General features: G+C 54.0%; 1 protein-coding gene across 1 annotated transcript; it reads right to left on the bottom strand.

Moving 5' to 3' along the window:
- Positions 1-10,950: 10,950 nt before the first annotated feature.
- On the bottom strand, positions 10,951-71,001 carry UMODL1 (uromodulin like 1; the record flags this gene model as incomplete). The annotated part of the gene is made up of 22 exons (XM_084873837.1): positions 10,951-11,449; positions 13,673-13,874; positions 17,267-17,351; positions 25,797-25,956; positions 26,802-27,038; positions 27,543-27,688; positions 32,007-32,344; positions 33,201-33,338; positions 34,762-34,975; positions 37,806-37,918; positions 39,979-40,236; positions 41,259-41,816; positions 43,472-43,609; positions 45,947-46,166; positions 47,810-47,922; positions 48,854-49,219; positions 56,297-56,437; positions 58,088-58,274; positions 60,880-61,001; positions 62,617-62,778; positions 67,300-67,542; positions 70,926-71,001. 21 exons carry the CDS (start codon positions 70,999-71,001, stop codon positions 13,693-13,695), a joined length of 4,197 nt encoding a protein of 1,398 aa, XP_084729963.1. The 3' UTR covers positions 10,951-11,449; positions 13,673-13,692.
- Between the last annotated feature and the right edge of the window lie 403 nt (positions 71,002-71,404).

Here is a 71,404-nt window from a genome sequence, read left to right as displayed (position 1 = left end):
TCAGCTCCCAGGGCCGCTGGGGAGGACTCTGATCCGCCCTGAGCCCTGTGCTCCCTGCCCCCCACTGATCCGCACAAAGAGATTCTGTCAGGGATGCCAGCCTCCAGGGCCCTCCCTGTGCCCAGAGACCCCATCTGCCAGGAGCCGGCTCTCTTCAGAACTGTGTCTGCATCTGTGCTTTCTCTCTCTCTCTCCTGCTTCCTGCCATGTCAGCGGGGAGATTTAAAGGCTTTGTGCCCAGCCAAGACCAACTCAGCTCCTTACATGCGTGTCCTGCCCATCCCATGGAGTGAGCGTTGCTTGAGCACCTACTGTGTAGGAACTGGGCTGCTCTGTGTACAGCCAGGGCCAGCCGTAAAGACAGACAGCAGCCTGATCCCAGGGGTGTGTGTGTGTGTGTGTGTGTGTGTGTGTGTGTGATGTGAGCTGAGGTGGAGGGAAGCTGGGGGCAATGAGTGGCATGCCACCCCACCCGGGGTCTCCTGGGCTGTGCCTGAAGGACAAGCAGGATAAGCAGGCGATGGCCCAGGGTGGAGTGGGGTGGGGTCCGGCCCCATTGAGAAACAGTACTCGAACAAGCAGGGAGGATTCTGGGAAATTGGAGAGGGACAGAGGGCAGAACACAGAGCACACGGTGCTGGCAGGGGAGGCTGGGAGAGGGGTGAGTGCCCAGACGCTGGTAAGTGCCTCACAGCCAGCTCTGTGCAGAAGGGAGCTGTCCCTGCATCTGCTCATTGACTTACTCTCCAGGTTATGGCCATGGAGGGGGCGCGGCATGCAGCTCGCTGATGACTGTGAAACAGCTCTTTTGGTTGTAAAGTGCATGCAGCCAACTAGAGCCCTGCCATTGATTTATGCCAAACTCTTGTATTTGTAGCCAACTAACAGTTGCAGTTCAAGTATGATTTGACCATTTGTGTGCTATTCACAATGTGGCATTTACAAACATGACAAGTTATTCACAATGCAGCAATGGCAAACATGACAGATTCATATTTTTTCTATTACTTTAAATCTAAATAATCCACAGCAACAAGTAAAAATAAATCAAGCCCTGCTCTGTAGTTTGCTCATTCCCATGGTGTGACTGCTCCCATTAGGCCCAATTTCAATCTGCCACCATGATGTCACTGAACACAGATTCAGGAAGAGATGTGAGGTATTAGAATTTCTGCCATCATACCTAATGAAGAGGGAATATGTTAATTGACCCTCACGCTGTCACAAAGATGGCGGCACTTATAGCCAATAAAGAGAGAATATGCTAATTGACTTCCCCACCTTAAAAGATAGCAGCACCCAGAGCCAATAAGAAGGGGATATGCTAATTAACTGCCATGCCCTCAAAGATGCGGTGCCCAGTCCCTTCAGCACCGCTGGGGTGGCAGGCATGCAGACTGTGAAAGGGGCAGTCTGAGCTGAGGGACTTCCCTCCAGAGCATGAGTTTTCATGCACCGGGCCTCTAGTTTAAATATAATAGAGGCAAATAACCCCAAGAGGGTAGATGACAGTAACATGTGGTCAAACAATTAGAAAGTGATGAATTGGACCATTTGTTGCCTTTGTTTTAATGCAAGTTATTTTATTAATTGTGTGTTTATGTAGCTTTCAATAACAGCTACTTAACTCTTGGCTCCCAAAAGCCCAGGTGAGCCAGCCCCAGCACATCCCACAGGGAGGGGCAGGGCCTTGGAGGGACGCCCAGCCAAGCAGCCCAAGCCACAGCGTGAAAGGAGGCCCCGGGGGGCACAGACCTGAATGGCTCCCTAATCCTGGGACCTGCGAACGGATCACCTTACAGGCGGGAAGGGATTAAGGTGGCAGATGGGACTGAAGTTGTTTGTCAGCTCACCTGGCCCCGGGAAGATTAGCCCGGCCCCCAGGTGAGCCGGAGCAGTCACCTGGACCCTTAGATGTGGCAGAGGGAGGCAGAGGCCTCAGGGTGATGTGAACGGAGGCTCTGAGACTCCGCCAGCCCTTCTGCCTTCGAACTTGGAGGCAGGGCCAGCAGCCAGGACATGAGGCACCTCTGGAAGCCAAACAGACAGAACGGAAGCCCCCATTCTGTCTGTTTGGCTTCCAAAGGTTTGGCTCCCCTCCCTACCACTCTCTCCCCCCTCCCTCCCCGGAACCTCCAGGTGGAGCCAGCCCTGCTTGCTCCCCGGTTGTGTCCCGGTGAGACCCGGGTCAGGCTGTGACCTCCAGAAGTGTGAGGTAGTGCAGCTGTGTGGTTTTACACCCGTGCTGAGCTTATGGCTGCTTGTGACAGCGGCCACTCGTACACCACAGTTCTGTGACCTCTGTGCCCGGCCTGGGGTGCAACAGCCAGGCCCTGGGGCGACCCCCCAGTGGCCTTGGCAGCCGCTTTGCTTCACGGAAGAGGAAAAAGGAGAGCGGTGCTGATCTCCGCTGCCGGGAGGAGCTAATGAGATTATGGAGGCAGGGCGAGGCTCTGCTGGCTGCCAGCCACGACCCCCTCTGCCGCTGCCGGACGGGAGGCAGGCGGGCCGAGGCCAGATGCAGCCACTTCTCTGGGAAGGCAGGGGTCTTTTTCCAGAAGCTGCAGCGGTTGGAAGCCAGCCCAGTCCCCGGATAAGGGCTGCTGTGCATTACCTCACAACAGATGTGGCTGCAGAATCTGATTCCTGACGGTGGTGTGTCCCCCGGCCGGCGAGGCGTGGTGTGTGGGGTCGCCTTGGTCCTTGAACGATGTGGGAAGAAGCCCTCTTGGGGCGCCGTGTCCCTCACACCGATCAGCACAGCAGAACACGCCCCTTTCCTCCACCTCGGTGGACCCCGAGGGCCCGGCCCCACCCAGCCTTCGGAGCTACATCTGGGGGTCCCAGTTGAACGCTCACTGACTGACCACTCACGTGGAGGTGCCTGCCTCCAGCCCCTCAGCGCCCCCCCCCCCCCCCCGAGAGAAGGGGCGGGTGGAAGTGCCATCAGGGGCTGGGGCGCGGGCCAGCGGCTGTTGTCACAAACACGCCTGCTGAGAGGAGGAGGGTGAAGAGCACAGGCCCGGACGGCTTCGCAGTCCCGAGGTTCCCCCACACCGGCCCCGATCCTTCGCCATCTCCTCCCTACCAGTCCCAGGTCCCAGGTGGCTCCCAGGCTCACGGTGTGGGCTTTGGCATCTGGAGAAATGCCAGAACGGCCTTGCTGCTGCTGCAGGGCAGACGGGGGGCAAGGGAGGGAGCTGGGTGCCAGGCTCCCCTTCCTTCCTGTGCCTCCTGCTCCCTCCCCCACCTGGTCTGGTGCCTCCATCTGCTGCCTCTCCCTCTGCAGTCTCGTTAGCATCAGGCAGATCCCTGATCCGGGCCAGGAGGACTAGCCACCAGGCCTCCGTGTGAGGCACCGGGGAGCTGAGCCCCTCGGCCCCACACCAGCCACCGGACTGGCTCTCTCCAGGGGAGTTCAGGTCTCGGGGAGAAGACGGGGCTCTGTCTGGGGAGGAGGGTCCCGTGTGGCCATCAGACCCCTGCAGCCAAGGCCAGGACAGCACAGTGTCCTCGGCGTCCAGCGGGCTTGGTGCCAAAGGAGGAGAAACGCCCTCCGTCCCTCTGCCCGGAGAGGCTGGCGGCAGCAGGCGGTGCCGTGGGATAATCACAGGCAGCGGGCGACAGACAGCTCGGGGTGCCCGTCCCCACGGTGCCCGAGTGCCTGTGGGTGTCAAGGGACGCTCAGGCCAGCCTTGGGCAGGGGGATCTGGCTGAGCAGCTGGGCCCCTGGGCGGCCCCCAGGTGCCAGGACACGTGCCCTGCTTGCTCATGGTGGATGGGCTCCAGGGCTGTGCATGAGGCCTCCCCCAGGGCCTGCCGGGCTGTGCCCCCACGGGGCCCCCCAACACGTGGGCTCCTGGCAGTTTCCTCTCCTGACCCGAGCTTTGCTGCTGCGCCCATCCTTCCGTCTCGGCGGTAAGTCCTCAGAGACACGGCGGTGGGTCTCACTCCTTTTTCTCACCCCGGAATGTCTCTCTGCTTTGTCCACAGGAGGCTCAGCAAGCATCCACTTCGCCAGCAGCTGTGTAGTTTACTCCACTGCGCCCCCTGACGTCCGGCCCGAGGAGCAGGGCCTCCGGTGGCACCTCCATTCCAGTCCTCGGCAGAGTTTCCAGCCACGCCAACCTGAGCGATGAAGGTCCGTGGGCATTTGGAAATCTGCAAAGAAGGCTCCAGCAGCGCTCAGACCACTGTGGGGAGGGTCCCCTGGACGTTGTAAGAAATGTGGGTACAAAATGAGGCTCCCACCCTAGCAGGTTTGGCTCAGTGGATAGAGCATTGGCCTGCAGACCCAAGGGTCCCAGGTTTGATTCCGGTCAGGGGCATGTACCGTGATGCTATAGTTAGTGGGGAGTGTGCAGGAGGCAGCCGATCAATGGTTCTCTCTCATCGATGTTTCTAACTCTCTATCCCTATCCCTTCCTCTCTGTAAAAAAAATCAATAATATATATATATATATATATATATATATATATATATATATATATATATATATTTTTTTTTTTTTTAAATGAGGCTCCCTCCAGTTTATTGTATCTGAACTCTTGCAGGTGTGGAGTCCAGGAATCTGAGATACAACCCTCCCCCTCCCCCCATTCCTCTCCCTCCCGCCCCCCTCCCCCCAGGTGGTTCTGGGGCTGGTGGAAGTTTGGGAAGACCCTGCTCGGGTCAGAGTGCTCCTGTCTCCCCCCCCCCCACACACACACACACACATCCCATCCATCGCACAGATGACACGGCCTGGCGGGTCCGGGCAAGGCCTCCTCCTGCCCTCTGCCCACAGGCAGGGGAGAGCCAAGCTCCCCGCGCTGGGGTTCGAGCTCACGGTCCCCTCGGTGCCTGTGAGACGGCTGCGCAGCGGCAGGCAGTGTCCACACTGGGACTCCTGTCCCGTGGTTCTCTCCAGGCCTCCTTCGTCCCTGCCCCCAAGCTCCCCGTTTCCGCCGTATGACCGTCTGTGCTCTATCGGTATGGGCCGCCCAGATCTTGCTCTTCCTCAGGGGAAGCCCACCTTTTGCCATCTCGAATGGAGAGCTGACTATCTTTGCAAAACTGCCTGGCCAGCGCCTGCGAGCAAACCTCTCCTTCCGGCAGGATGCAGGGAGCCGGCCCCGGGGCATGGGAGTGGCCTGCCCGCACAGACACCTCTCCCCAGAGGCCCCGGGTGCTCAGCCCAGGGTCTTGTCCTGTGACACCACCTGGGAGACACCCGGGCTTCCTATGACCAGGTCAGTTTTGTTGCATGGACTCTGGGCTCCTTCCCAAAGGGATCTGATCCTGGTGGATTTTGCTCAGCCCTGGATATAACCCCTTTGGGTAAAGGGTCTTCGCTCCTGACTACAGGAGCACCGTGGAGCGTCTGTAAATATGTTTTCATAATTCCGTGCCAAGTGGGTGTACACTCAAAGGAAACCAGTCCACAGGCCCATGATGGCCGTCAGAATTGGGCGCGGGGGCTGGGGGGTGGGGGGAGATTGGGATGAGTGTCTGTTCCCTGTAGGCCAGTCTCGTGCTCAGACCTTTAGACTCGCTGTACGTTATCACTGCCAGCGCCAGAACAAAGCGTGTGACCTGTCCATGTGAAGCGTGACATCACTGAGGATGCTGGTCTTGGAGTCTAGCCAGCCTCAGAGCACTGGAGCCAGCCGAGCCTGGGAGCCTCGGAGAGCCGAGCGTAGCCTGCCCTGCGAGAGGGCAGCCAGCCCGGGCCTCTCGGGGAGCCTGCCTTTGCCATCCTCGGGCACCACCTTGGTGAGAAGGCAGCCTGAACGTGGTGGGTCTGGGGGCAGGGCAAGGAAGCCTGCTGGACAGGGTTCTCCCGGACCAGGGGGCTGGGCGTGGCCTTGGGAGGCCGGCCTGGGTGCCAGCGGTCACAGCCCTTTGTGGGGCTTCAGAAATGGGGGCGTGGGGACAGACACCTGTGGGAAAGGAGAGCTGCATTTCCCGGGGACTGTGAAGGTTTTCCATCTGGTCCCCGGCGCCTCCCATCAAACCTGGGAAAACGCATTAACCCGCATCCGCCTGAGGCTGTTTCTGATCAGTGCCAACGTGCTCCTGTCACCATGGTGACCCCATGTCTGTTTTTGCGGAGCCGGGGGCAATGGCAGCTACTCTTAAGAGAAGATGCGTAAACACTCGGAGAGACAGGCGTGCGAATGTGACGCAGCCCCGGTGACGGAGGCACACTCCCTGCTGGACGGGAGTCAAGGACACGGAGCTGAGCCCCGCCCCGCAGCCCAGCTCCGCCGGGTCTCAGGGTGACTTCCAGGTGCTGGGAGGAGATCTGAGCTGGAGGCAGGGAGGGGCCGGCCTCCCAGCTGCAAGGACATCGCTTAGGGAGAAGTCAGTGCTGAGGGCCCACGGGCCCCCCCAGGCACACGCTCCCTCCCAGGGGTCCCTGGGCAGTAGAGGGTTAACTCGGTCGGGCTGGGCTGTCCAAACCTTGCACCTTCCCAAAAATAAGGTGACCAGACGCCCCGCTTTTGGTGGGACAGTCCCGATTTTTAACAATTTGTTCCACGTCCCATGGCGTTTTAAAACAGTCCTGATTTTTGGAAAGAAATTGGGACTATCCTGCCAAAAGTGGGATATCTGGTCACCTTACCCAAAAAGCACTGGCTCGCTCCAGGACTGTCCCACCTGGAAGAGCGTCTGGCACACCCAGGCCCAGACGGATAGTCCCGCTCAGCAGGTGCCCCTCGGGGGCCCGGAGGTCCCAGGAGGCTGCTGAGCACCGAAAACACCTTCACAGCTGCTGACAACGTCATGCAGTTACGGAGGCTAATTGTTCAGAAACTATTTTCCTTAAGTAAACTCAGCGCGTGGATCTTTAGTTGTGCGTAGATTGCGTAGATTTACAATAGTTGTGCGTAGTTCCATCGGGGAACTCTGAAAAATTCCTCTTTCCAGGGAGCATTTGGAGCCGGGTAGAGTCTGGGGATGGACACCCTCGTCACCAGTCGGTCCTACTCATTGAACTTCCTTGGGCACAAGTTTCAACAGTGTTTACAAACGTCACTCGTCTGATTTTCTTTGGCAGGTGCTTCCGCAGGATGGCACCTGCGCTTTAAAAACTCCAGCGACGTTGGCCAGCTCTCCCGTTCCAGGGCACAGTCCACTGACATATTCCGATTGTTTCTCCTCCGTCTTTCAGCCTGGACTCCACAGCCCATGGGGAGCCGCACATTGTAAACCGGAGCCAGCGCTCCTGAGGGGATCCATTCCGAGAAGCTGAGCTGTGGAGCCCCGGACCCGCCTTCCTCCCCCGGCCTCGTGGACACCGGAAACAGACGAGCCCCGAACCTGACAGGGCAGAGTTCCTACGACGGGTTCCACTCATCACCTGCGTCTGACTCTAAACATTCCCGGAGTGGAAAGGGGCTTCTCCCTACAAAACAACGTCCCCACCCCAAGCCAGAAGGGGCCTACCCTCTCACTGTGGGAGCGATGTGGGTCTGGATTGGCATGTTCTGGATGGTTCCATCAGGCTGCTGATGAGACCTTTTACAAGACTTGCCCTGACACCGGACTCCGTGTCCTAAACAGGAGCTGGTCTCCCAGGCCACGTTCCCGAGGGCAGGACCTGAGCCAGGGAGCCCCGGGATCTGAAGGCCGAGCAGCCCAAGGCCAGAGTGGACCGTGGACAAGCCTGAAGCAGTGACCTTGATCCTGAGGCCGCCTTCTCCCCAGCCTCCACCTCATTCCCTTCCCACCACAGGAGTCACCTGGCTGCAGGCCAGCAGGGGAGGGAGGCGCCCCCTGGAGGGCCCCCAGCTGGTGTGGAGGCCTTGCATCATTCCACACCAGCATCTGCCTCCTGGCCAGAGGGATTGCCTGGGGGAGGGGGACATGACCCAGGAGGTGTTGATGGAGACAGTTACAGCCCCTTTGGCTGGAGACACCACCTTTCTTCTGCTAGACTTGAAAGAAGAAGCGTGTCACCCTGTTACTCCTCACGGGGACTAAGAGGGAGCTTTTTGTTGAGGCTGAAACCACGAACGCAGAGAAAAAGATGGACAAAACCAGGGTCCCTGAGATCTGCAGGCTCGAACCTCCCCTGACGCTCACCCGGAACTGGACTTTCATTTATAGTCGGCGAAAAATGTCCTTCGTTGTTTGTTAAAGCCGGTGGGGGTTGATGTTTCCATTACTTGTGGCCCAAGGCTCCGTCACCTCGGCTAGGACCATCTCCATTTCACAGGCAGGGAAACCGAGGCTCGGAGAGATTAAGGGCACCATCTCTCCACTCCCCATCACCCCGACAATCACATGCCATGCTGTGGGGTGCGAACTCTGAGCTTTCTCTGGCTTAAGGAGCCCCCAGCAGAGTCCTTCCAGCCAGGTTCTTTCCATCAGAACGACTTTGGTCAGATGAGATCTGATAGTGAGAATGACCCTCCTGTCCAACCAAGGCTCGAGGTCTGGAGTCGAGGGAGGGGGGGGGGGGAGCTAAACAGGGGACGGGGGTGGCACCCAGTGGGGCTGCCATTCTCCTCCGTGCCCTGCTCACCTCCCTCCCTGCGTGACCATAACTTCCCAGCACTCATTCCCCCAAAGATGCCAAAGTTGTGTCCAGGCCGGGAGCACTTCTGTTCTAACACTAACGTGTGCCTCCTCCATCGGCCAGATCCCCAGCTTTGCTCAGACCTTGAGAACCTGCTGCAGGAGCCACCCCGTCCCTCCCGGAGTTCCCACCCAGGGACACCGCCACACCCAGGGGCACTGCCACACCCAGGGGCACCGCCACACCCAGGGGCACCGCCACACCCAGGGACACCGCCACACCCAGGGACACCTCCACGCCCACAGAGACTGGCTCTGGGCAAGGCTGCCCTTTTCCTCCCGGAAACAGAGAGGGAGGGAGGGGAAGAAGGTGACTCCTTTGGTGGGAAGTTGGGGGAGGGAGTGGAGCCACACCTGCTTTGCCCAGTGACCAGAGCCTCCAATTACTCCTTGTTCTGAAGATGCAGGGTCTGTCCGCCCTGAATGACCAATGTCAGTATTCTGAGCTGCTTCCAGGGCACCCAGGACCCCATCCCCACAGGACCCCAAAGCCCTGCGGAATGATTCCAAATTCCCTTTTGTTTGTTGGCAAGAGGCAGAATCAGGCAAAAGAAAACAAGAACAGCAGGTCAGTGGAGGCTGAGGAAACAGAGGGATCTCCTGCCCTGGCCTGCGCGCCATCTAGTGGTCAGAAAGGGGTGGTGCCGCCTGGGCCAGAGAGGGACAGGACCACACAGTTAACTAACTCTCCAGCAGACCCTCTGCCTCCAGCAGACCCGCCACCACAGAGGGAATCGCAGCCCCGGCTCCTGGGCAGAGAAGGACTTGGGGCCTCTGGTGGTGTCTGAACATGAGAACTACCCAGGACTCAGATCCTCAGCTGCCCGAGGCCAACCTGCCTTGGCAAGGGCCCAGGCTTTCCCTTTACCTCTCAGCGGTATGCTGAGTTCTAAGGTCCTCAAAGGTCCTCCCGCCCACCCCTCACCAGTAAGACAACTACGTCTTTCCTGGAGGGGCAAGAGCCTGGCCTCCCTGGCTGTGGTCCTCACCGGGACTTCTCTCCAGGTGGCTTTTGGGTTCCTAAAGGCAAAGACTCTACCACATCCCTTTTGTCTTCCTGGTGTCGGTATAAGAACCGGAACTCAGCAAACAGTCCTTTGTTAGATGGGTGGATGGGTGGATGGGTGGTGTGGGTGGGTAAAGGGATGGGTGATGGATGGATGGGTACGTGGGTGGCTGTGTGGGTGGAGAGGTGAATGGTGAATGGTTGGGTGAGTAGATGGATGGGCCAGGACAGGGGTACCTCACAGCACACATGCATCTGTCCCTGGATGTCATCAGCTACCGATGTGTCTCTGTCCCCAAAAAGACCATGTGCTGGATGGGGGCAGGGCTCAGTCTGCTCTCTCACAGTTTTATCAGTAGCTCTGAGCCCCCAAGTGTGGGCTCAGGAAATGCTTGTTAAAGGAGACACAGGTGACCCTGTCCCTGGGGCAGATGAGGGGAGGCCAGGTTCTCACTGTTATGGAAACACAAATGAATAAATGTAGAATCTTTCTTGAGATGACATGAAAACTGCAGAAGATTTAAAGTTGGAGTTTCAAAATGCACATCCACTCTGAAACCCAAAAGCCGCTCCATCGTAGGGCTCAGAGCCTGGGTCATTGCATGTGCGTTGTCTCTCATTCGAGGACAGCATGCCATTGGACCTGAGCTGGTGTCTGGGCACACGGACACGGCTCAGTAAGAGCCAGAGACACGCTCCCGGTCTCCCCTCGCGGCCCAGCACAGCCCTGGGCCCTCGCGGATGCGAGCTGAGCACCTGAACCAGAGCAGCCGGCACAGGCACAAACGTTTCAATGTCAGAGGCAGTTTATTCTACTTGTTCAAATCTGGTTACCCGCAACAGTGCGCATCGTAACTCTTTACTGACTCCGAGAATATCTAGTACATTAGAAATCTCACTCTTCCCAGATGTTTCAATAAGTGGTAGTTAATTATACTCAACAAAATTAATCTCATGAATTCAAGCTAAAGATCATGTTACAATTCCAAGTTCGTCAAGGGAAGACACTATACAATCAGGTGTTAACTATCGAATATAGTTCAATTCGCTTTAAATCACGTAACAAGCATTATCTGTTAGTGTGGTGTAATGAAGAAAATTCTATACTAATATTTAGGTTCTAGACCCACTTCCTCATGAATTCATTTTGTGACTTTAAGTCACAAAATTTTTTCTCTGGTTTCCCATTGTGAAATGGTTAAGTGGTACCTCCCCCTGTAGTAGGACTATATCTTAATGGCTGAGAAAATGTTTTGAAAAATATAAAGAATCATATATATTATGTTATTTCTACTTATTATAGAGATTTTTCCTATTAATGGTGTCTTTTGCATCACCACTGTGTGAATAAAATAATATCCTGGTAATGCAGGAGAAAAGTAAGAGCATGTATGTCCACTAGACAATATATTTATTGCTGACCTATTATTAAAAAATAACTTCAAGTGTACTGTCAAATATCTTGGAAAATTAGGAATATTACGTATTTGACAACGAGTACCAAATAGCTGGCTGGCTGGCTGAATGGAGAGATGGATAGATGAAAGGATGGATGTCAAGGGGGAGCAAAACCAGGAAGGGCCACATGGACAAAATGGGACGGTGAAGGGTCTGGGAGCCGCGGGATTGGGATGGCAGAGCTGTGTCCGTGCTGGGTGTGAAGATCCCTGTGTCTGGAGCTGCCGGCATTGCCAACACCATGCCCACCTCTCCATCAGCTCCTCTCCCCGGCCTGCTTGTCCGGAACCTACATAACCAGCCTCCTGGGGCAGCCCGAGGTGATGTATTCATCATCTCCGGGGCTCATCCAAGTGCGGGGCAGAGCAGGCGTCCGTCAGTGTGTGATGAATGAAGACCCGGGCTTGACTCACGGTGACCTGTGTAGGAAAGGTCACCTGGATCAGCAGCTTGCAGCAAAGGAGAGGTCCATACAGGAACCCCCTGGAGCATTGTGGGGGGGTGGGGGGGACGCGGAGGGTTGCCAGCAGCCCTGAGGACAGGATTGCTTCGCTTGCTGAGGGTGAGGGACTGCGCACCAATAAAGGGACAGCAGCTCCATGAGGCACAAGAGGAACCGGAACATGTGCCTGTGGCCTGGACTCTGTGGGTGAAGCCCCGGCGTCAGCGGCAGTTGAGCCTGGCGCACACTGAGCTGGACAGCACATCCTCAGGGACCTGTGTCTCTGTGCTGTCTGTGGAGAAGCCCCCTCGGACCCGGGGCTCCTGTGCCACGTGCCCTTCTGGTGTGTGGAGAGGTGGTGGTTTGTTTACCGTTTTTCGAAGAGCTGAGGTTTGCAGAGACCTGAAAGCTCGTTAAAGGTGGTTTCCAGTGTGGAAGACAGAAGCCCCAGGAGAATAAAAGTGAAGGATAAAAGTAAAACACCATTTTCCCTCGGAGCTTTCATTTCAAGGAGGGGGACGCGCGGCAGGGCCGTGGCACCAACACGCAGCTCCCCTAAGGCATTTAGGACAAGCATGGGCCGGTTACCGGGATGCACATGTTACATACTAAGTGAAATTCACGGAAATCCTTTTGGAAGTCTCCCCAGGGAAGTGACTGGCCTAGCCCCGTGGTCGGCAAACTCATTCGCCAACAGAGCCAAATATCAACAGGACAACGACTGACATTTCTTCGGAGAGCCACATTTTTTAAACGTAAACTTCTTCTAACGCCACTTCTTCAACATAGACTCGCCCAGGCCGTGGTGTTTTGTGGAAGAGCCACGCTCCAGGGGCCAAAGAGCCACACGTGGCTCGCGAGCCGCTGTTTGCCGACCACGGGCCTAGCCCTTCTGTCTATCTGGGCTGTAAGGGCTCCCAGACCCCGGATCAGGGGACACAGCTGCCGGGCGTCCTCGGAGCAGAGGGGCAGGACAAGCCACGCAGCATCTCTCCGGCGCCTCCTCGGACAGCTCCCCCATCGCTGGGGGAGACGAAGGGCCCCGGCAGGACTGCCGGCTTGTGGGGGGGGGCGGTGTGTTGTGACCCGCCTCTGCTCCGTGACCTTGGGGAGGTCCCTGGAGCTCCCTGGGACCGGTTTGCTCACGTTGAGGATGTGGCCTGTATCTATCGCTCTCTGCTGAGCTGTCCTGAAGATCTGTTACCTCAAGAGACTAAGGAGCCGAGCACAGGGAAGGCGGCCTTGGCCTCGGACGCTGCTGGCCCAGTGAGGAAACGGGGTGCATCCACACGACAGTACCCAGACAGGGCACAGGGTGGAGCAGGGTCTTCATGACCCAAACCCCGGGGGGCCCACCCAGAGACGGAGGCACCCCCCTGCGGCTGGTCCTCTTCTGTGGCTAGAGTGTCAGGTGAGCTGAAATTTGCTGCTGTCCACTCCCCTCTCTGGGTCTCCCAGGGAGAGGGGGAGAGGGGGCAGAAGACACCAATTCGCAGGAGGCTTCAGAGATCCCAGGAAAGCTTTCCTCCTGACCCCAACAGCCACTCAGTCCACTGTTGGACCCTGTCACCCCACCTTGAGAATTGGGGATATCTTCGATAACTGCTCCCAAACCCCATAGTTTTTGTGTGTTTTTATGGGTGCATCATTACATGGGCTTGTTTGATTAAATCATCAGCCATTGGTGACTGATTCAACTTCCAACCCCTCCTCCCCTCCCCCAACACCAGGCGATGGAACTAACATTTCCAACCCTCCCATCACATGGCTGGGTCTCCTGGCAACCAGCCCCACCCTTGGGTGCTTTCCAAAGGTCACCTCACAACATAGCAGAAGACACCTTTCCTGCTCCATGGCTTCGGAAACTCTAAAGCCAGGAACAGGGAACGAAGACCAAGTACATGTGTCTTACCATATATACATCACGGGCACAGAATGCTGACGCCCACAAATCCACCTTTTGCCAAAACCATGGAGATACACTGCGTGGCCTCTATCGGTGGTGAAAGCAGGTCACCTGCACCGTGAGTGAGCAGCTTTTGCAAAGCTTGAGTTGGAATCTTGTGAAAAGGCATTAAATCATTTCTGTATACTGTATAGTAGGTCCTTTTGCTTTTGGGAGGACAGCAAGCCTAGTTTCTTTCTACAAACTTAGAGTAGAGTTTATCCAGAGGTTTAGCATCCACACTGGCTCACCCACCTTCCGGGCAGCCAGGGCTCCTAGTCCTGGAACACCTGGTAGCTGAAGTCGTCCGGCTGGGTTTTGAAGTTGTACTTCCCGGTCGTCCTCTGGTAGCGCATAATGAGAAGGGCAGCGACCCCTGTCACCACGGCAAAGACGGCCACCACAATGAGGACGATGTAGCCGGGGGCCAGGCCTGGCTGCACATCTGGAGACTCACCTGCGGGGGATGAGACAGGCACAGGTGGGAGGTCTGCCCCAAGCAGGAGGAGAGCGCGTCCCTGGGCGGGTACCCCTCCGGTCCCCGTCTGGTCCCAGCATTGAGATGTTGTTGTGAGTGTAGAATGGGGCTCAGGCGGAGCCTGGGTAGAGCGAGCTCCCCCGCTTTGTCGGCTACTTTGAAGCATGATCGTCTGAATGTGATTCATCCGAAGCACTGTAGCGGTGAGGTGTGTGCCCACGTACCTGTGGGTTCCCACAGCTGACCAGGAAGGTAAGGTGTCTGAGGACCGGGAGAGCGCAGCAGCCAGCACAGAACAGCCTGCTCAGGGTTCGGGATAAGCCCTGGCCCAGAAGAGGAGGCCATGTGGGAGCAGCAGGCCCTCCGGGAAGAGGTGGTCGGCTCAGCGGGACTGGCTCAAACACTCTACAGTGTGGAGGAGTACGAGCTGATCTTCCCGGGGAGAGGCAAAAACCCACAAAGCACACAGGTGTGTGGATCCAAAAGACTGACAACCAGGGTTCAAATAACTACTTCCCAACCCATGTTCAATGCAGCACTCTTCCCAACAGTCAAAGGTGGAAACAACCCAAGGGTCCATCAAAGAATGAATGGATAAAATGAGGTACACATCCATGTCCTAGAGAAAAAGCAGTGCCTGACATACAGTGGATAGATGAAATAATAAGTAGGTGGATGGATGGATGGATGGATGATTAGAGGATGAATGGATGAGTAGGTGAGTGGATGAATGGAAGGACAGTAGATGGATGAATGAATAGATGGATGGATGGAAGGGTGGATGGATGGATGGATGGATGGGTGGATGGATGGATGGATGGATGGATTAGAGGATGAATGGATGAGTAGGTGAGTGGATGAATGAAAGACAGTAGATGGATGAATGAATAAATGGATGGATGGGTGGAATGATGGATGGATTAGAGGATGAATGGATGAGTAGGTGATGAATGAATGAAAGACAGTAGATGGATGAATGAATAAATGGATGGATGGGTGGAATGATGGATGGATTAGAGGATGAATGGATGAGTAGGTGAGTGGATGAATGGAAAGATAATAGATTGATGAATGAATAAACAGTTGGATGGATGGATAGGTGGGTGAATAAATGGGTGGATGAGTGGATGGATAAAATCCAGAAGATTCACCAAGACCACACAGCTCCTAAGAATGAGAGCCTAAAATCAAACTCAGGTCTCCTAATGCCAGCCCCATAGCTTTTTCCACTCTGGTTTTTACATCATCTGTAACATCTATGAATAAACAGGAGGCATGTACAGGCATGGCAATGCAATGCACATATGTTCCGTTTCGCACAAGGGCCCCAGCTCTGCTCAGCAACTTAAGACAGTGAGGAGGATAGGAAGAGCATGTTGTCCTCGGACCCAAGCCAAAGCCGCCCGAGGGCCAGTGCCAACCCCAGGCCCAGCGCCCAGCACCAGGGCACGCGAGGCCGGGCGTGGCCTGGGAGCTATGGAAGTGCGTATTGCCCAAGTGCTTTGGATGAGAACCAGCAGCTGAGAATGTCTATCCAACTCCAGATCCGCACGCACATCCCGGCTCAGACCCCGCATCCGACACACAGATGTTCTTGTCCCGTAAAATATCAAGAGGAAGGAGGGCCATCAAAATGAGGAAGAAAAACGACAAAAAAGGGGAATAGTGGGATTTCCCAACAATTAGGATTAACCGTAGCTGCAAAAAAGAGGAAGACCTAAAATAACGGTGATGAAGAAGGTGGAAGTTTATTTCTTTCGGGCATAAAACTGGCTAAGTCGGAGCCCAGACGTGGCCCAGCAGCTTCGCACCGCAATGCCCTCGGGGGCCCGGCTCGTCCAGCTCCTGTCCCTGCGGTCCTCACGGTCCAGGATGGGGACTGGCGGCAGCCGTCTGGCCTGCCTTCTAGGCAGCAGGGTGGAGAGGTAAGGAGGACGACGGGGTAAAGCAGGGGCACGGGATGTTCTGAGGAGGCAGCCCTTCCCATCTGCGTCTCATTGCCCAGCACTTACTCATATGGCCACACCTGGCTGCCAGGTTGGTTATATTTTTTAAAAATATATATAGTTTTGCCGGGACCGGTTTGGCTCAATGGATAGAGCGTCGGCTTGGGAACTGAAGGGTCCCGGGTTCGATTCCGGTCAAGGGCATGTGCCTTGGTTGCGGGCATATCCCCAGTGGGGGGTGTGCAAGAGGCAGCTGATTGATGACTCTCTCTCATCGATGTTTCTAACTCTCTATCTCTCTCCCTTCCTCTCTGTATAAAAATCAATAAAATATATATTTAAAAAATATATATATATATATATATAGTTTTTATTCCCAGCTAAAAACTTGGGGTTTTATTATTATGGAAGGAGAGGAGAACAGGTATTGGGGAACAGCTAGCAGTTTTTGTCTTAATACCCAAAGCACACCATTTCCCCAACCATTTTTTTTTTTTTTAAATAGGATAGCCCTGGCTGGTGTGGCTCCGTGGTTGGAATGTCAGTCCATGCACCAAAGGGTTATGGACTCCCAGTCAAGGGCACATACCTGGGTTGCCAGTTTGCTCCCTGCCCCAGGCCAGGGTGCATGTGGGAGGCAACCGGTCTATCTGTCTCTCTCACATCTGGGTTTCTCTCTGTCTCTCTCCCCCACTCCCTCCCTCCACTTTCTCTGAAAAAGCAATAGAAAAAAAAAGTTCTCAAGAGATGATTAACAAAAAAATAAATAAATAAATAAAAATAAAAATAGGATAGATCACAAAGAAAGGAAAATGTCTTCCTAGAAAACTCATAGAAAATTCATAGTTTCACATTGGCTGATGGAAGTTTTATACTGAGAGAGAACAACAGTCCATTTTTTTTGTTTTGCATCTTCTGATTTAGCCAAGCCTAAAATACAACAGACTCCACATTCACATGCGTTTGTACACACATCACATTCGCACTCACACACACCTGCACGCACACACATGCAAATATACAGAATTTGGCCGGCATATAGACTGAGTTCCTTCCTGGTAACAACCCCCTGCATGCAATTATCCAGCGTCAGGAAACTTTACTGCCTTCCCTTACCCAAACATGCATTATTTAAACATGTGCCCACTTGCTGAAGCCTCAGTCTTTCCATCTGCAACTTGGGGACAGTAATAGATCTGACCTTGCAGGGCTGCTGAGAAGAGCAAATTACACTCTGGGGGTACAGAACGGAGCAGTGCTGGGAAGTCGGGGCTCTGCATGAGCATTAGCCGGCATTGTTACTAGTCTTTAGGGAAAATTTTATGAGCTCTGTGTTCCAAGGGATTGCTTTTTGGTTTACATGATGTTGAAATGGGATTGGTGGTGTCTTCTCTTTAGTTTTCTAAACCAAGGCCCCCAACTCACCATCAGACCGAATGAGGGGTCCCCAGGACATCTGGTGTGTTTCCGATGGTTCACCGCTTCTCAGCGACCGAAAGTCATTGCAATTCTGTTGTGTGATGTTGGTTTTTTTTTTTTAAAGGAGAGAAACTTCAATTAGTGGAACAACATTTATGAGAAACGTACCCAGTCTCTGGCATGGTTCCCTGATTCATAGATTTCTTTCCTGCTGGAGACATGAAATCGCGATGGATGAGCTCAGCCAGGGAGGAGGGCTGCAGAGGCCTGGACCACCAGGATCAGTAGGTCCACCTGGGCCACCAGGATTACCAGGACCACCGGGACCACCAGGACCCCCTGGACCACAAGGACCACCTGGACCACCAGGACTGCCAGGACCACCGGGACGACCAGGACCACCTGGATCACCTGGATCACCTGGGCCACCAGGACTACCGGGACCACCAGGATCACCAGGACCACCTGGACCAACTGGACCACCGGGACCACCGGGACTACCGGGACCACCAGGACAACCAGGACCACCGGGACCACCAGGACCACCGGGACCACCAGGACTACCGGGACCACCAGGACAACCAGGACCACCAGGGCCACTTGGACCACCTGGACCACTTGGACCACCAGGAAAACCAGGACCACCCAGACCACCTGGACAACCTGGACAAGGAGGTGCACAAGAGCAGTGAGAGGCAGCACCCCTCGAGCTGTCGCTAGTTACCAGTGCTGGTCCCTTGGCCCCTTGGTTCGGGGCCCTTTCTCAACAAAGCTCTGAGTCACCTTCGCATCTCTGCAGCCTGCAGCCACCACGTGCTCCTTTCCATGCCTTTGCCTAACCCCGCCGTGGCTCATATGTCCCCAAAAGATGTTGAAGCCCTAACTCCCAGGATGTGCGATGCAACCTTACTTGGAGACAGGGTCTCTGCAGATGTTCAAGTTAAGATGAGCTCGCTTGGGTGGGTCCCGGTCCAATATGACTGTGTTCTTATCCAAAGGGGAAATTTGAACACAGACACACATAGAGGGAGAAGATGGGCTTCTACAAGCCTCAGAGATTGACCTAGAACAGATCATCCTTTACAGCCACAGAAGGAACCGGCCCTGTCCACACCCTGGTCTTGGACTTCCAGCCTCCAGGACTGGGAGACAACGAATTTCTATTGCTTAAGCCCGTGGTCGGCAAACTGCGGCTCGCAAGTGTGGACGAAAGGAGCCACATGCTAACCTGACATAGTTCAAGAAGGCCTGTGTGGCAGTCTTGCAAACTCAGAGACCTAAAATAACCACAAAAGGTGGTTTGAAAATTAAATATTTAACTACAAACAGGTTATAGTGGGTAGTCATGTCCTAGGCCGATATTTTCCCTGACAAAGATCAGCTTAGATCTTCTTTACTGAGCCCATTTGCCTTTTTGCCTCTAAGATAACATATCTGTGAGATGTCGGGGTAACTTGTAACTTCCTTTTTACCCCGGACCCCTAAGGGCACAATCAATGGCACCGGGACATTCCCTCATTATTATTGTTATCAAATTAATTGTCTACTGTTAATTATGTTAGAGTATCCAGTATCCATCTCTGTAAGAGAAGCATATGTCCATCATTTCACTTTTTGCCCTGTCCCAGAGGTTTCCCTTCTTTGCTTTATCCCACCTCCCTAATCTATCACCAATGAATTTCATGTAACTCACCTCTGTTCCTTTCCTTTGATTGCAATGTATAAATATAGATGTAACCTTCCATTCTCCGGAGCATTATCTCAATTCATTGAGGTTCTGCTTCCTGGTATATGTTGACAGCTTGGCTCAAATAAACTCACAAAATTATTTACAGGTTGCAATGTGTTTTGTTTTGTTTTGTTTTGTAAACATTACTTGCTGTAGACGCTCACCCAGGATCACCTTGCAGACTCAGACTCGGTGTTAGGATCCAGCAAGCGACCCATTGAGCCCTGCTGGCTCCCGCCGTATCAGGTGAATTTGGGTGAGTTGTCTCTTGGATCCAGGACCTTCCCTTGTTTTGATAGAGGGTCTAACTTTATCTGAGCTGTATTTTAAAATCCTTGAAGTGGAACTAAGATTAAGGGTTAATAGAACCCAAGTAAAGGCAAGACTGGAGGAAAACACGGGTGGCTGGTTTTGATTTTGGCTCTTCAATTGGAATTGCTTTCTGAGAATCTGAGCAAAAACCTTCGCTAAACTTATGAGAGCTGAACTCATTTAGCTCCAGAGAAAAAAGGGGCACATCCTCCCTCCTGCCCGATTCTCAGGTGTTCTTAGGCGACTAAGAACCTTGTGGAGGTGTCAGAGGTCATCCCTCACGACGTGAAGGAGCCCCATAGGGAAATTCCAACTCAATTGTAATTAACTGACTGACTCGTCCGGGGGAGCATCCATAAGGCCTGGTAAGCCAGCGCCCTGAGCCCTTCTGGCTGTTTCAGACAGCCAGGAGGAAAACGGAGGCACGTAAGAGGGTTGAATTGCAACATGAGGGGTGACAGCCTCATGGAGCTCAACCCATAAGCAGTACATTTTGCAACCCACTATATAACACCCCTAAAATTTTTTCTCAGACTGCAGATATTCAATAATAATAATAAATTTTAAAAGATGGGAAATTGCACCTTTGGTTGCTAAACCCCAAGAATCCCAGCCCCTGTTAACACTCCAGCAGGGTGCATGTACAATTCATATGGAATTTCAACTTGCAAGTATCTACAAAAATGGGAAAATTTAACTAAAAATGATACCAATTTGAAATGGCCAAAGAGGGGAACTTTTGACACCCCCAAATTGATTTTTCTGTGCACTCAATTAGAAAAAGCTGGCTCTAAAAGTAAATTAAATGAATGGGAAGCTTATCTTGATTGGAAATTAGAGGCTTCTAGGAGAGGATCAGATAAAATACCTTCCCTACAAGAAGTTAATAAGAAAATTTTGGAGACAGTCTCTGAACTGAAGAAGGCCACTGAAGCAAGTAAGTGCCGAGACCCCACTCCTCCTCCTCTCACTGCTCCTCCTCTCTGAGCTTCCTTGTGCAGACTTGCCTTCCACTTCTCATCCTCCTCCTTTTAATCTCCTCAACCACCATTCCCTGCTCTCCTAGGGAAAAATGAGAATACAAACTCAGAGAAAGATGATTCAAGAATTCTAACAGCTCCTTTCCGGGAAAAGCCTGTCTCAGGTAGAGGGGAATCTAGCAATTGTATATGTTCCTTGGACTAGAACAGAATTAAGAAACCTAACTAAAGATTTTCCTGACCCTCTGCAGGACCCAATAGGTTTTGCAAAGGAATTTGATTTAACTGGTAGAGCATATGATCCTGGCTATTCTGACCTGTTCCAATTAATACACCTACTGGTTTCTGAGAGCAAGGCAACAGAATGGCTGAATAAGGTTCGCTGGAATACTCCTGCAGATGATTTTTTAAAACAGAAAGAGATAGACAGAGGAAAATGTAGGGAATTGGCCCACCAGCTTTATCAAGCCATACCTGAAATTTTTCCTCGAAGAATGGACTGGACCAAGATCCAGCAATGTAAAAGAAAGCCTGATGAACCAGTGCTTGATTTCTTTGAATGTTTTGAAAAAACTTTCAAACGATATTCAGGTCTGTCGCCAGACAGTTGCAAGGATCATCAAAATGATCCCTTACTAAATTCGGCATTTTGGGAAGGACTAGATGAAGAACTTGTAACTCTGATCAAACAACATAAATCGAACTGGCAGACTACCCATGCTGATGAACTGGCTCTTCTGGCTGATCAGCTATCTAAAACTATCCAAAAGAGAGAAAAAGATAAAGTTACCCAAATTATAAACTTACAGCTTCAACAATTAAACAACCAAGCCAGTTCTACTCCAAAGTCTCTTAAAAAAGGAGAGAGAAGAGTCTGTTTTTACTGCAAAAATCCAGGCCACCATAAGAAAGAGTAGAAAACTGAAATGGGATTTGAAAAGAGAAAACAGACAGAAGTAAGCATAGGGCTGCTCCGAGGACTATGAGAGGGTACTTCCCCTTCTCCTTACTAATACATTAGGAAAAACTGAAATTATCACAAAAGGAGAAGTTACTAAAGCCCTTGTGGATATTGGGGCCACTTCATCGTTTCTTAACCCTACCCATCTAAGTTTCCCTCTCCCTCAGAGCAAAGCTTCTGTACACATGGTAGGGGTATCTAACCAACCAATGACTGTTTTTAAGTCAGGACCTGTCCCCTTTCAACTAGGGGATGTTACGGGGCAACATACATTCTTGCTGGTCAAATCAACCCCAATTCACCCGAAAGAGAGAGATTTTCTTGAAACCCATAATGCTCATATTTCTTTTTTCCCAAAAAGGTGAAATGTATTTAGAACTAAATGAATCAGATACTGAACCAATTTGGAAAATAATGATTTTAAAGGAATTTTCACCAGAGGAAAAAAATCTTGAAACTGAACGTTTGTTGCAAGAAGTTCCAATGCAACTTTGGGCACCTTCCAGTGCAGATTTGGCAAGACTGAGTCAGCCACTCCTATTAAAATAACTACTGATAGTACTTTGCCTTTACCTAATATTCGCCAATATCCTCTAAGACCTGATGCACTAGCTGGAATTAAGCCCATTATACAGGATTACTTAAAAAAAGAAAAAAAGGAATTATAATTCCATGTACAAGTCCTATAATTCTCCTATCTTTCCAGTAAAGAAACCAAATGGGAAAGGGTGGAGCTTTGTGCAGGATCACAGAGCTATAAATAGGGTAGTTATTCCCCAACATCCTGTGGTTCCAAACCCACATACTTATTACCAACTATTCTTGAGGACTGCCAATATTTTTCAGTAATAGATTTATGTAGTGCTTTTTTTAGCATTCCAGTAGGAAAGGACAGTCAATATCTCTTTGCTTTCACTTGGGAAGATAGACAATTTACTTGGGCTGTGATACCCCCAAGGATATACAAAAATTCCCACCTATTTCTCCCAGATATTAAAAGCTGATCTAAATGATGTTAAATTTCCTAGAGATTCCACTCTAATTCAGTATGTGGATGATTTACTTGTATGCTCTAGGACATACTATTCGATAGACTCTCAAAAGGATACAATTTACTTATTGCAACAGCTAGCTGTAAAGGGACATAAGGTCTCAAAGGATAAGCTTCAATTTTGCTTAGCTCAAGTACAATACCTTGGCATCTCATATCAAAGGATGGGCTACTGCTTAACCCGGAAGGACTTAGAGGAATCCTATCTTTCCCTCTTCCAAAAACAAAACAAAACAAAAAAGCAGCTTAGACGATTCCTGGGCTTGACTGGATATTGCAGAAATTAGATTCCAAGCTTTTCATTGATAGCCCAGCCTCTCTATGCCCTGTTAAAGTCAGACACACCTATCCAATTCAGTGGAACCCTGAAGGGAAACAAGCTGTTGAGACTCTAAAGGAGGTACTGTCCTGAGCTCCTGCTCTGGGGCATCCAAACTATAAACTTCCCTTCTTCCTTTTCACACATGAAAGTAAGAGCAATGCTTTAGGAGTTCTAACTCAGAAACCCGGAGACCACCATAGACCTATAGGGTATTATAGTCAGCAACTAGACTCAGTGGCCAAAGGGCTCCCTCCCTGCATGAGAGCCATCTCAGCTACAGCCTTGTTATGTAAACAGACAGAAGAGATAGTCATGGGCTCCCCTTTAACTATATATGTTCCTCATTCTGTTGAATCCTTGCTGAACTCTCATCATACTCAACACTGCTCTGTCAGTCGACTGGCTTCTTATGAAGTATTCCTGCTCTCTGCACCTAATATTACTTTAACTAGGTGTAATCGCCTTAACCCTGCCATGTTGTTACTCTCTTTATAGGATGGAGACACCCACAATTGTGTTTTCTTACTGACCACCTTCTTGCTCCTAGGAATGATTTACAGGAAACTCCTATTGATAATGCTGACTTAATTTGGTTCACAGATGGATACTATCTAAAGGATGAACAAGGACATTTCTGAGCTGGATATGCCATAGCTTCCATGGTGGATATAATTGAAAGTTCTTATCTGCCTGGAATCAGGTCTGCCCAGCAAGCTGAGCTCATTGCTTTGACTCGGGCTTGTCAATTGGCCAAAGGTCAGGTGGCCAATCTCTACACTGATAGTCGCTATGCATTTGGTGTAGCTCATGACTTTGGAATGTTATGGAAGCAGCGAGGCTTCTTAACTTCCTCTGGGCTGCCCATTAAAAAAAAAAAAAAAAAAAAAGGAAAACTGGTCGCAGAACTTTTAGATGCCATACAGCAACCAAAACAATTGGCAATTATCAAAATCCCAGGGCATTTCACCACCATGGAAGCAAAAGGAAATCATTTTGCTGATGCTGAACAGCAAGTTATCCAACCTGAGAATGTTCTTTACTTCTTATTAAATCAATAAAAGATTATCTTTTACAGTTTCAACACATAGCCACGGAAGATGAAAAGAGAATATGGCAACAAAAAGGGGGAACTTTTGACCTAGACAGACAGATATGGCTTGGACCCAATCAGAAACCTATTTTACCTGTAGGGGCCCAACTTCCTGTGCTTTTTACATTATTGTCAAGGGCTTATTAACCAACTTAAAGAAATTGACAAATTGGTAACAGATTCATTTCACAGTGCACTCCTGGGAGACGGAGATTTCAAAGATCACGGCTTACAACCAGGAGATTTTGTGTCTTAGAAAAGACACCAAATAAAAGACTCTCCAACCTCGTTGGAGGGGACCTTACCAGGTATTACTAACTAACTCATGTGCAGCTAAACTTAAAGGAGTTAGCTCACGGGTTAACATTTCTCATTTAAAAAAGGCACCTGACTGTGAATAGCCGTCTACTCCCATTTCTGACAACCACGGAGGCAGACAGCTATCCCAAGACGACGTCAACAAGGCCTGTGTGCTCACAAACTGATATTGCTTGAACCTTGTTTTTATATCATCTGATTGTTATTGATTGAATGTATATAAAATGATTTTCATATTATTATTATCCTTATGGTTCCCTAGTGGAATCAATATCTGCCTCCCCAGACCTCCTCTCTTAATAGATATGCAAAACTTAACTTGGATACCTGCTAATCTTTCCCACCTACTACACAATGGTGTTCTGATTATCAGGTCTGATCGCGAAATTAATGCTTTATTGGCTACACATTGGTCTTCTCCTACTATCAATATAAGCTTTGGTACATTTTTATCTCAATTCATTGAGGTTCTGCTTCCCAGCATATGTCGACAGTTTGGCTCAAATAAACTCACAAAATTCTTTACAGGTTTCAATGTGGAGTTGTTGTTGTTTTTTTGTTTGTTTGTTTGTTTTTGGGGGGGGTTCATTAACACAAGCCACATGCGGCTCTTTGTCCCTTTGAGTGTGGCTCTTCCACAAAATACCATGGCCTGGGAGAGTCTATTTTGAAGACGTGGCATTAGAAGAAGTTTAAGTTTAAAAAATTTAGCTCTCAAAAAGAAATTTTAGTCATTGTACTGTTGATATTTGGCTCTGTTGACTAATGAGTTTGCCTACCACTGGCTTAAGCCAATTCTTCTAGGGCACTTTGTACAGCAGCCACAGGAAACCAATCCCATGTCCATCCACAAGGAACTTGGGGAGAAATGTGTGGAGCTCATGTTGTAAAGAACTTGGGGGCTGGCAGCTCCCTGCAGAGGCCAGGTGCTACTGTGGCTATTAATACTCTCAGCATCTCTGTGGGGCCAGACTCATCCGAGCCCTTAGCTGGTGGGCATCGGCCTGTGTCCCTTTCCTCCTGGTGCTCCAGCAGATCTGCTGTTGGATAAAAGTGACATCAACAAAACCGACCATCACTGGACTTCGCTCATCCATGACCTACTGATGCTCAGAGGTGGATTATGCAGGAAAACCTTAGGAAAAGCAGAGGGTCAAGCGGAGACACGCAGAGAGAGAGGCATGCAGTGGTCCGACCAGCGGCCAACAGAGCCCCCTACACTGTCCTTGGACCCAGATACCATACAACAGTCACTTCTCATTCTTGTCACTGGTAGGAAGGAGAGCTTTCAAATCTCAGGACTGCAAAGCACGTTTTGAATTCAAAGGTCAAAGAAAATGAGGATGTAAAATTATTCATAATCCCAGCATGCATGTTACACACAGGGAAGGAAAAGCACCTGACTGAATGTCACAGTGGCTACGAACCAGCAGTGTTCTGTCAAAGCAGCTAAAAATAAAGTGAAATTAAAATAACGCTTTTGCACCTAAATATGCATTAAATCACCTTGGAAAGTACAACAGCCTCATGACAAGGAAGCTCTGATGCGAGCGCCAGCAGATGGGGAAGCCTCAAGAAGGACTGAGGTGACACCTAGCTATGTTGCCCCTCCCCCCCCCCCCAGCCTCGCCCCAAAGGCTGCCCACGGTTGAAATGCCATTTCCCACCTTTTAGGGGGCCCAGCACCTCTTCTCAGAGCCACCCACACCCTGGGCTTTGGTAACACAGAAACCCTCTTCATAACGACAAAAACTTAGAACACCCAACACCTACGATTTTGCACGTGGCTCCGGGGGTCTCCATGCAGATGCGGAGTTTGCAGTGCAGGTAGACTATGGAGTTGTTGATGAAGGAAAAAATTTTCAGCTTAAACTGGGCCTTGTTGGAGTCTCCGTTCTCAATCACGTAGGTATGTGTGTTGGGGATGGGGCAGCTGGGAGGAGAAAAAAAAGGTGACTCATCCTATCTAATAAAAGAGTAATATGCAAATTGACCATCACTCCAACACACAAGATGGCTGCCCCCAAGTGGTCAAAGATGGGTGCCCCCATGTGGACATAAGATGGCCACCACAAGATGGCCAGTAGGGGAGGGCAGTTGGGAGGGACCAGGCCTGGAAGGGAGGGCAGTTGGGGGTGATCAAGCCTGCAGGGGAGGGCAGTTAGGGGTGACCAAGCCAGTAGGGGAGGGCAGTTAGGGGCAATCAGGCTGGCAGGGGAGCAATTAGGCATCAATTAGGCAGGCAGGAGAGTGGTTAGGGGTGGTCAGGCTGGCAGGCAGAAGTGGTTAGGGGAAACAGGAAGGCAGGCAGGTGAGCAGTTGGGAGCCAGCAGTCATGGATTATGAGAGGGTTGTCTAGCTGCCCATTTAGGCCTGATCCTATTTGGATCGGGTCTAAAGGAGCAGTCAGACATTCCTCGAGGGGTCCCAGATTGGAGAGGGTGCAGGCTGGGCTGAGGGACAACCCCCGCCATGCACAAATTTTGTGCTCTGGGCCTCTAGTTAGCTATAAATTGGTCCTGCTATCCTGGTTCCAAAGTGAGAGAGTCACAATACATCTGGCTGCACATGGAGCATCCTCACCAGGCTCCCTGGAAGGCAAGGATGGCTAGATCTCCAGTTCCTGCGAGGAAAGGGTCTCCTGTGGGGTGTTACCCAAAACCCAGGCCCATGCACACACAAGACTGGAAACACAGAGGACCCAACACAGGCCACCAGCGAGGGGGCAGCGATGCCCAGGCCCCCACCCCCACCCCCACCCCCACCCCGAACCCCTACCTGTTGTTGATGAAACCAAACGTGACCGGGTCCCGGGCGTTGCTGGACGGCGTTGCCCAGCACTCGGTCAGGACCACCTTGAGGTTGCTTTTCTGTTTATAGAGCCCCACCTCGATCTTGATGTCGTCGCTGGCGGACACGCTGTAATTCCGAGGTATGGGGGAGTCCCCGATAAACAGCTGCATTTCCGTGACGAAGTTCCCAGCGCCATGGAGGTCCTCAATGATGGTGTAAACCCTGCGGAGGGAGCAGCTTGCTGGAGGTTCCCCTCCTGGGACCCTGCCCATCCTCACTGCTCCCTGAAAAGCCATCTCAAAAAGTGTGGAAATAAAGAAGTGTAGAAATAAAACCCCAATGAGAACAAGCGAGAAAGGCTGGTTATTCTGAGCTGGTGGCAGCTGGGGCTCAGTCCTATCCCCTGACTGATGGAGACTCAAAGACAGGTAGAGTGGAGCGGGGAAAGGGAGGCTCAGAGAAGCCATGGGCAGGCTTGCTCTAAGTGGGATGTCCTATGTGGTTGACTAGAGAAACATATATGGCTTCCTCGGGTCGGTCCTGAGTTGGAAGCGGGAACAAGGTTGAAGACCGCTGGCCATTATTAGCCAAGTCCTGGCACCACCGTCCGTTGTGTATTCAGTCTGTCAGATGGCTCCTCAAGGGATGGGAACCTTAAGGAAAGCCCCAGCGAGGGTGCTAGAAAGGAATGCGTGCTGGGGAGAAGGGGGGTGCCTCTCCACTCACCCCCACTCCGGGGTGTAGCCCGATGACGTCAGGAGGTCGTTGCGGAAGGCACAGCGGATGGGGCTCAGGATCTTCAGGTGGTGGATGATGCCCTCGGGGGACAGGTCGTTCCTCAGCGTGGTCCTCACCACCGTGTCCGTCATGTTCTGAGCACAAACCAGATGGGGCGTGAGCAAGCTCCTGGGCCCCGGCAGGACCCCAATAGGGGTGCTGGGGAGGGGTCTTCTTAAAAGCTTTCCCCCCAAAAATATAAAAGCCCCAAGTGAGCCTTAACCGGTTTGGCTCAGTGGATAGAGCCTCAGCCTGCAGACTGGAAGGTCCCAGGTTCGATTCCAGTCGAGGGCATGTACCTTGGTTGCAGGCACATCCCCGGTAGGGAGTGTGCAGGAGGCAGCTGATTGATGTTTCTCTCTCGTCGATGTTTCTAAACTCTCTATCCCTATCCTTTCCTCTCTGTGAAAAAATCAATAAAATATTTTTTTAAAAACCCAAATGATTTTTTTTCTAACATAAACTGTCATAGAGAGAGGGAAGTCCAGGGGCTGGCTACCTATGTCCCATGCCAGCTTCCTCCCTGGATGAGAATAGAGACGGCCTAAATTAGGGGGTACCCACAATAACATATCCGACCCCCCCCCCCAGATTATCCCATGAACATTTCTGAAAATGAGAGCACAAGGCCCGCCTGGAGGAATCAAGAGTTAACCTGGTAAAGGCCTGAGGCCTAGGCAGCCAGCACTTCTTCTAAGCTCTCTAGTCTGGAAACAACACCGAGCCAAGACCCAGAAGAGAAATGGAAGGAGAGAACTGGGCCCCATCAGGACCTCAGTAGGGGTGATTCTGATGAGGACGAGGGTGTGCAGTGACAACACGGCTAAACTGGGGGCCTGGTCTCCGGGGACAATGCTAAGCCTGTCGGTGTTAATGACATGACCAGGGTGGCAGCCTTCCCTCTGCCAAGGGCTATCAGGGTATTTATCACGTCATTCCAGGGCCATAGGAAACGATCCACCTAAAGATTAGCCTGCTCTAGGGGTCAAACACTTAATTCCGTCACTCCCACTGCCTTGGCAGGGCCAGAACGAATCATTCCTCAGGCCTTACACGGAGGTTTCCCACCCCTGTTCCACCATAAACAAAGGCGTGGAGCCATGGGCTTCAAGCACACAGAGGCACGTTCCCAGGCCTGCTGGGGTCCGGCCTGGTTGCTGGCATGTGCAGGCTGAGCAGAAAGAGGGGGCGATTGCTGACAGCAGGCCTGGGAATGGGCTTTTCTAAGAGGCTGCAGCCAGACAGGGAAACCAGATGGAGGCCCTGAGGTGGGCGGGAGGAGAGAAGTGGGTGTCATCATTACTCTGAAGTCTGCTTTGGACAAAATACCTGAAGTTCTAACTATTTGTTTGAAGCACTCTGCTGGCTCGAGGCCTGGAGCTGACTGTCACGGTGGTAGATCTCCCGTGCCCCCTCACTGACACCCCTAAGTTGTCACCAGCACAGAGCACAGGGCCCTCGGAGGGCAGCTGGCCACCTGCCGTTGTGACCAGCAGCCCGTGGCAGTTAGCTGTGGGCATTGCTCTGCGGGTAGCTCCCCGGCCTCACAGGGTTAGAACGAGACCAGGGAGATGTGTGAAGTCAGTAAGTCAGAACCGTCGGCGGAGGAGGAAACGAGGGGCGGGTGTTTTGAACCCGGAGGACAGGGAACAAGTTCCATGAGAGTTGTTAGAAACACAAGCCAAGAACAGCAGAAGCCGGACTTCTCAGAGGAGGCACAACGTCTGACCCCGATAGGGCTGTCAGGGCAGCGTTTGCCGAAAATAAAAGTTCCCGGGCTCACAGGACTAATGGGACCCATGAATCTGAGAGATAAGACATCCAGTGGCCAGCCAGGCCCCAGCGTAAGAGGGTTTAAGAGCAGATTGCTGTAGGGGCAAGGCTTACGGAGTGTGAGGAGAAAGGGCGGCTTTCAAATGTTCTGAAGAGGGAGCCACTGAAGAGAAGTCTCTTTCCCCTTCTGCAGCTCCTCCGTTGCTACTGAACACACAATTATAGGACGAATGAACTTTTGCTGTGTATGAAACAGGCCTGGACAAACTTTGGTAACGTCGAATACATCAGAGCCACTAGCTTATCTTCAATAGCTATTGGACTTGCTTTAGGATTTTATATAAACAGCAAAATCTGGATTCCTGAAAACCAGCTTCATGTCCAGAATTCATTTTCCTGAGGGGTGACTAGCGATACACTGGCTTCCAGGGACAAATGTGTACAGTTCTCAGCGGATGGGTCCCTCCTGGAAGCCTTTCGTTGCTTATGAATTTGTGCCAATCTTTTGTGTTGGTCTCTTTGAAAAAGGCCTGTGTCTGTAGCTCCATATGTGGGAGGAATTGTCTGCGAGATGCTTACAGGCCCCCCCCGGGGGGGGGGGTTCAGCCAAACAAACTCCCGTTCCTTTTAGTTTGATCTCAGTCCCGAGGCCAAGTCTTTGATGGGCGGGAGGAGAGCCACCAGATACAGGGAGGACGGGTCTGGGATGAATCTTCACAATGGTGATGGTTTTGTGCCTTGCAGCATTTTGCAAAATATCTCAGGAAAAACAGGGAAGTCCCCTTCTATTTTGCAAGAATCTTACATGGATTTACGAAGATGATTCTGTACTCAAGCGAGACTTTTGGGGGCATCAGTGAATCTGTGTCTCTTCATAGTCATAGCTGCATGACCTGTTTATAGTACTATCAAACAGAGAAATGTGACCTTTTTCTTTTTTCTTTTTTTAATCCTCACCCTAGGATATTTTTTATTGATTTTTTTTTAGAGAGAGTGGAAGAGAGAGGGAAAGACAGAGAGAAGTATCGATGTGAGAGAAACACACCAATTGGTTGCCTCCTGCACACACCCTGACCAGGGCCTGAGCTGGGAAGAGGCCTGCAACCAAGGTACATGCCCTTGACCAGAATCAAACCATGGACCTTCCAGTCTGTAGGCAGATGCTCTGTCCACTGAGCCAGCCCGCCTAGGGCTGGGATCTTTTTTCTTTTAACCTGGGGAGTCAGTAAAATGTAAACTTCTTAGTAAAAATAAAAAGGCAGGTGGAACCTGCTGAGTGTAATCCATCATGTTTGTACAAATGTCTTCAAGGCAAACTGAGCTTTTGACAAACATCAAAGCACATCGAGAACGTGTGTGGATTCCAGGGCGGCATGACTCATCAGAGATGAATTTCCCTCTGCTCTGACCAGGCCTGACCCAGGGGATGTAACTGCCTAGCAGGTGTTTGGCCCGCTCAGAAAAGCAGAGGGAGGGAGCCGACATGGCAGCCTTGACTCGGGCCCCTCGCCCACCACGGTGGCAGACCCACTGGGGAACAGCCTGTGGGCGCATTGCCAGCAGGAGCTGGACAGCTCTGCCAACACATGCCCGCACCCACTCAGCCATAGCTGCACACACATTCACACACACACTTACACAACCATAGCTACACACACACATTCACACACTCACACAACCATAGCTACACCCACATTCACACACTCACACAACCATAGCTACACACACATTCACACATGCACACACCCATACAACCATAGCTACACACACATTCACACATGCACACACCCATACAATCATAGCTACACACACATTCACACATGCACACATACAAACAACCATAGCTACACACACAACCATAGCTACACACACATTTACACACGCACACATAAAACCATAGCTACACACACATTCACACACTCACACACACTCACACACACACTCTCACACAACCATAGTTACACACACACACACACACACACCCATACAACCATAGCTACATACACATTCACACACTCACACACACACACTCACACAACCATAGTTACACACACACACTCATACATCCACAGCTACACACATTCACCCACGCACAAGCAAACAACCATAACAACACACACATTCACACACACACATACAACCATAGTTACACATTCACACACACTCACACAACCATAGCTACACACACATTCACACATACATATTCTCACTTATGGACGCTCAGATGCACACATGGACGCTCACGTGCATACATGGACGCTCGTGTGCACACATGGACACTCACATGCACACAAGGACATTTACGTGCACACATGGATGCTCACATGCACACATAGGCTCCAGCTTCCCTCCTTCTTTCCCTCCCCACTGGCTCTGCCTGTGCATCAGACTCACCAGAGGCTGCTTTGCACCCTGACTCTCACACATGCCCCAGGCCCTTTGCACCAGATCCTTGCGGGGTGGGGCTCCCAGGTGCCTCCTGGTTCGGAGGGGCAGCCCGGTCTGCAGTGAGAGCCCGGCCCTCTCCTGACTCCGTTAGAGGCAGGATCCCGGGGTACAGAGGATCTCTTGGCCCCAAGTCAGGGCGGGCCCTCCCGTATCGAAGTCCAGAGAGCTCTGACACCCTGCCCCGGGACTCACACTCTGCACGAGGGTGCCACACTCGCTCCACGCGGCCACCAGGAACACGTGCGTGCTGTTGCTGTCGCTCACGTTGCAGGACGGCTGGCCCAGGTACAGGGAGGCCTCGGGGATGGCCTCCTGCCGCAGGAAGCGCCGCTCCACGGCGATGGCCACTTTCTCGATCTCGCAGAGCACCTTGACCGCCCCCGTCAGGTTCAGCCGCGGGGGCGCCTCCGGGGGGCCAGGGCTGGCCCCTTGCACAGAGGCAGCCCTGGTTTCTGCCGGGGTGGGGGGCTGCTCTGGGCCGGGGCCCCGGGAAGGCCCGGGCACCTGGGTTGTGTTACCGGAGGAGTCACCTACAGGGCACAGGAGACAAGTGGCAGGTGGGTCTGCGTTTGGGGACTGCGGTGTGAGCTTCACTGTGAAGCTGGCTCTGAGGTGCAGAGCCCATGGGAGCCCCTGCACCTGCAGCTCACACCTGGGAACTGCACCTTCCAGCCACGGCCACACACACACACACACATGTGCTGCACGTTTCTGCCAGCCCAGATGGCTGGGCGGGGCTTGGCTCCCCCTGGGCCCCATGGGAAGTGCTGAGTGGAGACAGGGGCTGAGGAGAAACATCTCTTTCATGGTGCTTGTGTCATGGGCTAGCCCAGTGGTCAGCAAACTCACTAGTCCACAGAGCCCAATATCAACAGTACGACGATTGAAATTTCTTTGGAGAGCCACATTTTTTAAACGTAAACTTCTTCTAACGCCACTTCTTCAACATAGACTCGCCCAGGCCGTGGTATTTTGTGGAAGAGCCACACTCAAGGGGCCAAAGAGCCACATGTGGCTCGCAAGCCACAGTTTGCCCACCATGGGGCTATACGTTTTGCAGGAAGACACACCTCAGTTCTGAGTGTGTTTTCTCATCTCAGTCATCAGAGGAATCATTTGGGGATATGAGGCACCACCGAGAAGGCTGGAGACATATGAGAGAATGTGAAGGGACAACATCACACACCTGTACTCATACACACTCACATGGGTTACATGTGCACGCGCACGCGCGCGCACACACACACACACACACACACACACACTAACAGAAAACTTGCCCAGGACATAAAATAGGCCGACCTCATTTGGAAAAGAGGCCCTTTGCTCCTTTGAACAGGACAGATCATGGACAGTATTCCAGAAAAGGGACCGGGAGGGCATTACCTTCACAGGGCCTTCCAGAAAATTCCACAGGGAAGGCGGGGGCAGCTCCCCCACAGCTGCAAGTGAAAGACCCGAGCGTGTTGCGACAGGTGGTGCCGGGTTCGCAGTCGTCCTCCCTCCTCTCACACTCATCGAAGTCTGGGCGGCATTTAGGGAACAAAACAGAATTCTCAGGGGATTGGGGTACCCTGCCGGCTGTTTACAGACAGCCCCGTGGAAAGCACATCCCAGAGAAAGTTAAAAATCATCAAAGTGATCAGTTCTGGGCAGTTCTGCAGACAGGGGTGGGATGGGGCAGGTGTCAGCGGGCTACAGGGGCTGTTCTGGAGGGCCACTGGGCAAAGCAGTGTCACACCAGAGCAGCCAGGAGGTGAGCAGGCCCCACCTAAGCCCTGGTCTCAGGCAGAGGGGCCCCGAAATAAGACAGCCCTGGGCCTCGGGCCCTCACCTGCCCTCGGTTTCTATGCTCAGTTACTTCACTTACTAACAGCCACGCAGGCCTACTGAACAAAATGGATATGATCAGTGGGTGTGATCTCTCTCTATTTAGGGTTTAGTTCTTCATCGAATTATTAAAACTGTACTTTGTTTTGTTGCTTGCTTTATAAGGGCGCCTTTACTTTGTGTGACGTAAAAGATTTGCCTTTTCATGGAATCAAATATCACAGCCTTCTCTTCCGTGGGCTTGTTTTCCTTCTGCTTTTCAACTTGGAAAACATGTCTTACTCCACGAATTCAGAGAAACAGTCATCTATGTTGTCTTTGATTTGTTACACTGGTCACGGAGCCCTCTATCACGGTTTTCAAGTAGGACAGGTGCTGTGGACGGAACTGTGCCCTGAGCGTGCACCTGTCGAAGCCCTACTCCCCCCCCCCCGCGACAGTGTCTGGAGACGGGCCCTTAGGGGTGATTCAGGTTAGAGGGGGTCATCGAGGGGCGGTCCTGATGGGGGGGGGGGAACGGTGTCCTGACCGGAGGAGACACCACGGGGCTCGCCTTCTGGGGACACCCGCCGGGAAGTGGCCCCTCATCAGAAACCAGGCTGGCTGGCACCCTGATCCCGGACTCCTGGCCGCCAGCGTCCGCTGTGAGCCCCCCTCTGCGGTGTTTTATTGCGACAGCTCGAGCTGACTGAGACGATCTGAGGATAGTATCGAGGTTGCCCTTTCTCCCTGCTTTTCAATGATTTTCTCTGGGGTCTCCTTGGCAACCGTGCTCTGGAGGAAGTCTGGCTGCAGGGAGGGACCATCTGCCCTGGACCCGTGGAAACGGGCAGTGGAGGAGGGGCAGGGGCGGGGGTGGGACACAGCCTGCCACCAGGTTCATGGGGTGGGGGGGGGGGGAGCTGTTCTCAACCCTTAAGTCATAAATATAAACAACAACAACAACGTAGAAGCAAAAAGCGAGAGGAACATCCTGCTTCCCATTTCCACCTAACGCCCGGGGCCCTGAAGAGGGAGCACGGGGAGCGACATCTTCCGGAAACAAAGGCAGCAGCTGGTTGCCGGCTGCCCCGCGGTCCAGCCCGGGGAGCCCCCCTCCGGCCAGACTAGCACGTACCCCAGATGACGGTGTCCGCTGCGACCACCTCCAGCAGAGAGGCGCTCTGGAAGGCGGCGAGGAACACGGCGGACACCGCTTGGGCCTCCAGGTCCGCGACGATCAGCAGGCCGAACTCCACCAGGACGCTGCCATTGGCGAGGCGGGTCACCTCCAGCCGCACCCCGCCCGCGTCCAGGTGCTGGCGCATGGCGGGCGGCAGGGACTCCCGCACCTGCGGGGACACGGAGCCGGTGGAAAGAAGTCCTCCTGGGACGGCAGGCGGCAGCAGGACAAGCCGCAGGGGAGGCCCGGCCCAGTCCCAGTGCCCTGGGTCTGAGCTCTGAGAAGAGCCCTGTTTGCCCCTGACCAGCTAGCTGTCCGCATGGGGCTGGGGGCAAAAGCCCTACCCCAGGGGTTCTCACGTGGTAGGGGACTCGCAGTGGCACCTGGGATCGGCCCCCCTCCGCTCAGAGCCATGGGGGCGGAGCCCTGGATGAGTGCTCCCTCACTTGGTTTTTCCTAGAATAACCCTTTTGCTCCTGATACGACACATTTCCCCTCTGATCCTTCTCCCCACCTTCCCCAAAACTACTTCTGGGAGCACCCTGAGGGGCAGGCTGTTCCTGCCTCTGAAAGCCGTTTCTCATTCCATCGCTTTGGACAGCACCTGACACCACACGTGGTATCGCTCCGGTCCAGCCCACCGTGACCGAGATGCCCAGGAAGGCATGGTGATGAGCTTTAAGGGGCCCACGTGATGGAAGCCGTCTATGGAACGTGCACTTCCAGAAGTTGCTCTCACAGAGAAAGCCTTGCCGCCTCTGCCCTGTAGGAGGCGCTCAAGCCCAGGATTCACTTCCCAGCCTGGGGACAGTCAACCTCAGCAATCTAGAGTCATCCACCGGGGGCTGCAGAGGCCCGAGACCAGGAGCTGCCTGCAGTCACATGGCTGACATTCTTATGATTTGAACAGTCAACTGCTATCTATCTATCTATCTATCTATCCATTTATCTATCTTTCTATCTACCTACCTATCATCTATGTATTTATTATCTATCACCTATCTATCATCTAGCTAGCTAGCTATCAATCATATATCTATAATCTATTTCTCCCTCCCTCTCTGTCTCCTTTGCTCTTCTGGGACTTCCTGAGAAGGAGCTGTCACAGGCTTGGATCAATGCCACCTTCAATTGCTTTTCAAATCAAGTTCCAGGCTCCTCGCTAGGCAGTTACAAAGAACAGGGTAACTCACAATTACCTTGAATTAACTCACGACTTCCCAAAACTTGTCTTAAAGTCCTACTCATGTGCTAAGTGGCACACTTATTTGCTATCCTGAAATTCTAAATAAACAAACAAAAATTATCCCCCAAAAATAGACAAATGAGGAAACGGTTTGGAGAGGAAATCAAGAAACTCAGGGTGGAAACGGAGCTCCCTCATGTGACCCGTAGAGCGATGTGGACTGATTTCAGTGTTTGCTTCATCTCAGCGTGGCTATCTTTAACCTAAAGCAGATGGATCGCTACGTGAATGAATCAAACCACCGACAGCTCCGGAATCCACGCACGGGACCAGGAGCTGGGGGTCCCAGGATAAATAATGTGGAGGCCCAGGTCCTGGGGAACCTCAATGGGACGGTTCCTGGAGGCTGTGTGACCCTTTTATCACTAAGTGATGCCCACAGGGTTGAACAGAATCAAAGGTGGGGCCACCTGCATTGTTTGCTAAGGCGCCGGCATGTCTTCACACTCCACCACTAGATGGCGCTGCTAACCTCTGGCTATTCTGTATCTTAACCGCCCAGAATAAGGAAAAGCCGGCATCCATGAGATTTCCCCTGTGCAAGCAAGTCACTACTAGGTCATGACAAGTGTGTTCTCTGTTCACTAAAGGGAAGTCTAACCTCCATCAAAAATTACATTGAGATTGCTGGCCCGACTGAAGCGTAACAACATACCACCCCAAAGGATGCTGACGGGATGGCAGAGGAAAGGCTAAAAAGAGCAGGAAAATAATTGTTTCAGGTGACAATTGGAAACAACCTAAATGTCCACCACCAGTGAGTGAAAGGGTAGACAGCATGTGGTCCATCCGCACGATGGAATATCCTTCGGCCATTCAGAGGAGCCGGTTTCCTGAATGAGGTTCTGCACATGCTACAACATGGGTGAGTCTTGAAGACAGTGCGCCCAGTGACATAACCCAGACACAAAAGATCACATGTTGCATGATTCTGTTTCTAAGAAATGTCCAGGACAGGCAAGTCCACAGAGACAGAAAGCGCATTCGTGGTTGCCAGGAGCAGCGAGAAGGGGGACTAGAACGTGATTATTAATGTTTGGGGTGGGTTTGGGGCGGGTGATGAAATGTTCTGGAATTAGAAGGTGGCGATGGTTGCACAATCTTATGAACACAATACAGTACAAACTACTGAGTTGTGCACTTTAAAACTCTGAGTCCTGTGGTGTGTCAAACAGATCTCACTTTAAACAAAAACAAAAACAAAAAAAAAGCCGAAACCGGTGTGGCTCAGTGGATAGAGCATCAGCCTGAGGACTGGAAAGTCCCAGGTTCGACTCGGGTCAAGGGCATGTACCTTGGTTGCCGGCACATCCCCAGGAGGCAGCTGATCAATGATTCTCTCACATCGATGTTTCTAACTCTCTATTCCTCTTTCTTCCTTTCTGTAAAAAATTATATATATTTATATATATATATATATATATATATATATATATATATATATATATATATATATATAAAGTTATTTTTAAGGCCAGAAGGGGCTTTCTGCCTCCAGGGCCCCACCTTGCTAACGCTGCACTGAGCAGGAATCAGTGTGAGGCAAGGAGGCAGCGGAGGACAAGATGTGTCTCCTGCCCGCTGGTGTGTCTATTTAGTGGCAGACCCAGGGGCACCCAGGCCCCACGCCAGAGCCGGAAGTCCCAGCCTCCTTCCGAAAAGAGGGTCTGAATCCTGCCGGGCTGCAGCTAGGCTTCCACCCGCCTCCTTCCTCACATCCCGCGAGGGAGTGAGGACGATCTCACCGACGCACCATCCTGGAGAAGAGCTCCAGGAAGTCCCGGGATTCCTTGCTGCTGGCGTTGCGGAAGGACTCGGAGTACCTGACGTTGGCTATTCTGACCTTCCCGCTGAGCTTCTGGGCGGCTGCAGGATGAGACAGGAGTGTGTGAGGGAACAGATGGCCACGTGCTTTTTAATCCTCTCCTAAGGATCGTTTTCCATTGGTTTTTAGAGAGAGTAGAAGGGAGGGAGGGAAGGATAGAAAGAGGGAGGACGAGAGAGAAAGAGAGAGGAGGAGAGAGAGAGAGGAGGGGAGAGAGAGAGAGAGAGAGAGAGGGAGAGGTGAGGGGAGGGAGAGTGAGAGAGAAACATCGATATGAAAGAGACACATCAATTGGTTGCTGCCTATAGGAGCCCCAACTGGGGCGGGGATTGCACTTGAAACACAGGTATGTGCCCTTGCCCGGGAATTGAACCCGTGAGCCTTTGATGCATGGGCTATTGCTCTAACCACTGAGCAACACTGGCCAAGGCCACTTCTAACTTAATCACAGTATTTTCATGTTGGCCGGGAAGAGCATCAAGCCAGGCTGACTTGGGCTCTACAAAGAAGGAACAGCGCCCAGCACTCCCAGACGCGGCCCGCCAGACTGGAGGACCCCGGGACGGAGCCGGGGCCATGGGAGAACCTGTGGAGGCCGTGGGAGAGCCCGGCCCTGCGGCTCTCCCCTCCCTGCCTGTGGCATCACCTGCGCACAGCCTGTCCGGGTAATTCACCAGCAGGTGGGGACGGCTTTGAGCGTGAAAGGAGGCAGGTACCTAGTTCACTGTGCCAGGGCCTCAGGTGCTCACCGCTGTCCTGGCAAGCCCGGATGTGAGGTGGCCTTGCCAAACCTCTGTCAGAGCCCTGTGCCCGGGACAGAGCGCCCAGAGGTCCCGACACGGTCAGTTCTTCCTCACCCCTGCAGCTATAGAGGTGAGGAAAAGTGACTGTTTTCAGGCTGGCCACACCCCCCTCAGGGTGGGGGTCCCTGATGGGTGCCTGGCCAGGCTGGGTGAGGGGCTGGTGGCTGTTTGTAGGATGGCCACACACCCTGGCAACCCAAGCTTCCAGCCCCTCCTTTTTTTCTTTTCTTTTCTTTTTTTTTTTTTTTTTTTTTTTTTTTTTCCAGCACCTCCTTGAGCAGAGGCCAGGGCCAGCTAGAAGGAGGAATCTGGGGTTTATTTATCTTTTATAATTGAAACTTTGTAGTCTTGAGTGGAGGCCAGGGCCAGCCAGGGCGGGCAGGAAGCTTGGCTTCCTCCATCACCGGGGGGGCAACCCAAGCCTCCTGCTAGCTCCAGCTCCATGGTTGCCATCTTTGTTGTGTTAATTTGCATATTTGCTCCTGATTGGCTGGTGGGTATATAGCGGAGTGATGGTCAATTTGCATGTTTCTCTTTTTTTAGTGTAGAATTAGATGGTTAACAATCAGCAGCAGCTTATCTGAATCTGTGTGTGATTTGCTCAATTCTATTCCCATCCCTTTTACTCTGAGGCCTAGGCTCTGGGGCCATTCACAGATCCACTGTGTCCATCTGTCCATTGTCCTTCTCCTGAACCAAATGCAGGTCCACTGGGAGTGAGAGTGAGAGTATCTGGAGGAACTGCTGATGCTCAGTAGACCTGCACCACCCACATCTGCCCGCATGGAGGGCACAGGTAGGAAGTGTCCACACCTTGGGGCAGAGTCTGGAGCTCTTTGCAACTCCACCACTAACACCTCTTCCCAAAATGAGCCACCTTCTGTCTGGCTGTCCCATGCCGAGCATGAAGTGAACCCGATGTTTCTATGCTGAGAAGCAAATGGAAACCCAGCAGCCTGCAAGTAAACGCAGCTCTTTCAACCCTGAACCCATGGAAACCCTTTTACATACGCCTTCCCTCCCTTAAAGAGCACATGGCACAGAAACCAGTGTTGCTCAGTGGATAGAGCATCGGCCTGCAGACTGAAGGGTCCCAGGTTCAATTCCAGTCAAGGGCACCTACCTTGGTTGCTGGCACATCCCCAGTGGGGAGTGTGCAGGAGGCATCTGATCAATGCTTCTAGCTCTCTATCCCTCTCCCTTCCTCTCTGTAAAAAATCAATAATTTTTTTAGTTTATTATTATTTTTTTTTTTTTAAAAGGAGCATGTGGCCACCAGTGTTCCGGAAGCCCATTACCTGTCCGCACTCTCAGGTGTGCCCTGGCGCTTTCTTCCCCACATGCCTTGGCCACTATCTCCACCAGGTGCAAGACGCCGGGCTCCAGGCCCCACAGCTGCAGACTCGTGTTCCGGGTCTCCAGGTGCACGGCGGGGCTCCGTGGGGACATCAGCGTGAGCTGGAATGTGGGGCGCAGGGTGAGGTCTGTCACCCACGCCACGTGGAAGCCGGTGCTGGTCACATTGGAGACAGTGGCCCTCTCGATGGGGGCGGGAACTGGGAGGAGGATAGAAATGCTGAGATTAAAAACAAACGCTCCCGGGAGAGGAGAAAGGAGAAAGGAGAAGCCTCACCCCCAGTGCTAAAATCAAATGCACCGCTCGCTCGGGACGTAAGACACCCTCAGGGGAAGATGGCACCCCTCTGTCTCTGGTTTGGTGTCTGCCTCTGAGGTCCCTGGACTTCCCAAAACAAAGGCTTCTTGAACAGGTTGTGGGTGGCTCCTGTTAATTTCCTGTTAATTTGCATACTCGCTCCTGATTGGCTGGTGGGTATAGCGGAGTGATGGTCAAATTCATCCCCCTCACCCCCTGGGCTGACATTCCGAGGAGTCAGCATCGTGGCCACTGGCACTGGGGACCCGGGCTTCTCTCACAGCCCTGGCTTTGCCCAGAAGGTCGTCTGGAAGGACATCTGGCCCAATTAGCATATGACACTTTTATTGCAGAATCGTTTTTTACAGGGCCCCCAGGGACGTGACAGCACTGGGTTACACGGACTTAACAACTTAGTCTTGGAAGCTGCGCGCTCAGCGGAGGAACTGCAGCGCACGGCTACTTCCCCTTGGACGCCGTCCAGAGCCGGGCCAGCCGCGTGAGTTCGCGGTGGTGCCAGCGTGGCTGCCCCGAGGGAGGCGGCACGGCCAGGCCGTCACCTGCCAGGGCTGGCTCCTGGCTCCTGAGCCGTCCCCCGTGGGCCTTGGCGATGGCTCAGCCCTCTGTGAGGAATGTATAACGTGGAGCTGCTGGGGTCAGCGGGGCTGGGGAGGTGCAGACATGTGGGGGGCCCCACACAGCTGGGGGATGTGCCCCACAGTCTCCTCCTGATGCCGGAATCCCTGCCCCAGACGTTGGCACATGGGAGGCTTCGGGAGGAGGAGGAGGGGCTGGAGAGGACACGGAGACCGAGTTCTCGTCCTCACGAGGCCCAGAGCCGGCCGCTGTCTGGCCTGAGCCATCAGAACTCGCGCTGACCATGTGGTCCCCGGTGCCCCTGGGACACACCATTCGGGCACTCACCGCAGGCCGGGGTCTTCAGAGACGTGGGGGTGGAGGCCAAGGGCAGGTCCGGGGAGCCGGAGTGTCCAGGGTCCGTGTTCTGCGGCCACGTAGGGCCCAGCGGTACAGGCGGGGTGCCCCGCGTGGGGAGGCTGGTGTGCCACACGTGGCCAGCAGGGCCCTCGGCGGGGCTGGGCCGGGCGTGCGGCTCTGCGGTGGAGTTTCTCAGCGGCCATCCGGAGGCCTCCAACGGGCCGTCCCCGGGCCCGGGCAGGGAGCCGCGGGTTGGCCCAGGAGCCTCGCTGGCCGTGCCCGGACCCGGGGCCTCGCTGGGTGCCGCCTCCTCCACGCCGTGGCCTGTGTTGTTCCTGTCCTGCCCGACCACGCCGCCGTCCCCTCTCCTGGGCGGGGGCCCTGGAGTCTGGGCCTGGCCTGCGGCAGGGGTGCCCCACGCGTGCCCGGGGCTGGGTGACACGGCAGGGGTCTCCGGGCCAGGGACCGTTGTTTCCGTGCTGACAGCCGGGGCCGTTACCCTTGTCGCCAGGGATGGCGCACCTTCCACCGAGCTCACCACGTCACCTGCAGGACACAGCCACGCTCAGAGGGGTGTCTGGCCCACACACATCTCAGCAAAGCCCCAGAGGCCACTGACGAGCGGGAGACCCCCAGGAGGACCCCAAGTGGGGGTCCACAGGCTGTCTGGGTGACCAGGATTATTTAAGATGGCGCCACCCAGTGACTCCCATGGAGAACCACGAGGGTGCTGGGGCGCCGAGAGCAGGGTGTTGGGGACCCAACACAGCGGGGGGATGTGCCCCTCCGTCACATTCCCCGGGGCGGGGAGGGGGGGGAGAGGGGAGGGGCTGTCGAGCCAGAACCTGGAGCTGTGGTTCTCAACCTTCCTAATGCCACGACCCTTTCATACAGCTCCTCACGTGGTCGTGACCCCCAACAGTAACATGATTTTCATTGCTGCTTCATCACTGTAATTTTGCCACTGTTTTCCGATGGGCTTAGGCTCTACAGCAGCGGTTGAGACCCACAGGTTGAGAACCGCTAGCAGGGTCACCTAAGACCATTGGGAAACACAGATATTTACGTTACGATTCATAACAGTAGCAAAATTACAGTGATGAAGTAGCAACGAAAATCGTTTTAAGGTTGGGGGGTCACCACCACATGAGGAACTGTATTAAAGGGTAGCGGCATTAGGAAGGTTGAGAACCACAGACCTAGATGCAGGGCTTGGTTCCTGCGAGTTCCCACGAATCCATCCGTCTTTGGGAAACGGAGTGATTTCCCCAGATGTGTGCTCTGAGCAGGGCTTGGCGCTGGCACCGGTGCCCGCCTCCTGGACACACCACTGAGAAGACGGCGAAGGGAAGCTCTGCCGTGTGGGGAGGTGGGACTGGGCGCCCAGCGGGCAGGGAACAGAGCTCCTTCCTGCGGACAGCTCTGCCAGTGCTCCCAGCCAGAGGCCTCAGCTGGACGGCCAAGGTGGCCGAGCCCTCCCCGGCCCACCCGCGCCCAGGGCACCCACGGCCGGCCCATCACAGCACGTGCACCCATACATGCCTCCTCCTGCTTCTCCCCCAGCCTGCAGGTGCCCCGGCCAATCCATCAGAACTGGGCCCCCCAAACTCAAGGCAGATGTGTGGGGCCCACACCGGGGCCTTCCCGCACTTGCCTGGGCTTCTCCAGCCTCGGGCTCCAGGCCACCCGGGGCAGGCCCCCTCCGGGTGAACCCGTTCCTCCACAAAAAGGTTAAACATCATATTATAAAAATAAAGATAGGGGCCGAAACCTGTTTGGCTCAGTGGATAGAGCGTCAGTCTGTGGACTGAGAGGTCCCAGGTTCGATTGTGGTCAAGGGCATGTACATTGATTGCGGGCACATCCCCAGTTGGGGGGTGTGCAAGAGGCAGCTGATGGATGTTTATTTCTCATCGATGTTTCCAGCTCTCTATCCCTCTCCCTTCCTCTCTGTAAAAAATCAATAAAAATATAAAATAAAATAAAAAAATAAAGATAGGATTCACTACTGATGTTCACTATTATTATATTCATTCCTTTCCTTTGATTTAAACAAATGAAGACAGTTCTGCGGGTTCCTAACTGTATGAGGAGCCCTCGACCCTGTGCCTGATGAAGGGGGGCCTTACTCCACACCCAGGTCCACAGGGTGGGGCCCTCCCAGCGCCCAGAGTCGGGGAAGGGATGGGTGGAGGACTCACTCACGCAGGCCCGGCCAGCGCGGGCCGGGTTGGTGTCCTTGGCCGTGAGGCAGCGGCAGGTGTAGGAGCCCTCGAGGTTGATGCACTGGGCGGCTGGCGAGCAGTCATGCTCCAGGCTGTTCGCACACTCATCCCAGTCTGCGGGGGGGGGGGGGGGGGGGGGGGGGGGAGGGAGGGACGGAGCCCGGGAGGAAGGCCAGAGGCTGCTCAGAAAGCGGATGGGCACAGAGCCAGGTCCTCCCTGACTGTCTTTCAGGGAATAGCCCGCAGGCCGAGGCCAGGGTGAGTGAAGGGCCCGGGTGTCCCGCAGCCTTGGGAGGAGGCGCTGCACAGACCCTCCCCCAGAGGCTGCACCTGAACTGAGGCTCAGCTAAGCGTCTGGTGCGCTGACCCTCACTGTTGGCTGGCTGATAACGGGGCAAAGATTAGGGGATGGTGGTTACTGTGTAAGGCAGTGGTTCTCAGCCTTTCTAATGCCTCAACCCTTTAATACAGTTTTTCATGTGGTGGTGACCCCCCAGCCATGAAATTATTTTCGTTGCTACTTCATAACTGTAAATTAACGAGAATAATTTTATGGTTGGGAGTCACCACAATAGGAGGAACTGTATTAAAGGGTAATGGCTTTAGAAAGGTTGAGAACCACGAGTTTAAGGTACTAACACCCACAGATGGGATACATTTCTCCCTTGTTTATTCTTTGTTCCACACCTAAACCTCACTAACATGCCAACATGCCCTAATACTTCATGTTCAAGAGGGAAATAGGGAAATAGGGAAACGGCTGAGCCCCGTGTCCAGTTAAGTAGAATGTGAGCTTCCTTTGACAAGGTCAGGAATGGCCTGGAGAGCACCCTCTGGGAAGTGACTCTCACCGGGAAGCCCTGAGCCTTCTAGTTTGTGCAAGGAAAGGTGAGGCAAGCCCTGTTTCTGTGGACACCCCTGTGGCCCCGGCTGGGGCTCACCCACCACACCCACGATTCCTTTCCTAATCGGCCGCAGCCAGGACCGGCATCAGGCCGAAGTGAGAAACAAAACTATTCCCTTCTTTCTCCCCCCTCTCCACGCCCCTCTCCCGGACCCCCTGGCCCACCGCCCGCACTTCCAGACCTGCCCTAGGGAAGAACTGATGGTCTCCCGCGTTTGGACACCCGGCCCATCAGAAAGGACTCCGTGCAGTCAGCACAATAAGCCTCAAGGAATGAATATCTCACTGGCTTCCAGGCTGGGGGCGGGGGAAGGGGGTCTGGGGGTAGTTTCCACACCCCAGAACTCCACCCTTCCACCCACCCAGCTCTCGGGGCCTCTACCTGCCCGCCCCCCTCCCCTCAGGGGACAAGTGTCTCCGGGCGGAGTCACCTCGCTGGCAGGGCACGCGAGGGCCCCGAGAGGGGCTGGATCCCGGGCGGGGTGGGCTGCGAGGCCTCTGCACACGCCTCCCTGAGCCTGGGCAGCGCCCGATCGTGCCCAGGGCCCCAGGGGAGCCTGCGGGGCTGGGGTCAAGAAAGATAAGGGACGAGGTCAGTTTTGTGCAGAGAAACTGCAGCTGATGCTCAGGGGCCACGTTGTGGTTTTCATTTTTTTTTTCATGTGATCTTCACGGAAGTAGCTCCCTGCAGACCAGCAGCTCACTTGCCAGCTGATGCAACACTTACACACACACCACACACACATCCCACACCCCCCCGACACACACAAACACATCACTCACTACACACACACACACACACACACACACCACCACCACCACCACCATTCACACATACACACACATACCACACACACCACACACCCCACACCTCACACACATACACACACCACACACACTACACACACCATACACACATCCCACACACCACACACACATCACTCACTACACACACACACACCACCACCACCACCACCACCACCACCACCATTCACACATACACACACCACACACACTACACACACCATACACACATCCCACACACCACACAAACATCCCACACCCCCCCACACACACACACCACCAATCACACACATACCATACACACACACATACACATACACACACACACACCACACACCATACACACCCACACACCTCACACACACACCTTGCCTGGGCTCTCTTGCAGACAGGACCCTGCTGGCCCGGCCCCCAGATGTTCCGGAACCCTGCCTGGTGACCAGCCTGCAGGCAGCGCCGGGGTGCTGGGGGCGGAGGCCAGACCGGAGCCCAGGCTGGCCCAGCAGCAGGGCCCAGCTGCTCAAGGTCCCAGTGGAGATCTGGCTCCAACTGCCGGGCACCTGGCAGCTATTTTTAGTGTCTCCCCTCCCCCTCACTCCCCCGGCTCAGCAGCAGGCCCCCCCGGGAGGCGGCACGGCTCTATCGGCCTGTGTTACACCCAAGGCCAGGCGCTCTCCGGCCGGAGGCAGAAGGCAGGCCTGCAGCCGGCAGAGCGGCCCATGGCCTCTGGGTCTCCCGCTTACCTTGCACCAGCGTCCCGCTCGGGTCGATCTGGAACACTCTGCTGGCCCACAGCCGCGGGAGCACGGGGGCCAGCGTGGAGACCCCCACTGGGAACTCGGGGTCCTGCACCGTCACTCTGAGCTTCACGACCAGGCTGCCGGCCTGGAGGGACTCGATCTGCAGCCGCAGCTTCCCGCGCCTGCACAGGTCCAGCACCGCCAGCGGGAAGGCGCTCTCCACCTGGCGGGGAGAGGTACCGCCTGTGAGAGCCAGCTTTCCATCCGCACCTCTAACGCCACACTCAGGGCCCCTGTGTGGCTGCAGACGGGGCCCAGGACCAGGTGTCCCCTGAAGAGGCACCCGGAGCCAACCTCTTGGGGCAAGCAAATGTGCCCCAGCTCGCTGCGCCCCACCCGGGCCTGCCCTGGGACAGCGGCCGGGCGTTGGTGAGCACGGGCAGTGACACTAGAGTCGGGCCCTCTGTCACGGAGCAGGAGAGATGCGGTGCCCTCTGGGTGCCCAGAACATCGCTGTGAAGGCAGATTGTGTGAGAGAGACAAGGGACTGCCGACTGACTGATGGATGGGCTGACTGATGGGTGGACTGACTGGCCAAGGGGGCTGCCACGGAATAATCTCATGGCTGTTTGGCACTGTCCCCCTCTTACAGAGCTGTCTCCCCCACGACACACCCGAGCAGAGCCAGGGGCTCAGAGGAGCAGCAGCCTTGCCCACCCCCTGCCCCCTCCCCGTGTTCCTGCCACACCATTCCTGCACACACGTGAATCCCATTGGCTTAAAAACGTTTTCCCTGTAGGTGACTGTGGAGAAACACCCTCCTCCGATCTCTCGAACTTCAACACAGTTTGCAAGCAGAAGCCAGAACTGCCCTTTTGTTCCCGAATATCATTCCGAGACGTTTGTATGATGACCAGCCCGAGGGGAGAGATCATGGCGCCAAGGGCAGTTGTGCTCCCTGTCTGAGAACCCAGGCAATGGCTCCTAACGGAGGAAGGTTCAGTCGGGTTTGCTCACAGCCCAGTACAAAGGTCCGGGCTCCCTAAGCTTGGGCGTCCCCGCTGGGATGCAGACCTACTGCGTGCATCACCCACCTGGACCCCTCTGAGTCATCTCTGTGGGACGCGAGGGCAGAGGGGGAACTGGCCCAGCTGGACGCTCACGCCGCCTGCTGTGCCCGACAAAGCCCTGTGTCTCTAACCCAGGCCCCTCGTGTCTTTGGCCAGCGCCCAGCAAAGGAAGAGGCTGGCGTCTCAGTTTGCAGGAAGAGTAATGTCTTAGACCTTTCGTGGTTCCTGACTGTTTCTGAGTCACTTTTTCCTTGGTCCTCCCAGGCCTCCCAGTGCCAATGTCCCCCTCAGCCACAGGGGATGGATGCCTGATCCTGCTTAGCCTTCCTCATGAAGCCGCCCCGAAGTGGGAATCCAGAGCCCTCAGGTCCCAGGGAGGAAGCTCGACAGAAAACCCAGCTGTAGGATCCACTGGGGTAGATCCGTGGTCGGCAAACTGCGGCTCCAGAGCCACATGCGGCACTTTGGCCCCTTGAGTGTGGCTCTTCCACAAAATACCATGGCCTGGGCGAGTCTATTTTGAAGAAGGGGCATTAGAAGAAGTTTAAGTTTAAAAAATGTGGCTCTCCAAAGAAATTTCAATCGTCGTGCTGTTGGTATTTGGCTCTGTTGATCAATGAGTTTGCCGACAACTGGGGTAGACCATTTGAATCCAAAACACGTATTTCCAAGACGGTGTGGCCCACATCTAGGTTAAGCCCCCCATAAACGAGGAGGGGGAGTATTTGAGTAATGGCTTAGGTGGGCCCCTCGCTCGGAGCAGCAGGGACAGCTCTCCGCCCCTCCTCGGCTTTACCTCCTGGAGCAGCTGCCGGGAGAAGTCCCGGTGCTCGGGGCTGCCTCGGTCCAGCAGCGGCTCCGTCATGTTGCGGTCCAGGATCCTCACTGTGATGCCGAACATCCGGGCCTCTGCGACAGACAATCGTGCACGTTAGCTGAAGCCCAGGGAGCCAGCATCACACAGGTTTCTGCCAAAGCTTTTCATAAAGCCTACGCTTTGAGAGAAATTTAAAAAAAAAAAAAAAAAAAAAAAAAGATCGCTCTAACTGGTTTGGCTCAGTGGATAGAGCGTCGGCCTGTGGAGTGAAGGGTCTCAGGTTCGATCCCTGCTAAGGGCATGTACCTTAGTTGTGGGCACATCCCCAGTAGGGAGTGTGCAGGAGGCAGCTGATCGATGTTTCTAGCTCTCTATCCCTCTCCCTTCCTCTCTGTAAAAAACCAATAAAATATAATATATTTTATTGGTTTTAAATATAATATATATATATAAATACTTATATATATATTTATATATATATATATTTTTTAAATATATTTGTACCACCCAAGTACCACCATGACCAGGCAAAGGGGGGCTCGGACCATGGGGCAGGGCAAAAGTCAGCCACTGGCGGAGTTGTGTGGCCACGCCAGCTGCCTTGCGGACGCCAGAATCCCCGTTCGTTCCTACCCGTGTTTGTCTGGGGGAAAGTTCTCCCTGGCGCTGACACAGCAGGCGGGCCATGCCCTGGTCAGGTGCCCCGTGTGGGAAACGAGGTGCCCTTCCTGCAGGTTTTGGGTAGCACTCCGGCCCTGGTTTGGGGAAGTTATACACACGCAGCCTGAGGGGTTCAGTGTCACCGAAGGTCTTCCAATGCCTGCAGGACGCAGTGAGGGGAGCGAGGGAGCCTGTGATGGCCAGGACCCCAGACATTGCTCAGAGGACCCTAGGATGATGGGGCCAAGCCCATGCCCGCCCCTGCCTGGTCATAAGAAGTTTGAACTTCTGGGGCCAACAGAATTGGGATAGAAAGACCAGCTCAGCACACTGGAAACACACGTGTTCGGACGAGCGCCTCACCGGTTCTGACGGTCAGTGTGGCGGTGACGTTGGTCCCGCACGCCTGGTAGCTGATCTTCACCCCATACAGCACCCCGGCCTCCAGCCCCGTCACCTCCAGGGCCGTCGCCTGGGTCCTGGCGCTCCTGAGCGGATCCTCGCCCCTGGAAACCTGCACGTGGAAGGTGCGGCTCCGGGTGGAATGGAAGCCCCAGGACACCTGAAAACTGCTGCTGGTGACGTTGAGGACCGTGTAGTCTGTGATGGGAGGGCCGTCTGTGAACACACAGGAAGAGGAGCGTCGGAGGGTGTCAGAGAGAGGCAGCAGAAGCAGCATCAGCAAGCGGAACTCCTCATACACAAACGCTTCTGCACAGCAGAGGCAGCCTAGGGAATGAGAGACGCTGTTTGCACATCACACATCTGGTAAGGAGGTCAGCATCCAAAATATGTATGAAGCGCATACAACTCAACGGCAAAAGAAAACACCAAATAATCTAATTACAAAATGGGCAAAACATCTGAGTACACATTTCTCCAAAGAAGACACACAGATGGCCAACAAGCGCATGAAAAGACACTCAACCTCACTCATCGCCAGAGAAACGCAATCAGAACCGCAATGAGGTACACCTGTCAGAACTCTATCCTCAGAAAGGCCAGAGGGGAGTGCTGGCGAGGGCGGGGTGGGCAGGGGAGGGAACCCTGTGCCCTGTTGGTGCAGCCCCTGTGGGAAGCAGTACAGAAGCTCCTCAAAGAATGAAGGCTATAGAGCTGCCGCGGGACCCAGCAGGCCACTGCCGGCACTCACCCGAAGAAAATGAAAGCAGTGCGTGAGCCTCAGCGTTCACCGCAGCCTCCCTCCCAATGGCCAGGCCACAGCTGGGCCACTGTGGTGTGTCATGGGCTGAACTGCATCCCCCAATACCCACAGGGTGGAGCCTTCACTCCCAGTCCATCAGGATGGGACAGAATTTGGAGACGGGTCTTTAAAGAGGTAACTAAGTTCAAGTTAGGTAACTAGGGTGGGCCCTTCTCCAATCTGACTGTCCTTTTTAAAAAAATATGTTTTGATTGATTTCAGAGAGAGGAAGGGAGAGGGAAAGAGAGTTATAAACATCATTGATAAGAGAGAATCATTGATCGGCTGCCTCCTGCACGCCCCCCTACTGGGGATCGAGCCTACAACCTAGATATGTGCCCTGACCAGGAATCAAACTGTGACCTCCTAGTTCAAAGATCCCTCAACCACTGAGCCACACCAGCCAGGCTGACTGTGTCCTTTTAAGAAAGAGAGCCAGATTCAGGAACCAGGCTTCTTACATTTTCATATGAAAATCCACGTGTTGGGGAACAATACTCTAATATAACACTCTAGCATGTAATATTCTAAAAAAATTTTTTTTAAATTAACATATATTTTAATATTCAAACATAATTCATCTCTGCTTTTGAAGAGAAATTCTGGCATACAACAGTCACCTAAGAAATAGGAGTTATGTAAAAAGTAGTTTAGCCCTCAATCTAGGCACAATTCTTCCATCAAAATCTGAGTTCTATAAAAAAAGCAAGTCATGAGGACTTTTAAAAAAACCTTTTGCGAAACCACAGTAAAAAGACACAGCTAAGACGTGTCTAAAGTTCCCCGTTTTCTAGGATCATGAGGAAAAAAACCCAACACCTTTCCAGACAAATGTGCATGTTTCCTTTCCCTAAAAATAAAAATAAAAACTAGTGTCATTCAACCCATTTTCCTTTCTGCCTGGGCTGCCAAGAGGCTCGGCATCAAGGTCGGTGCCTCACCCTCGTCCTCTGACTCAGCCCTGCGGTGTCTCCCTCCGACTGAGCACCGAGCTGCCTCTTATAAAAGGGGGTGCCCGGCCGTGGGTGCGTGCTTCCCTCCTGTGAACCCCCGTGGGTCCCCCTCAAAGCGGGTGGAGATAAATGACAGTGAGCCCCCCTCCCCCCACCGCCTTACTTGGATGGGACTGGGGACCTCCACCTCAGTTCTCACTGCCCTGACCACTCTCCCAGGATGAGAGGCAGAGGGAGGTCCAGGAAGACACATCTGTCTTTTTCAGACTTCCGCCCTCCAGAACTGTGAAAGAATACATGACTGCTCTTTTAGTCTTTTTTTTTTTTAATATTTGATCACCGCCGAGACCTGTTTGGCTCAGTGGATAGAGCGTTGGCCTACAGATGGGTTCAATTCCGGTCAAGGGCATGTACCTCGGTTGCGGGCACATCCCCAGTAGGGGTTGTGCAGGAGGCAGCTGATCAATGATTCTCTCTCATCGATGTTTCTAACTCTCTATCCCTCTCTCTTCCTCTCTGTAAAAAATCGATAAAATATAATTTTTTAAAAAATATTGGATCGCCTCCTTTTGCTTTTCTCTTTATTTTTTCTCTGCTGTTTGACACCACCAGGTGTGTGGCCCTTGGTTACAACAGCTGCAGGACACAAGCCCACCTCCCAGCCTCTTTAACTGCTTTTCAAGGCAGCTGTTGGCAAGGCAGCCGCTTGGAAAATCAGTCGTGTTGCTGCGGAATCAGCCAGCTTCTGACCTCCTCGGCCAAAGCCCTCTGCTATGTCAGAGCTCGAGGCCTCTTACACTGGACGCGATGCCTCTGCCCCTTGTGCTCGAACCCGGGTTTTCGCCCTTCATTAGCCAGGACATCTGCTCTCACAGCCCTTCGGCTTTTTGACGACCCTCATGTAAGGAGGCCCTTGAACATAACACCCAAGCCCTGAGTCTGTGCGGCCGGAGGACACTGCTGCCATGTGTCTCCCCGACCTTCATTCGGGAACGTGACCTTCATCGCGGTGAGCACACTGGATTCTGGTCCCTGGGTCTGGGCCTTGCTGCTTTGGGGCAGCCCTGACCCGCCTCTGGGGAAGCAGGACTGCTGCCTTTCCCAGGGTACCCCGGGTCAGACTGCACCCCTTGTCCATGGGTCACCCTGAGACCTGACCCCATAAAGGTAGAAATGCTGAGGAGGCGAGCCAAGAGCCTCAGCATTCAGTTAGGGATGAGGGGGTCTTGGCTTGGGGAACGGCCTGCCAGCCTGGCTGCCCCTGGAGCAGGCAGGCCTGCCTTGGCCAAACACGGGTTTTTCTATGGTGCTGACCAGCTAGTGGGCTCCAGCGGAGAAGGGGCCGGTGGCGGACGGAGCTAGGAGGGTCCTAGAACAGTTCCTCCCCGTCCGAAAAGCAGAGCGCGTTCCTGGAACGTCGCATGCCAACCAGGCAGCATTGCCTACGCTCTCTGTTCTGTGCAAGAACCCAGCTGCCCCGGGCGCCGTTAATCGAATGACTAATTTCACAAGAAAAGCATGTGAAATTGGTGCTGTATTTTCCACGGGCTTGTGCCTCTAAACCGTTCCAGCAGATTGCTCATTTATATTAGCGTCTAAATTTAAACCATGTGCTGCTTTCCCTTAGCAATATGCTATTGGAATTCACTCTGTTTCGGAGCTGGCAACGCTGGGTTCGCCTTTTCTTCCCCGTGGGGGGTGGGGGGGTAGGGAGGGGACCCGGGCAGGGCAGCTTTCCCTTTACCTGTGGGACAGACCTTCGTCTGGACGGGACCTTGTAACACAGTATCCGGGCAGCATGGCAGAGTCTGGCTGGCAACATCCCTCACTATAAATAGAGTCTAATGTCTTTTTCAGATTACTGACCACAGGATTTTCAGTAACTGATTCAAGGCTTCTATTCTCAGTGATGGGATTCTTCCCTCAGAGGCCACAGAGTAGATCCAAGGATGGTCTGCAGGGGAGTCAATGCAAAGCTTTGTGGGCCCAGGTGTGCGTGGAGGGCTCACACAGTTCTAATTAGACCCGCAGGGTGGAGGAGTGCCCTGTGGCTACAGGTGGGCTGGTATGTTCACCACTCCACACTCAGAGCTCCTAGGAACAGCCACCATTCAAACCTCCCTCTTCCTTCATTGATATTAAATACTAGAGGCCCGGTGCATGAATTCGTGCACAGATGGGGGTCCTTCCCGACCAATTAAGGCTGTTTCACCCAGTCCTGATGGGGGCCAATCAGGGCTGGCCAGCTAAGGGAAGGGACCACAGGAGGTCGGCTGGCTCTGGGAGATTGACTGTGGGAGTGCACTGACTATCAGGGGATAACTCCTGCATGGAGCATCTGCCCCCTTGTGGTCAGTACACGTCATAGCCATTGGCTGGTCATCTGGTTGTCCAGTCATAATGGTCGATTAGGCTTTTATATATATAGATGTGTTGAGTGTCTACTATTGTATTTGCCAAGTACAGGACTCACTAGCAGTGACAGGAGACCTGCCCCATGGAGCTTCATTGGAAGAAGTAGATAGAACATTCCAGTGATGAAGACGGACCCTCCAGGTCTTCCCAGGATCATCCCGCAGCCTCTACCCTCACCCCTCCATGGCAAAGAGGGGAAGAGTCAGCAAGGACCCTGCATTCACTATCCTGTTGAGTTCTGGGTCACCTAAGGAAATAGTCCACAGCCCTAGAACCCTGGTCAGCTCCCGATCAGGGCACGGCCACCAGGGGGCACCAACGCTGTGATGAGGGCAGCCTCTGGGGGAGGCACTGTGGGGCAGTTGCCTGGAGGGGCTGGTCTAAGGGTTAAATACGGTGATGCTGTAAAGGTGCTTATTACAGAGCCCGGGTGACTTGCGTGCTAAGCAGCTCCTGACTGTTACTATGAACAAAGGGAGGGTCCTCACTGTTGCATTCCTTTAAAGGGGACGGGACATGCGAATTACATTAAGCGATCCAAACGTGAGTAACAGTTTTCTCCATAACCACCTCACCCTGCTAGTGAAAGCTCTCGTTTCTATGGCAGAATGTTGGAAGCCACCTTAATGCCCCCCAAGGGGCAGATAGCTGAGACATGATATCACTGCCATACGCCATCACTATTACCCAACCATCGAAATTAGGATGATGAGGACCAGGTTGCATCTTGGAAGCCTTCACAAGACATGCTGGTGAGTGGAGAAAGCAGAGTACAAAACTGCACGCATAGCAGGATTGAAATAGGGTAGAAAACCTGGAAGGGAGCAGGGAAAAAGAAAACTGTTGGCTGGCGCGCTGAGACCGGGGATGACTTATCTTTCCGCTGTTGTTAGAATGTTGCTAAAGTAATAAATCAGACTCTGCAATAACAAGAGAAAGTTTTAGCTCTAGGCTGAACTCTGAGGGTGGTACCGAGTCCATCGAGCCCCATCTTGAAATCTCCTCTCCCGCCCTAGCCGGTTTGGCTCAGTGGATAGAGCATCCCAGGTTCGATTCCGGTCAAGGGCATGTACCTTGGTTGCGGGCATATTCCCAGTAGGGGGTGTGCAGGAGGCAGCTAATCAATATATATATATTTTTTAAATCTCCTCTCCCACTAATGCCCAGTCTGTGGTTTGCGCCCAGTTGTGCTGGGAGGCCTGGTGTTTGTCTAGCAGATACACCTCCCCACCACACCCATTACCCTACCACCAGCCACCTGCTTCTGGGACCCTCTCTGTATTTTACCCCCCTGCTTCCTGCCTTGCCCAAGTCACTTGCATTGGGATAAGTTGCTCCATATAACCCCACATAACAGGGCTTGACCCCTGTCAGGTGTGCCCTTTGTGTAGGAAACATCTGCGGCACCTCAGGCCCGGACCTCTTCATTGTCTTTGCTTCCCCATCACCAGTGTCTGAGCCTTATCCCCAAGGTCACCCTGTAGCTCAGATGGCCAAGGGGGCCTCGGCCGTCATACTCCTGTGCTCAGCTTGGTCTTAGCAGGGCCTGTAACCATGTCTTTCTCGTTCCCATGGAAACTTCTGCCATGTCTCACTGGCTAAGACGAGTCACATGGTCATCCTACCTGCAAGAGAGGTAAGGAAGCCTAGTCTTTTTGGCTAATATTTCCACACCAAACTCAATCTAACTTTGTCACTAAGGGAGGAAGGGGTGGATTTGTGGTCAGCCATGACTCCTCTAGTCTGTTCTTCACCAACAAAGCAGGCACAGAACCTTGTGCATTGTAGGAACTCATTAAAATGTGTCCTGTGAGTGAATGAATGCTCACTTACTGGCCCCTTCCTGTCCCGCCATGCAAGCTGAGCTTTCTCTGGCTCACCGTCAGGCTGCACCTGCAGCCTCACTCACCTGCAGGCAGCCCTACAGGCTGTGGCCACTAAGCTTCTCCTGACCACACGCTGGCCACCAGAGAGGCTACAGGTGACCGGCATCCCAGCTGAGGAAGCCCAGGGGAGGGAGGGAGGAGAGACCTCCAAGAGCAGCTTCCCAGAACAGAGAAAGCTTGACTGAACGCCGGAGCTGCAAGAACCGACCAGGGCAGGGGTCCTCAAACTTTTTAAAGTGGGGGCCAGATCATGGTCCCTCAGAGAGCTGGAGGGCCGGACTATATGAACTACTAATTCCTACTGTAACACCTTGGCTGCGCTCACTGCCCAAAAAACCTGGCGGGCCGGATCAGACTCCTCTGCGGGCTGCATGTGGCCCACGGGCCATAGTTTGAAGACCCCTGGACCAGGGTCTCTCCCATCAGCATACGAGCCTGCTCTGCATCACCCACCTTCCAGAGGGGCCCTCCTGGGGTCTACCCTTCCATCCGGGCTCTCTGGGTCTCTGCACCTCCTACTTGTCAACACTCCTGAGGCTGTCTTTCCTACTGTCCTTCCCGTCTCACTCCCTCCCTTTGCAAGCCCCTCCTCCTGTGCTGACTTCTAAATAGCTGGGTTCCTCAGCCCAGGCACCAGGCCTCCCCTGCAGAACTCCAACCATGCCCAGAGTGAAACACTACCTGGACGCTGATGACCCCAGATTCCCGTACGCAGCTCAGCCCCTCTGAGCTCCAGCACCCAACATGCAGCTCAGCCAGCATCCTGGCCGCTCCACTCCACTTCAGCCCCTTCTCAATGTAAACAGTTATTGTTAAAAATAAGCATTATCGCCCTAGTCTTCCCCCGCCCCCCCCCCCCCCCCCACTCATTCAGGAATCGTCATCTGTTACACTGTCCGGCCAACACCTCTGCCTGCTGCCTCATGTCTCTCTCGCTCTTTTACAGCTAATTAATCAGTAAGCCCGGGGCTGGTCCAGGTTACTCCTGGGCCCAGTGTACGTATTCATCAGGCCCCTTCACCCCCAGTGTCCCGATTTAAACAATAAATTACACAGGCATCCTACTCATATGCACCATGCCCGCCAAGCATCTGGCATGCTCTCCGCTGAGTTTCCTGAGAGCAGAAATGATGATCTACTCATACGTGCTTCTATTACCAGCATCGCACACAGATTGGTTCAATTGGAGAAAGAAGGTCAGAATATGAGAGCCAGAACAATCTACAGAACCAGGTGACTATTCTCTGCCCATGAGCCATCCAGTCACCTTTGTGAGAAGAGAGAATCTCTGTGGTCCACGGTCCATCAAACGGAAAGGGTTCCTTAGCCACGTCCTGTGGCCTCTTACCTTCACACGTGCCGTCCAGCTTCTGGGGGGACGAGGCCGGCTCCTCTGGCTGGTGGACACACCGGTAGGAGCCCTCCGTGTTCAAACACAGTTCGCTTCCAGAGCAGGCGTTGAGTTCCTCATGCAAACACTCATCCACGTCTATGGGAAAGAAGAGCAGGTGAGTGGCAGCCACCTGGCCGTCCTCACTGGCCTCCACTGGTGTCCTCTGAGCCGAGGAAGTGGACAGGGCAGCGGGTCCGGGTGCTTCTTGAAGTGCTGACTCAGAAAGCCCGCAGAGCAGCTGGCCACGGCTCAGGACACTGCCGTGCTCGCCTACAGCCGTGACACGCGCTTGGGAGACTACGGATGCCTGAGCCAATCGCTTTGGGGCTGCGCTGACTCTAAGGGTCATGAAATGATGGGTCCAAGCATCCTACCCGAGAACTGGTCTGGTGGATGGCTCCTTTGTGGACTGAGAAAGGGAGAAGAGCGGGCCCTGGCATTCAGAGGCGGCCTGTCACTCACAGCTGGGCCCTTCCCTCTCCCACCGACAGAAACCGTCTCAGAACACACACGGCTACTCCCCGACCAGGATAAAGTGAGACAGAACCACGCCACTGCGCGATTTTACCAAAGCCAGGCAAAAAAGGCCACTGTGCTACCCCAGAATGTCACCTTGGGCAAAAGGAGTGGCTCTTCGTTTTATACTAATTATAGCTTATCTTCAGGCAAATTTGCTCCTCTTGTTGAGATACCCAATCATAGAACCCCACTTTCTGACAGCATCCAATCTAGAACAAAGCCCTGGGTCAAAGCCCCTCCCCCCCCCCCCCAAACAAAACACCACCCAGTCGAAGCCCACATCCCATAACAGATTCTCCCACCTGACCCCTCCTGCCCCAAGCCCGGGGCTGGCCTTCGCTCCCCCCTCCAGTGCTAACCCCCATCTGTTCACCTACAGGCACGGTCCTGGTCTCCCGCTGGGGGCCTTCACAGGCCGACAGGCACTTCTCTTATTGGCACGAGTGGGCGTGGCCCTCAAGCACACGTGAGGATTTTCAGGACATTAAAGACCCAGAGGCTGGCCTCCTCATGTGTGACCTTCACTGTCCTGGGAGGAGCTTCCCCACAGGAGTAGCCACCCCCAGGGAGCAGGGGACTCAGGTCCTCCCGTCCTGGGACAGAACGCACTGCTGGCGCCGTGGGCCCGCTCACACCCTACCACACTCCTTCCACGTCACACGGCAGCTGAGCGCAGAGCCAGAGCCATGTGGTCCCCGAGTATTTACTGCCTGGCACTTTGCAAGTGCTTGCTAACCCCTGATATAGACCAAACGTGAAAAGAAAAAGGAAAAGAAGGAAAAGAAAGAGGAGGAGGAGGAGGAAAAGAAGGAGGAAGAGAAGGAGGAGGAGGAGCAGGAAAAGGAGGAGGAGAAGGAGGAGAAGAAAAAGCAGATAATTTCTTCCAGAAACAAGTCCGCATCTGTGTGCTTCACCAAATCCAACTTGGTACAAGTTCTGCTGACAAAGCCCTCTGGGTACAAGAATGTCCTTGGCGAGGGTGGGACAGAGGCAAGACGGGGAACTGGAGGAACCTGAGAGCTGACGGAAGAAATCCTGTATGTTCTGGGGTCTGTTCACCAGCGCCCACCTGGATGGAAGTGGGAACTGGGGATGGGAGCGTGTGGTGGAGACACAGTTTAACTTGGTTTGGACCGGAATGGACTAAAGGGGTCAGCGCCCCCTCGCCTGCCGGGTTATTTTCCCACTCCTCCCCCTGCTCCCAGGCGAGGACGAGGGAAAGCACACCTTGCACCTGGATGTTGATCACCTCGTAGACACGCTTCACGATGCCGTCCAACACCGCGGACACGTTGGCCACGGGCACCGGCCGCGGCAGGCCCAGCAGCAGCCGCGACACCGTGGTCGAGGTGTCCCCGCAGGCCGAGTGCAGGTGGTAGACGGCGGCGTCCACCGGCCGCAGGGCGCTGGTCACCTGTGGAGCCAGAGTTAGAGCATCGCCCGGGAAAAGCGCCCCCATCAGACAGCCCGGGAGACCGAGGCCCGGAGAATCTACGTGAATGGCACGTTCGCATTCTGGTCTGCAGGAGAGAACCCCTACGATAGTTTATTTCCGTCATCACCCCGGTGACAGCCCTGCAAGCCAGACTATAAATACTTCTGCAACGCTGACTGTCATGGGCTGAACACTGCCCCCCCGCTCTCCCCACCCCGAATCCTTATGTCGAAGTCCTGCCCCCAGGCCTTCAGAATGGGCCCTTATTTGGACAGAGGGTCTCGGTGGATGAAGTCAGATTAGATGAGGTGGTTCGGGTGCGCCTTTGCCCCCGAAAACACAGAGAAGAGGTTTGGACACAGAGACGGACACTGATAGAAGGAGCTGCTATGGGGACACAGGGAGGAGACAGCCACCTACAGCCAAGGGGCGGGGCCTGGGAGGGAGCCTTCCCTCACCTCCTCAGAAGGAGCAGCCCTGCCCACACCTTGATCTCAGGCCTCTAGCCTCCAGACCAGGGAACCCTAAGATTCTGTAATGTAAACCCTCCATCTGTGGCGCTCTGTCACAGCCACCCCCCGAAAAAACACCGGTCAGCCCCCTGGGCCCCGCGGTCCCCATCCTCACGGCTCATGACAGAGGGTCACATCGGGAATCAGAGGACTGGACATCAAGCTTTAAGTGGCACATCTGACTTCTGTAGCTTTCGTGGCCCCTTTTCTCATTTCATCGGAATCCTTTCTGCTGGATATCTCTTTAAGCTCCTTTCATGCACTGTTTAAACCGCACAGCACTGTCTCCGACAGGACTATGACTATCTAGTTTAGGGGTGTCGAACTCAATCAGAGAAGGGGCCAAAATCTAAAATCCAGCCTAAACCGCGGGCCGAATGGTTTACTGAACAGTCATAAACTGACAATGTCATAAACTGACAGCGGAGTGCAGTGATGACAGCGCGGTGTGGGCCACATTGCAAGGCCTGGCGGGCTGGATTTGGCCCGCGAGCCTTGTGTTTGACATATGTGATCTAGTTAAAGGAAGTGGTATCTAAGGCACAGAGAGGTTAAGTAACTTGCCCAAGGCCACCCAGCTGATGAGTGGCAGCACTAGGATTAGAACCCAGGCAGTCTGGCTCCTGAGCCATGCTCTCACTGGCTATTTAGCTGGGCCGTCTTATCCTCCAGCTGGGGCAGGTAAGAAGCATCCAGGGGACTGTGCCCTCTCGAAATGCCCCTCAAGTCGCTTTACTGGACAGCCCAGAGCGAGGTGAATGTGTGTGCCATCGGTTCTGCGGGGAAGGGACCCAAGTCCGGGTCTACCCCCTCCCCATTACCCATAGGACACGTCCTTGGGGTCTGAAAGTCAAGCAAACCCAACCACAGAGTGTGTGGGGCCCAGTGCAGAAGCAAAACTGGGGGCCTTACTCAAAAAGTATGAAGCAGCCTGAACCGGTTTGGCTCAGTGGATAGAGCGTCCACCTTCTCATTCCTGGTGCAACCTATTCTCAATTCTGTTCACCTACAGGCACGGTCCTGGTCTCCCGCTGGGGGCCTTCTCACAAAGGCGGACTGAAAGGTCTCAGGTTCGATTCCAGTCTAGGGCATGTACCTTGGTTGCAGACACATCCCCAGTAGGGGGTGTGCAGGAGGCAACTGATCAATGATTCTCTCTCATCGATGTTTCTAACTCTCTATCCCTCTCTTCCACTCTGTAAAAAAATCAATATATATATATATATATATATATATATATATATATATATATAATTTATTTATTTATTTTAAAGCATGAAGCATTTCAAGAGACAACGCCAGAGCATTAAACAAAGTGTGGGACCTTCTGAGCCTGGGCTCACTGCGGGAACACGGGCCCATGCGGTCCTGAAGGCAGACCAGGCCCTGCAGGGACCTCCATCCGTGAGGACGGGCAGTGCCCCGGCCACTGCCGGGTAACGTCATCCTGGCTGGAAGGCTCTGCAGTGCCAGCAAGTGTGAGCTGTGTCTGCAGCAGGAACAGAGCTGCCCCTCAGGGGGCCTGTGGCCTTGTTCAGAGGCATGTGTGGCTGCCACAGCTCAGACGTGTGGGTCTGTCCCAGCTAGGCATGCGTCTGAGTGCGTGTGCAAAGAGGCCAGGCATGCTGTGCAATCCCATGATGACAGGCAGCCCCGGCCACAGAGCCACCCAGCCCCGGACAGCGATAGTGCCGGGAAAGGTCCCCACCCAGCGCTTCCCAGCACGCTGGGGACCGAGGGGGAGGCCCGGGAGGGCCCAGCTCTGGGGCCCCGACCAGCTACCCTGGACACCCTTTGGTCTAAGCAACAGCCGTTAGAGGATTAGGGGTTCCGTGTTCTACCCCATGATGGTGTACCGCTTAAACGCCATGTGTGTCAGACTTCAAACCGCACGCTTTTGTGTGTGCACTTTGTTGCACATAAACCACGCCTCTTTGAAGCTTTGTTTTTAAATTAGGAGTTGACATCTGCTTCGGAGCTGGGCGTTCTAAGTTCCCTTGTGGAACCCCTCCCCACCCCCTGGTTTGCCCTGGCACCAGCAGGCGGCCTGCAGGCTCCCGCCTCTCACCCACCATGGAGTGCAGCAGCCGCATGTGATCCAGGAGCCTGGCGTCCACCTGCTGGAGTTCCCTGAAGTCCATTTTCACCAGGACGGTCACGTTGTACCAGGAATGCTCCCAAGTGCCCTCTGGAGCTGCAGGGAGCACAGGCTGATGAGCTCCAGGCCCGGGGCCAGGTGGGGCCACCAGGGCCGAGAAGGGGGACAGGAGGCCTGGAAAGCAGGAGCTGGCCCATCTGCATTCACCCCCCTGCATGAGGGGGGCTGCCACATGGCTGGCATGGGACACCTCCCCCACCTCCTGTCCCACCCTTCTCTTATAGTATAGTATTTGTAATCTTATATATACTGCATACTACATTTTTGGAGATAATGTATACTACAATAGATAATAATGTGTGTAATATATATTTTATAGAATATGTAGACTGTGATATACACTGAGTGGCCAGATTATGATGATCTCTGAATGCATAATAATCTGGCCACTCAGTGTATATCCTATATAATAAAAGGCTAATATGCAAATTGTCCCCTCAACCAGGAGTTCAACCAGCAGGCAGGCCAGTCAACAGCCCATGTCCTCTCCCTCTGGCCAGGCTGGCTGGACCCCACCCATGCACAAATTCATGCACCAGGCCTCTAATATATATACATATATACTCAGTGTATAGTAAAATAGCATAATTAATATATGTGATATATAATACTCTACATTATTTATACTATACTAATACTAGACTACATTATCTTAATAAGAGACAAACATGTAAATTGATCGTAAATCTGCTACACCACCAGCCAATCAGGAGCAGTATACAAATTAACCCAATAAAGGTGGCAGTTAATTTGCATACACAGGCTCCCAGTGATAGGGTAGGAAGCTTGCGTAGTCACCATGATGACAATGCAGGCGTTCTGCCCCACCCTTGATCTCTCAGGGAAAGGAAAGCCCATTCTAGCAGGAATCTTCATGTAACATATAGTGTATATGATATTTTTCTTTTTTTAATCCTCACCAGAAGATATGTATTATTTTTTATTGATTTTGAGAGAGAGAGAGAAACATCGATGTGAGAAAGAAACATCAATTGTTTACCTCCCATATGCGTCCCAACTGGGGATCAGACCCATAACCTAAGCATCTGCCTTGCCCAGCTCATACCTAGGTTATGGAATCAAAACTGCAGCCTTTTGGTGACAGGACAACATTTCAACCAACTGAACGACCCAGCCAGGACAATGACCATGATATATTTATCCTTAGATCTGAACCTTGACCGACCCATTCTCCAAGGTCAAGGTCAAGACCAGAACCTTCCAGACCAGATAGGCATGTCCTGAGGGCTGGGCCACGGGCCTGCCAGGCAGGTGCTATGTGCAGGATTTCGGGCCCCTGTGGCGTTTCAGGAGCAGCTACCAGACAGGTCGGCTTCCAGTAAGTGCCACCTGACATGGAACCATAGGGTGCCCCAGGCAACTGGGGAAACTTGGGTCACTGCTCTGCCAGGAGGGCCTGTGAGCCCTCCCCACCCCCACCCCCTGAGGCATCAGCAGTCAGAGACATGGCAGAGACATTGCACTGAGTGAGAGAGGGATGTGCCCACACACAGCTGAGGACTCCCCGTGATATCGTGGCCTTGGCTGAGGTTCCTGGAAATCACTCTCCAACCTTCACCAGGTCAGGACCGCCTCAGCCCATGGGCGGCTGCCTTGCTGGCACCTGCTTTGCTGCAGGTCTCAGTCCTACCTTGGGGTGCAGGGGCCACACAGCGGGGGCCCCACGAAAAGGAACAGCATTTCTGGAGTCCGGGGCAGTCGGAGTCCAGGGTACACGGCGAGATGGATGCTTCCTGGCCCTCCTTCGGGCAGACGCCGGGTCTGGATGCAAACTCCCCGGACCGATTCAGGGCTGGAGAGAGCAATGAGCAGCTAAGGATGTCAGCAATACGAACCAGCTGACCCGCTCAGACAGCACCCGGGGTAGCTCCTGACGCTCACTCCGTCTGTGGACCGCGGAGAGCACCGTGCCGCTGCTCAAGGGCGGTGGCTAGGCCTGGGCAGCGCTGTGCTGATGTCTAAAGTCCTGGAGACATCGCCACAGGGACTGGCTTTGGGGGCGTAAAATAGGGGCAAGCGGTGCCACCCAGAGAGCCCCTGGGACAGAAGTTCCAGCGTCCCCGTGGGGCCAACAACCACGGATTGCTCTCTCCCCATCCTAAAAGCCAGCACCTTACAGTTAGGGAGACCTGAGGCTAAATGTGAGGTGGCTCCTGGGACAGAAAAATGACATTAGGAGGAAAGAAAGGAAAATCCAAATGAAGTGCTCAGGAGAATGAACAACTATGCACCGATGTGGGTTGCTTCGTGGGAACGTGTATCCGATGGTGACACAAGACACTCACACACGGGGACCTGTGGAAGGGTATGGGGAACTCTGCCACCTTTGCAACTTGTCTCTCAATCTAAATTATTCTACATACTGCCGAAACTGGTTTGGCTCAGTGGATAGAGCGTCAGCCTGCGGACTGAAAGGTCCCAGGTTCGATTCCGGTCAAGGGCATGTGCCTTGGTTGCAGGCACATCCCCAGTAGTAGGTGTGCAGGAGGCAGGTGGTCGATGTTTCTCTCTCATCGATGTTTCTAGCTCTCTATCCCTCTCCCTTCCTCTCTGTAAAAAATCAATAAAATATATTTTTAAAAATAAAAATAAACTATTCTACACGAAAAGGTTTACTGAATGGAAAGGAAGTACAGGCCACCAAGAAAAATCAGCGGCCAAGAATGATTGTCAGTCACCACAGACATGCTTTCCCGTTCACGTTCATCTGGACCTGCTCACTGTGGGGACTCCCCGCCTCCCTCCCCACAGGCCTGGCTCTCGCTGAGAGCCCAAGAGAACAGTCAACAGCTCCAACTTGGTAGAAAGTCAGAAACCAGCTCCTCTTTCCACTATCTCATCACAGACAATGAACCAGGACTGCTCCGCCCGCGCCTGGCAACCTGAGGCTACAGTCACGGCGCTAGGGGACACCCACAGGGGTTCTGTCTGAGCGGCGGCAGCGCTGAGGCCTCCTGGGCTCAGAAAGGTGATCCTTCTGGAATATCATTCCCGCTCCTGGGGGCCGGGGAGTTTGGGATAGTCTCGGGGCGCAGTGGGGTCCTTCTGCCACGGTGATGGACCCTTGGTGAAGGGGGGCTGAGGGGAAAACAGGGGGTCACTGCAGTTGGCCAGCACCGGCTGAGATGCTCAGTTAGCGCCACCCCCGGGTGTGCAGCAGCGTTTGCACCATCAGACGCTTGTGGCAGCGTGATGGACAATGATGAAAACTTGGAAGCAACTGGATGTGAAATGTGGGCGATGGCTACAGGCTGATGCATCCCTGTGAGGTAATGCCATGTGGCCGTTGACTCATGCCGCAGGACAATATTTACTGACATGAAACGTGGCCCAAATGCATTGCCAAATGGTGAAGGCATGTTACAGAGAAGTCTCAGGCAGGGTGCCCCCCTTTGTAACATGCCTGCCCTGCACGGAGAGAGGAGAGTCTGCGCAGGGGTTCTGCCCTGGGGAGCAGGGTGGCGTGTCGGTGAGGTCCCCGTGTTCTCTTCTGCATGGCGTGTGCCTCCTTTTGTGTAACAACAGCACAAAGTTGCATTTTTTAAAAATAATAATAATGTATGAGTTCTCATGGCCTCCCAAAGGCTGGGTTTTTAGAAATTGAAAGCCGTTTAGACGGAAAGGCATGCCCCTGTGTTCTCATAACGCTCTTCCCTTTTGAGTTGCTCGGCTGCCGAGTGGGAGGGGAAAGGAGGAAGCTCGGCGGAGTCTCCCTGCTGCCTGGAGATGAGGCCTGTGGGCGGAGAGCACTGGGTTGCCAAGACACAATTCTCCCCGTAGGCCCACCTGTCCTCCCAGAGGTCCAGTCTGTCCCCATAGCAACCACAGCCAGGGTTTGGCCTCTGCCCCAACCTGTGCAAAGCAACCAGTGGTCTCTTCAGTTTCCAAAGAGCCAGCCTGTCGCTAGGCTGCTCTGAATGAGATCTAATCAAACAGGCCCTGAAGAGAGAGCTGTCCCCGTGTGGAGGAGGCTGTGTGGCTAATGCCTGTGGTGTAAATGCTTCCACCATGGGCAGTTCTGGTGCCCAGGTGCTCATCTTGTCACCCCCTACCCCACCCCCATAGCCCCACTCTCCTTATTCTAGCCACACCCCTCACTCCCCAGAGCAGCCCTGCCCATGGGACTCTCTAACTAGAACGTTCCAGCCCTCCAGCCACCTGGTGAGCTCCTAATTAAAGGTGCTGACACTTTAAAAGTGGGGTCCCAGGAGAGTCATTTCCCGGTGGCTGGTGTGTTGAGGGGAAGAACGATGAGAGGCAGGTGGTGGGGAAGGAGCACGGCCCTCCCTGCCTCCTCTCCTTGGAGACTTGACTTGTTCAGCTCAGCAGGGCAGCAGCCCTCACAGAAAGGTCACCCTTTGGTGGGTGGGGCTTGTGTGGCTCAGCCAATCCTGGACCCTCCTCCAGGCCACTGTGACCTGTGACCTCACTAGCCCCGCCCACAGCCAGCAGGTTTTGGCCTGTGTGGCCTTCACAGGTGAAGACAAATGGAAGAGGGCACACCTGCCTTTCCCCCCTGGATTCTGGTGCTCCATACCAAGATTCCATGGGCCCCGAGGTCTCTACAAACAATGGGACCCCCGCCCCCCAGGAAGAGAGGTGCTCCCAGGGCATGGGCAAGCAGCTCAGCTGGCCACCCCTTCGCACATGTGCCCTTGAAGACATGGAGAGCGGAGAGGGAGCAGGAGTCAGCACAGGGAGGGACTCCTTCCCAGCACCCAGGAATCTGGGTGGGGTCTCCAGGGGTCAGCCCCTCCCTTCAGCACCCCTTTAGAGAGCCAACGGGCATATACAACTGGCTCCAAGCCATCGCCCTGAGGTCAGCCGGCCCTATCTGGTTCTTATTGGTGGTGGCAGAGTTTGGGACAATGGTGTCATTGGGAGACACAGCCCTGAGCCGGTCTGTGGAAATGGCATCCCTGTCCCTGGGAGATTCGTCTTTGTTCCCAGAGTTTCTGCGGGGCTCGTGTATGCATATTTGTAATTATAGTAAAAAGTCACATTTCAATAAAGTGATGGGTGAGTCATCCCCGCATTCCTAACGCCGAATTTAAAAATAAAATTTAAACTTAGACGGAAAGAAATGCCACGCGTGTCCTCGATGCTCTTCCGTTTTAAGGCCGTGGTGGCTGAGTGGCTTAGGGGGCCGGAGGGAGGAGGCTCAGCATGACTCGGCGTGCCAGGCCCACGCGGCCTTCTGCTGGGCTACGGGACACAAGGCTCCGGTTTGGTCCCCCCTGGTGTGTGATGGCCACGCCTTCGCCTCGGGCCCAGGTCTGGGTCAAGTGGGATCCCCTCTGGGATGTGCCTGAGTGGTGCTTTCTGCCCCCTGGAGATGGTGCCCCTCCCAACTCAGGGTGACCCCGTGGGCACTCGCTGAAGTCACACCCTTCCCACTTCCCCTCCATGACGGGACAGGGACAGAGGTACCCCTGACTGCCCAGAAACTCAATTGAGATCTGGTATTGACTCAGATGTAGCAATCGCAACTGCCCACACACACACTCACATGTGCACTCTTTCCCCTGGAAGAGGCCTTCTGGAAAGTTCCCTTTCCACCGAGAGGCTGAGCCCTGAGCCCCAACACGGCACAGCCCACCTGGCCTCAGACACTGGCCCAGCACACTCCCACCGGTCACCCTGGTAACCGCCCCAAGAATCTTCCAGACCACACCGAGCAAGGGAGAGGACTTGGGGCCTCTGAGCAGTTACAGGGTCCTGGGGGACCCCTTCCATCCCTTTCATATATGGGAGTCCAGATGGGGATTTCAGACTTTTAAAAAAAAGGAGCCACCACCACTTTTAACAAGAAAAGTCGACTGCAACAGAAGAGACTGCCAGATTGGTTCTCAAATGCAGCGATGGGTTAGCAGCTTGGGGAACTTTAAAAACATCCCAACGGCAAGCTATGCCCCAGGCCAAGCCCGTCCCAATCTCCAAGCGCAGGGCCTGGCATCTGTGTTCTCAAAGCTGCCCCGGGGCCTTGGGTGTGCAGGGAGGTCTGGGAGCCCCGGCTCCTGAGCCAAAGGTTCTCACACGGGAACCCTGGGCCAGCAGCATCAGCACCACCTGGGACCTTGAACTTCACCCCGACCCGCTGGATCTGAAGCCAGGGCTGGGCCAGCGATGTGTGCTTGGACAAGCCTTCCACAGGATCCTGATGCTCAAGGTTAGGAACCCACTTTTCAGAAAGATCTCATACGTTCAGGGCTAGTAGATGTGAACAGTAACAACCCCAAGACTCATCAGGCCCCCGGGGAGAAGGAAGGACATGAGGGAGAGGCCCACAGCCCACCCGCTGCCCCCGACTCACGCAGGACGCAGTAGAGGCCCAGCTGCTCGTAGCCCTGGCAGCAGTCGGTCACGTTCCTGGGCTCGGGGACGTCCACGGCCAGGTACCGGGTCTTGTAAATGGTCTTGGGGCACCGCCTCCACGGGATCCACCCACCGCAGGGGGCGTAGGTCACGTGGGACAGCCGGACGGCCTCCACCTTCTGGACATTCTGGGTCACGCTGTAGTTGCACAGCTGGTAGCTCAGCAAGGACAGGCCTTTGTCTGTGAGGGGGCAGGGAGGATGCAGGACCCAAAGGAAAAACAAACACCAGAGTCAGATCGATGTGAGGGGTTATCATGCTTCTGCAGAAGCCAGTGAAACAAGATCCCTGCATTCCCGTACTCTCAGGATCTGCCCACCAGCCCACTGAGAAGTCAGGACAGCAGCGGAAACGCAGAGGGATAGAGCGTGAACAGAGACCTGCCCACTGAGAGACCCTCCTCCACAGAACACGGAGCAGCCACAAGGCTGAGCCACGCTGGGCCCAGCCCCAGGGACACAGGAGGGAGACACGAGGAGGCAGACTTCTGTGACTCTGCAGCCAGGAGAATTGTCTGCACGTCTCACTCTCCACGAGCCACAGTTTGTCACAAGACGAGTGCATCAGTCACAATCCCCACAGTAATTGTGAACTGAAGGCGTCTCCTACGCACCAGCTCAGAGAGCGAGCTCACCCTTTTAAAGGAATGAGATGGAAGATCAAATAAACATGTGAGGAATCATCGATGGTCAAGGTCAGCCCGGCTGTTACTGTCATCATCGAAAGATGAGGGCATAGCGCCCGCCTGTAGTTCTGTGCCCATGGCCCCTTCATCAGCATGATCACTCAAGGCTCTGACCCTGTGGTGCCACTGCCATCTCCAGTCCTGTGCCTCTTTGTCATGGACCCTGCGGCCTGGGGGCATCCCCTCTGCCCTGGGGCCTCAGTTGTCTCATGTAGCAGGGACTGTTATGAGCTGAGCTGTGCCCCGCACCCACCCAGAATTCATATGCTAAGTCCTCACTCCCAGTACTTCAGAAGGTGACCTTATGTAGGAGTAGGGGTTTTGCAGATACAGTTAAGATGAGGTTATTGTAGTAGGGCGGCCCCCATCCAATAGGACAGAAGGAATTTGGACACAGAGACAGGAGGGGGCACAGGGAGAAGGCCACATGAAGATGAAGGCAGAGATTAGGGTGATATGCCACAGGCCAAGGAGCTCCAAGAGGGCCAGCAGCCAGCAGGAGCTGGGGAGAGGGTGGGGCAGGGTCTCTCTCACAGCCGACAGGAGGAATCAGTTCTGCTGACACCTTGATCTTGGACCTGTGGCCTCCAGAGCTGTGAGGGAATCGATCTCCACTGTTTCAGTTCCCAGCCTGTGGGACTTCGTCCAGGCTGAAGCTCAGGCCACGGCCGCCGGGAGCTCACACAGCCAGCACGGGGCTCTCAGTGCAAGAAGAGTGCAAGGTCTGAATGCACTTCACACACTCAGATTCTCGACCTCTGAGCTCCAAGCTCTAGGAGACGGTGCAGCCAATGGGTAGGCGCTCAATGTGATAGTGTACAGCCCTCAGGGAGAAGCTGGGTTTCTGGAGAGGAACTCAGGGATGGCGGCATCGATCCTCTTTATCCCAGCAACAGGCAGCACCCTGAATAGTCTGCCTCACAACAGCGCCCGAGTGCGCGGACGGCCAGACGCAGGGGGGCTAGTGACCCCCAGGAGGAAATGGACTGAGCCGCCCTCAGCCCGGGCTGGTGGGAGGACCCTCGGCCTTACCCTGGGGTGAATGCAGTGCTGCATTACCCCACCCCACAGTGAGCCCACCCCACAGCCACGGGAACCACTGGCTGCCTCCTCGTCACCTTTGGGGGTGGCAGGGCCTCTGGGGGTGGAGACACCTGCTGCCTGTCTCCAACAGGGTGGGCGACAGTAAGCTTTGGGAAGGAATGGGAGGCCCCTTGGTGGGTAGGTGGGTGGGTGGGACAGGAGAAATCAATCTCTGGAACCAAGGTCACTTAGCCCAGAGCTTAGAGGTGACTTGGAGGAGGGGCTAGGGGCAATGGCCGCCATGAAAGGGATCGACTCACAAGACAAAGGCACAAGGACTTCCTGCCGGGAGAATTCGGCAAGGTGCGCCTAGATCCTGTTTTCCTCGTCTTAACCCGAGACGAGATGCCAGCCTTCATTAGTGGTTGGCGCCTCGTCCCTATCTCCAGAGAGTCACCGATCCCCAGCTGATCATGGCAAGGTCCCAGCTGGTCACTGGCACACACACCACACGCACATGCCTCTCCTGTGAAACTGCACTTGGGAACGACTTGTTTGGTTCTGTTGTTTACATTCTCCCAGAGGCCCCCGGGTCCTCTCCGAGCCCGGCTTCTCGGCAGAGCCTGGAGTAGACACCTTAGCAGATCCTGCCATTCAGCAAGCCCCTTCGAGGGCCGTCAGCGTGGGAGATGGGGGTCCTGGGCTCTGGGCTCTGGGCTCAGAGGCAGGACCTTTTCACGCTCCAGACCCTGGGCCCTGGGTCAGAGGACCTGAGGCACAGCAGCTCCACAATCACCAGCCGTGTGGTTCGGAGCCTGTTTCATGCCCTCCCTCCTGCCCCCAGTGCCCATCCTGTCATTTGTACAGTATTAGCTGTGCCCTGGGTTGTAGGATCCACTGACTGGTACAAGACCTAAGACCAGTAGATGTGGGACTCTGAGCATTGCTGCGCTTCTGTCCCCGTGTCCTCACGGGTACCACAAGGGGTCACGCAGCACTCCCAGGTCTCCTCTAGCTGCACTGTAGTCCGGCTCCTTCTGGGCTGAGCTGCCTGGGTCACATGTTACCCACTCCAGAGGGGAAATCGGGTGAGAACCATCACAACAAAACCAAAATCCTGCGTACGGGTCAAAAACCTCAAACTGGAACAAAACTGAAGTGATTATAGGAACAGAACGGACCTGGTTGAGTTCCCTACTGAATGAGACAGATCGCAGGAGAACAGTGATTTTAAGGTTTCTGATCTCAATTCTTTGAAATCTGGGGCTTCAGAAATCAATGTTTTTTAGCAGCTGGCCCTGTGCCGGGCAAAGGCCTCGGACAGGTGCCCCGACTCAGCGCCTCGCTCCCCGGTGGGCCACCTCGGTCCTCACTTACCACTGAGGAAACGGGGGCTGACAGAGGCCAAGGTGAGGGGCAGCTGGACAGAGACCCCATTCAGGCCTCCCTGTCAGGGTCCCCTGTGGAAACCGCCCTCGGCTGGGTGTGTGGCCTGGGGCGAGGTCCTGACCCCTGGGCCTCGGTCTCCTCTGTAAGTCAAGGACCAAAGGCCTGGACACCTCATCTGCACCCACTCCCAGGATGGCCTGTGGCCCTGCTTCCCTGCATCACCGGCAGAATGCACAGTTCCAGGTCCCACCCGGACCGTTGGCTCAGAATCTGCATTTGAACCACAGGCCCCCAGGGCACTCGGGGGCACACACGCCATCTCTTTGGTGGCTGCAGGAAAGTGTGGCGAGAAGCACAGATGCTACCCTCTGCCCAGCTCTCAGCGGGGCTGCTGCCCCTACTCATAGAGACCCACCCCCTGGAGCTCCCTCCTCCGGCACCACCTGCCCTGGGCCGGGGCCCCTCACCTGTGAAGCCGCTGGCCTGGCCGGAGCCCACGGTGCTGAGCAGAGGCAGCAGGGCCAGCCCGAGGGTCCTGAGCATGGTTGCACAGTGGTGGCAGCTCCGGGCCTCTCCTGAGCAGAAGCACAAAGGGGCCTGGGCCCTGGGCTGCAGAGGGGGCCCTTCTGTTCCCTGTGCCGCCGGCGGAGGCAATGGCTTCAGAGGATGCGCTCCTGGGAGCAGTCCCTTATGCCTTCTTGTTAGCGCCTGCCACCGCCATGGCCACGTCCCCGGGGGCGCCTGCCTGTCACCGCCCGCTCTCCCTCCGGGCCGACGGCATCTTTGAGGAAAGGCGAGTACCCAACCCGCCAGGCTGCATCACTGCGTCCCATCTTGTTGTTACGCAGAAAACACATTGCAGACCCGAATCTGACTCCCTCCGTCAGGTACAAAGCGCTCTCTGAAGCTTATCACCTCGGGCTGGCAGGAGACAACAGCGTCCAAT

Source organism: Pipistrellus hanaki, assembly GCF_964339955.1.
Source record: "Pipistrellus hanaki genome assembly, chromosome: 2".
Taxonomy (NCBI): Eukaryota; Metazoa; Chordata; class Mammalia; order Chiroptera; family Vespertilionidae; genus Pipistrellus; species Pipistrellus hanaki.
The sequence above is the reverse complement of the archived record's forward strand: the minus strand, read 5'-3'. Positions and strand labels throughout refer to the sequence as shown.